Below are 72089 nucleotides of genomic sequence, written 5' to 3' on the forward strand. Positions count from 1 at the left end.
TTACATGGCTTTGGATGAAGCTTTGAAACATTTAAAAGACGTTATAGAACGGTAATAAAATAAAGACTGCTCAAATTATTTTGTTTGTTTTTGTTGTCTATACCGTTTTATCAATTTTAATGGAATGCGAGCTCTTATGATATTCCGAGTGCATTGTTTTAATCGTTATGTTGGCGTTGATATACGTCGAGTATATTCAACCGAGACCGATGACAGGGGATTGTCAATTTTTGGCCTAAATTGCCAGAATGCAAGGATAAAGATATAAATAAAAAATTTGTTAAGCGTTAAATAAAATTAATAGCAATCTAATTAATATTTTAGTTATTTCTGTCTAATTTCACTTCGTCGATGAATGCTGGTGACATGCATAAAAATAGGACAACTATTTCAACTAAGCACAATAAATGCACAATTCATTAATACATACATCTATAATATAAAAATGAGTCGCTGAATGTGTTGCTAAGCGCAAAACTCGAGAACGGTTGGACCGATTTCGCTAATTCTTTTTTTAAAATATTCCTTGAAGTACGAGGATGGTTCTTACGGAGAGAAAAATTCTAAAAAAAAAAATTTAAAATTTCCTGAAAAAGTCTAAAAACAACACTTTTCTATACTCCCATACAAAAGATTTGTGATAATACTTAAAATTCAATTTGAACTTTAATACCATATGATAAAGTTTGTGTTAGGCGATACGAAGTTCGCCGGGTCAGCTAGTTTTTAATAAATGTAAATAATTTCTATATCTATCATTTTTTATTAACAAATCTTGATCAGTAAAGGTAATGTTAATAAATTGTCCTAAAAAACTTCGCTACGATGCCTACATATATTATATACTAGGTACTATATATTTTTTTTTAAATTATAATCCCATAAAATTTAGAAAAATATTTTATTTTTTATTTTCATGTTACTGAAATAAATTACAATGTACTAGATTTTTAATCATTACTAGTAAATATTTTGTTCGTTTTAATTACCTACATTTAAATAGATAAAAAATGACCTTCGTTTTATAGGCAAGTATATTGTACTGTAGTATAGCTTATAAATATGTACGATACATTTATTAGAGAGATTAATTTCTCAGTAATATAACGAGAGATAAGTTGTCAGAGCAATATAAAGATGTAAAGCTTTTCTTAGAAACGTTGAAAGCCTTCGTTTTAGCATTTTCACTTAAAAGGAAATTAAATAAAATACTTAAAGCCCACTTCATTTTTTAGATGTTTACAAACAAAACTGTGTAAATGACCTGCATGGTTTTTAATGCTATTTATATTAAATATGTAGAATATTGTTTATTTGATAAATAAATAAATAAATAAAAAATAACTTACCGTTAGTCTTGTAAAAGTTTAAAATTTTTTTTAAATTTCTTAAATTTTTTTTCAGTGTGTGTAGTATCGAGGAATACACATTACATAATTTTTTTTTGTGTTCGTTATTGTCTCGACAACAAGGCAAGAAGACAAGGAACAAAAGAAGATAAAAAAAAACGGCCAAGTGCGAATCGGACTCACGCACCGAGGGTTCCGTACAAAAATTATCAAAAATATTTTTATTGTATGATTTTTTATTTTATTTTTAAATTTTAACATTTTTTTTATTTTTAAATTTTTGATGCAACTAAAATTTTATGTTTTTCGCAATTTTTCTTTTATCTGTGCTATATGACGTTGGTTTGTACCGACAGTACATCAAATTTTTATAAGACCATCGAAGTGGTTTATAAAGTTAAATTAATCGGCTCGGACACTTTAGGTAATCATGGTGCATTCTAAATAAAATGTTATAAAATGTATAAAAATAAAATGTTATAATAATAATTATTTGTGACATTTCTTATTATCTTACATACTAAAAACATTTATAGGCCAAGATAGAATCTATTAAGGTAAATCGATTAATAATAGTCGATTGTGTTTTGATCGATAGGTGCTCGAATGGTTAATCAAAAACAATCGGCGATTTTTGGTTCTATTGTTTAAGAGCTAACGAGTTGCCTCTATACGATTCTCAATATATTTCGACGATATTTCAGGCATTGGTTTGATTACAAATTTGATATTTGTGATAGGCCTCAGTCGATTCGTTTCGATTTTAGCTTATATCGGTTGATTATTTACTTGTTTAAAACAATGTGATCGTAGACTCGTACTCTGGTTAAAAGATAATCATGCAGACAAAAATAATTGTTATCGTGTGTGCTCGCAAACTACAAAAAAACAACAACTTCAATTTATATCGACTACTAGTAATAAATAGGTACTCACGTGTTATGAATATTATTAAAAATTCCATTTTTGGCGCGAACTTGTGGAGGCCTATGTCCAGCAGTGGACTGTATTAGGCTGAAGTGAGTGAGTGAGTGAGTAATAAGTATAAGGAAGGTAGTTGAAAAAAAAAGTTGAATTGAGAACCTCTCCTTTTTGAGCTTGGTTAATGACAACATGCACCGGACACGACACAATACAGATAAGTAGCTCTAATAAATAGTGCAAAGTATAATGAATGAACGTCATTTCTCTATTGGGTGCGATCACCAAATTTTCCATCATTTTCCATTATTCATGTGATATAAGGATGATATATTATGTGCGATGAAGTCGCTTACCTGATCCAAATTCGCCCTCATAAACCTTATCATTCGTCATTTTTCGCCTCATTCATCTCGTCGGCTAATCTTAAGTAAAATTGATGGTTGCACAATCGAATTTTTGTTATATTCTCATTAACTGTTTTTTTTTATTTAGTTTGTTTTATTTAACGAGAGCAGTGAGAGAGAGAGAGAGAGAGAGAGAGAGAGAGAGAGGGAACACTACTTGCTCGTGTGCCCTTCTTAAACATTATGTATAATATCTACGATTTATTTTTGTGTTATCCACACATTAGGAATTCTAAACTTTTATGAATATCATATCAAAAATTGACCGCTCCAGCGGGGATCGAACCCGCGTCTCCGACTGACCGTGTCGGCGCTCTAGCCAATTAAGCTATGGAACGATGTACCCGCTAGATCGAAATTTTTGATATGATGATTTTTATATTCGGTTTAAGCGTCCCCCTTAGACCCTAACTTAGACCCCCCTCTTCGATGTTTACTTGAATAACCATATCAGACATTGCATGATGAAATAAAAAAATCTACTTTTTAGTTTAATACTTTTTAAGAATATTTTGATATTTTTTAGAAGAAAAATAATTTTACTGTAATTTGTTATCATCCGCCAACCAATTGGAGCAGCGTGATGGATTAAGTTCTGATTCTTCTCCTAAATGGGTAAAGAGGCCTATGCCCAGTAGTGGGATATTACAGGCTTCTGAGTCCTACCTCAATATATCTGTTTATACAATTTCTGAACTATCCCAATTGTTTTGTTAACCATAAACAGCCATAAGAATACTACAATCATTTAACAACAACACTCTATGAGTTTGACTAGTTTAAAATGAAAATCCAAATATAGATTTTTCTTCTCACTCATTATACCGACGAGATACACGAACTACAGGTGAAGGCTGACCGTGATGGGTTCTGCACGACTCGGTGCTAAAGACAAGACATGGGTTTCTCCGTATTGTAGGTGGTGTGTAGTCAGAATGAGAAGTCTACGTAACGTATGCACAGCTGTTTCATTATGAAGTGCTGTTTTTTCTCTAAGTATGTGATAAATTTGTTTGTTTGTTTGTTTTGTGATAGATTCTTAGATAGGCAGAGTACTAAACTTTTCTACAACCTTTCGTTTCTTTCTCCGTTAAAATCGTGCAGTTCATATTCGAGTTTGCTTCTTTTCATCTGTTGTAAAGTTGATTTTGGCCATTTGAATTCTTTATTTTTATTGTTGTTTTTTTTTAAAATAAAAAGTATCCTATGTTACTTCTAATACCTCCAAGAATATGTCTACAAAGTTTCATGATGATCAGTTAAGTAGTTGTTGCTTGACATTCAAAGCTTTTCTTAAAAAAAATTATTGAATACATTTTGATTTATACTTATTATGTGTCCGTTTTAATGACGATGATAATAGGTAGTAGATATTCGAGATAAATCTCAATCCGAGACCGCATTCATTCAGAAATATAAACCTCTTGCCCCAGACATGTCTGACAAACAAAGGGAAAACGTCTGCAAGTGCGTGCTAGGTTTTAGACACGCCACATTAATTCCTAGACCGCTGCCTACTGTCTCGAGTGCCTCTTTTTGTTAAAACGTCTTATGTACCAAATTTTTATTTTATAAAAATAAGCTATTTCACCTTAGTAATAAAGTCGAATGCTTATTTTCGTTTTAAATACAGAAGTTGGCGACTTTATCAGAACTGAGAAGTGTTTTTTGCTTGAAATAGGGGACGCTTCGGATCGTAAAGGGGAGAAACATATGTTGCGGTAATGAAGAGAAAAATTGGTTGGTACTTTTATATTAGACTTTATTCATTTGTACGAGTTTTAAAAGACACATCGATAAGTAGAGGGCGCTTCTATTAAATGTAAAGTTTACAAAACAAATTTAAATTAATTCAAAAATATAAAAACTATATAAAAAATCTGATGACTCAATATGTACTTCTCAACTCTATGTATAAATGACTATCTTCAGATACAAATAATGTTTTTATTAGAATTTTTTTTATGAAGTCCATGATGAAAAAAAATTAAACTGATATTATGCATTATATATAGGTATATATGTAAGCAGGTATCGCAGGCACTATTAAATTTTTTATCGGTCTTAGTTATATTTCGCTACCCAATAATAATAAATATCCAATGCACTAATGTTGATTTTGTAAGAATATAAAAAAATATACGGAAACAAATACCACATGATAGAAATCCAAATCAATTAAGTCAATAAAGAATTAATTGATTTTATTTAAGTACAGTTTTGACTTACTTAGTGATATGAAAAATGGTTTTAAAATAATTATATTTTATGTTGCAGTGCCGATTATAACAAAAATGAAAATGATGTTCAATTTCGGTTAGAATATTAGATTTAAAATTAGGTGAATTTTAAATAGAGACGTATTGTTATAAAATATACCTATCGCTCATAGACATAGGATTTCTTCTAATTAAATTGAATGAATAATGCCATATTTCATATTTATATTGACGTTTATAAATTACACTACTTATTGTACTCTTTATTGTACACAACAACAATCAACACAATAACACATTACAAATAAAAAACAGTGTACAAAGGCGGTCTTATCGCTAGAGTAGCGATCTCTTCCAGACAATCATTATATATATATATACATAAATTGTTATTGTAAGCAGAAGAAAATTTTTCAATTATTAGGCTGTTTTTCTTCCCTCTGTGACTAAACCGATTTTTAATATAAAACAAAAATCAGTGAATCGATCATTCATTAATTTTTTACGGATTTTCAATGTAAGTACGGATCCAAAATTAATCTGTGTTCAATTTTCAACCAAAATTAAGGTAAAATGGAAAACCCTATCGCCTTACAGCCTAGATGGCCCTACAGTAGTTTAACAACAGTTGTTACTTGACAATTTAGTTTCGCATTACAGTCCAGGATCGAAGTGGCGAGACGCATACGTCACATTTCCATTTGGAATTAATGTCCCCCGGAAAGGTCTGTTTGTTGTTGACATTTAAACACGTCTTTTTAGATTAACTTACCAACTAAAATAATTAAACGATAATTTAAAATATATGTCTCTATTTTTGATAAGGGTGTAATATAAAGGAGGATCTTATTTATTTATTATTTATTTACACTTTCGCACACTAATACAAGGTTTTAACAGCATAACAAATGAAATATAAAAATAAAATTTGCATCAGCTGCAACAGGCGGCCTTATCGCTTTTTATTGGTCTTTTGTATTTTATAATTTGAGTGGTATTCTTATTTTAGAATCTATACATACATAGTACACGATTCATCTTCGACAGACTTGCCTATTAGATTTTATAGGATTCAAAGGTTTATGAAAAAGATGTCAATCGCGAATGAGATCACGGTCAGAGGAAGGGAATCATACCGTCGTAGGCAATGACATACTATTTGTTGTATTTGAGTGAATATATTTTCGTGTAAAGATTATGTATAAAACTGATCTGATAAGTGAAGAACAACTTGTAATACTTATTCCAATCTGTTATTTTCATACCCTTAGGTCTCAGGTACTGTTTTATGCTTTTCTATTTGTAAGTATTTTAATATTACGGATTAATATTACTTTATATACTTATAGAAATAGAAATAATTTAATTTTACGGATAAGATCGTAGCAACTATATCATCACTCCATGTTTTGAATGCCTTCCTTTCTGTCTTTTTTTGTGAATAGGGTACCAATTTGTGACAGTTCTGGACAATTTTGTTCCTTGGTGATCTTTGTACAGGCCCAGCCCATTTCCATTTTTGGGTCGTAATGGTTTTTGTAATGTCTTTTACCTTGATAATTTTTCTGACGTCTTCATTTCTCACTTTTTCGCTTAGCTTAAGGCCCATGAGACTCCATCCCATGCTATTTTGGCACACTTTGAACTTATGACTCTGTTTTGTATATTTTTATGGTGTGCAATAAAGAATATTATTATTATTATTATTATTAATGAAATAATATTAACATGAAACTAAGGTAATTGAATTTTTATTTTGTTTCATACTTTAAGAGACAAAGTAAACATTAATACTTCAGTATTTTATATTAAGTGAAAATGGAAACGCGTAACGTTATGTCCATTCATGTCCATAAAGGGTAGCCACAATGGTAATTGCCGTTTAAATTCTATGAAATATGCGCGGTCACTCTATTATTAACTTTTATCGTACGTATTTGTCGATTGCAGACACGTTTATATCGCAGATTGTATCCTGGAAGCAATAAATAAAGACTATATATTATATACATATTAAACATTGTTATTGGAATAGTTTTCGATAAAATACTCAAAGTTCTTATTCAATATATTTTTCTAAATTTATAGGAGTATACACATATATGATGTGTGGTTGCGGCAGTAAGGAATATAACCACCCCCTCTCTTCCCGTGGGTGTCGTAAGAGGCGACTAAGGGATAACATAGTTCCACTACCACCTAGGAACTTAAAAAGCCGACTGATGGCGGGATTACCACCCAACTGCTGGCTTTGAAATACACAGGCCAACAACGGGCAGCAGCGTCTTCGGTGCGACAAAGCCAGCCCTACGATTGTCACCAACCCGCCTGCCCAGCGTGGTGACTATGGTCAACACACAGGAGTTCACGCCACTTTTGGCGCGAACTTGTGGAGGCCTATGTCCAGCAGTGGACTGCGATAGCCTGAAGTGATGATGTGATACACACATTCCTCACACTCTCTCTTTTAAATAAATAAATATCTTAAAAAAGTGTTTAAAGGCAGGAAATTGAAAATATAATAAGTGACGAGAATAACCTCGAGATTCTAAAACGGCAGAATTTTCCTTCTTTACGATAAATTTTCAATTCTTTAAAACAAACTTTAGCATCGTCATAGTATCAACTGAATTTGGAATGATTTCGAGAGTAATTGGGTAAATAAATAGTAGGTTATTTGCATAAAATTTTACGACACCGAAGGTTAGACCTGTATTTGGACATGTATTCATCTGTTCGAGAAAGCGACTCTATGTAAAACCACTGAAGATTGAAACTTTAACATCCCTCAATCCTAGGTTAATGTCCTGTGTATGTAAGCCATCCCTGAAATTCAGATGTAATCAATTATATCGTATCGCACGACATACGTATTCAATCGTAGAGCATTTTTAACCCAAATTTGGGACTTCCATTTAATGTTTCCATTGCATGTAAGTTATTAAATAGTCAAACACTGAAACAAGATCGGCTGTCTAATATAAATAATGAAGTATAAGTTTTATTATTTTATAATCGTTATATGGTTTGCAAATTTGTTCATAAATTTATTAACAACAAGTTAAGATGGCTTATGAAGAAAACTAGTGTAAATCATTAACGTGCATTTATATTATTCTTTTATTTAGTCCGTTAAAAATACATATGTGCAAAGACATCAATTTGAATCTTAACTTATGAAAATCCGCTTTCTTAGCGGAACGTAGAGAGAATTTTTATGACTCCCTATACTGTTTGAAACTTCATATTCATACCACAGGGGACTCTCTTGAATATCGTAAGTACATTTTTGTGATTTTATATACAAAAAATGTATACCTATATTCAATTTGCAAAAGCCAGCATCGTAAAGAAAATATCAAATTCAATTTGTTACATAATTTCCAAGATTTATAGTGTCTATTTCAAAAATATTCAGTTTCTAGGTATTCATATATTGTTCAATATAAATTATGTTTATGCGACGATGCGTTGGCGCAGCAGTCACAGTATTGACTGTTTCGCTGGCGGTCGCGGGTTCGATTCCCGCTCACGACAGACATTTGTATTGGCCATATAGATGTTTGTCGTGGTCTGGGCGTTTGTGCTTGTGTATTGTGTTTTCGGACCCCCGACACAGGAGAAAATCCTACTGGGGGCCGTTGTGTGTGAAGCGTTAATTTATTTATTTATTTTCTAACAAGCATAACCCTCATTAGCTAATGGAACTATGTGATTGTGTTAGAACTTCTCTTAGAACAAAATAGGCCAAATGAATAGATTAAAGATATTTCGGAAATATAAGTTTCAGTATATTAAAATATTTTCTTTATATTAAAAAAGTGTGTGTGTTTGTGTGTGCGTGTCTATGTATCAACTGCGACACGCGACAGGACTACTTCTTAATTACGATTGCCGTGGCATTTGAAATTTAAAGTGTTCTCTTATATTACAGCTAATTATAACAACTAGTTGTCGCCCAGTGGTCGAAATTCGACCATTATCAATTTGAAATATAAGTTTGAACATGATTAAGGTTCTGTTGTCAAAGACTACTAAAATAATTAACAAAAGAGTATATATGCATGTTTGTGTCAAATACATGGCAGTGTGTGTATGTCCATTTTATTGATTTAATGAATTTTTATGCATAATTTAAAAAAAATATTAGCATTCTGCACTCCTCTATAATTTTATCTTGCTATTGGTCTGCAAAGTGTCACTATCAACGTCACTGCTGTTTTATTGTTTTACACGATTTTACATCCCATAGTTTTTAATAGGCGCTTCTTATAGCGTCGTAAGGAGTAAATTCCAATAACTTTGATGATAAGAGAAGAGTTTTCAACGTGAGAGCAACTACACACAATGTTTTCAATTATGTTCACAAATGAGAATTCAAAATTTTTTAGAACTTATATATTCTAAGCAATTATTCAATTACTAATATTTGCATTATATTTCGATTTAAATATTACCCACGCTTTTTGTGCCTAATTGAGTCAGTCAAGTTTCCTACTAAAACACAACTAAACATTATTAATTGATACTGAATTAGTTCGTCTACTCACTGGATACAATTGACGCTGTGTAGTTTAAAACATTGGTATTGTAATATTGTGGAGGAAAATAATTTGGCATTGAACTAAATTTGTAGTCTATATATAAAAAAGATTTTTTATGTTAACGAATACTTCCATCATACGTTTACAGTATGTTTTATTGGGAACATTTTTTACATCTTCGCTATAACAGGATATAAACAAAGTGAAATATTCGATTCTTCATTCAAATCGAATGCCTATGGAACTGAAAGCTTTGGAATACTTCAATAGAATTCATTATGGCAGACTGAAGGAATCAAACTGATTCCAGTAATTGATTTAGATGTATCCTTTCAATCATTTTCTTTCAATTTCACATTTGGTATACGTTATGAATAAAAAGTACTTACCTCTTACCTACTGTAATACGTCAATCTGTATTTTCCCATTCTACCTTATCTCTATAATTCTGGTTATATATTATATATAAAATTCTCGTGTCACAATATTAGTTAAAATACTCCTCCGAAACGGGTGGACCGATTTATATGAAATTTTATGTGCATATCGGGTAGGTCTGAGAATCGGCCTACATCTATTTTTTATAGCCCTAATTTATAGGTGTCCTTGTGGGTCTCCCCAACGTGCCTCGGAGAGCACGTTAAGCCGTCGGTCCCGGTTGTTATCACGTACACCTGATAGCGATCGTTACTCATAGTAGGGAATATATCCGCCAACTCGCAGTGGAGCAGCGTGGTGGATTAAGCTCTGATCCTTCTCCTATATGGGGAAAGAGGCCTATGTGCAGTAGTGGGATATTACAGGCTGAAGCGAATTTATAGGGGGGGGGGAGATTAAGGGGCTTAATAATTAATATTCAACAAAAATACATTACAGTTACTTGTTGCGATCTGAATCTGCAAGTTCGATATTATATGTAAGTGTTTTATCACTTTTATCTCTATATATTTAGCCATTATGTAATCGTTCATAACCTTCCTTTTTATAACCTTTGTTTTTATCATGTTTTATTTATTGTTGTAGTTTGAACTTACCAGATAACTGATTAATACACAGAGCGATAGCCTCTTTAATCTGTGCTAGGAACAAACAAATAATCTTTTTATTATTATTTTGTCGAGAAGATGTAGTCGAGGAAGTTTTGATATAATCGAGCAAAACAAGCTTTTATCGAAATCGTTATGTCAAATACGCGAAGTTATCAGTAATTATTGTTTTAGACTGTTTCTACGTTAAGCAACTTAATGCTTGTGTTATAGGTAGTGTGTAGCAGCCAGATGACGTAGCCACGTATTTTTTTCGATAAATACATATAAATGATACTTAAATATAATATAATAGAAAATGTATGGTATTTCGCATTACCAATTATTTTATTTTTTACCAGATTATCTTAAATTTTCACTTTTTATCGGTTCATACTTAATGTATTGCTTGCTACACTTGGATTCGTTACAAATGAATATAAAAAAAAATCAATTGAACCGAACTTGAATCTTATTATTTTTTTAAGATATGAATTTATAAAATCCAATTATCAAAACAAAACACAAGGCTTAGAACACTTCATCACGGAGACTTGTAATCAAATTTGTTAGGTAAGCGAGAGGAATCACAAATTCTAAACACGATCTCCCTCTTGTTACTTCATCATTTGTTTACTCTAAAATTTTCGAATACACAAATATTTTACACTGTAAAATATTTTTTTATGTTCCTATTAATTGAAAATATTATTATAAATGATTATTCCTATTCATTGTTTGCTGTAAATTTTGTTGCAACATTGTTGCTGAGAAATAAAAACATGTTAAAGGCAATAATCTATACTAATATTATAAATATGAAGAGTTTGTTTGTTTCTTTGTTTGTTTGTTTGAATGCGCTAATCTCAGGAACTACTGGTCCTATTGGAAAAATTATTTTAGAGTTAGATAGCCCATTTATTGAGGAAGGCTATAGGCTATATATCATCAGGTTAAGGCCAATAGAAGCGGACCACTAATGAAGAACGTTTCAAAATCGGTTTTTTTTCCTTTTGTAGTTAAATATAGGAAACATTATGTACACATACTTTAGACATACGTTAGATCGAAATAATAAAATATTATAATTCTATGACTATACCGATTTTATCTTCAGTTATCTTATTAAATACTTTTCGTTTTCAACAATACCAAGCTCATTAAATAATAACTAAATTATAAATAAATTATTATATTATCTATTATCGGTCACCAACCCGCCTGCCCAGCGTGGTGACTATGGGTAACACACATGAGTTCACACCATTTTCGGCGTGAACTTGTGGAAGCCTATGTCCAAAAGTGGACTGTGATAGGCTAAAATGATGATGATGAAATAAATTATGCAAAAAATAATTAATACATTATGTAAAACAAGGTCTTTATGTTCAAATTAAATAAACTGCTCATTCAAAAGGTAAAAAAGTGTGAAATCAATAGCAGTACTCTAGGAAGAGAGATAAAACCTTATTGACGTTACCTTGCTGATTGCTTTGAGGTGTCGCTCGCTAAACTAGATGTTTTAAATCGAGTCGCAACTTTAAATGTAGCTTTAAAATGTGATGCTGTCTACAGAAAGGTTTTCAACTTCAGAGGATTACGCATTTTATAAGTATATTTGTATTAAATTACAATGATGGGGTAACAGTAAATATATTGAGACATGTTGATTATAAATTTCTTGTCTTTTCTTTTTGTAAATTTTACCTAGGACCTTTTTGTCAATTATCACAAATATCGACATTTACAATAATAAATTATATTTTATAATCAACTTTTGCAGAGTGTGAAATCCGCTTTATTAATTCCAGTATCTTCATTTAATGAAATAGAAGTCGAATTTGGGGGCTATTATGAGACAATGCGACTCAACCACGAGTATCAACTGACAATTATACAATTTAGAGCGTTAAACTGACGCTGGAATCCCAGGAATTAGCTGTTTACTGAGATGTTTGTAAGGCCCTATTTACGATTATTTTGTGGTGGATTATTTGGTAAAATTTACCACGTTCGAAATATCTAGTACTAATTAAAGTCAACCCCTCTGTTTGTTGTTTCAAAGTAGCAACTGTTTTATTTTATATTTAAGGATATTTACTTAACACTCATCAACTTATTATGAAAATAAATATATTAACATTTTATTCTGTATGTTTGTTCCGACTAATATTCATCACTAACTGATCCATTTAAATTGACTACTAACACTATATTAATTACATTAAAAGCGGTAAGTTGGCTTTAGTTTAATTTACCTTCAGTTAACATTTCTTTCATAAAGACAGATTTTAACCACAAAAAGTTACTACTAAATGAAAAACTTTGTAGTGTCACAACAGTAGCTTGATTCCCACGGATTTATAGTGAGTTGCTCAACGTACATGAATACGAGTGTGTCGTATTGTTGTCACGTTATATTATAGCCTGTAAACCTTTAGTCTAAGCGACTTCTTACATCAATGTACTATTACTCAAACAACTTTGTCTATTTTGTATTATTAGTATAATTATAATCGCATACCCAATAATTGTGTTTGCTCGCAAATGAAAAAAAAACCGACTTCAATTACATTAACTAGTAATACAACGTAAGTAGATGAAAAAAATTAACAAACGCACTAGTCGTCACTACGATTTTAGAGGGTTTCCCTCGATTTCTCTGGGATTCCATCATCAGAGCCCGATTTCCTTATTATAGTACCACACTTGGGATATGTCCTTTCCAACAAAAAAGAATTATAAAAATTGGTTTATAAACAACGACGATACGGTCGAATTGAGTAACCTCCTCCTTTTTTGAAGTCGGTGAATAAAATAAACATGTTCATAGCGATTTTAGGCGATGCATAAAGTAACAAAAAGTAAATATTTTTATTTATTTATTTATACTAATCGTTTCATTTTACGGTACATTGTACAATATAAAGCAAACGTAAATAAAGTACGAACCAGTGGCGTAGTGTGCTTTTTTGCCACCCGGGGCTCTCCGAATATTTACCGCCCCTACCAATTCATTTCATTTCTTTATTACCAAATTAATTTGACACATACGTTGTAAGCTCATTTTTCATTATGTTCATTGACCGACTTCACTATAATTGTGTTTGCTAGCAAACGAAAAAACCGACTTCAAATACATCGACAAGTAATACAACATAAGTAGCTAAATAAAAAAGTATAAAAAATTAAAAAACGCACTAGTCGCCACTACGATTTTCGAAGGTTTCCGACGATTTCTATGGGATGCCATCATCAAATCCTGGTTCCTTATCATCGTTCTGCCCTTGGAATATCTCCATTCCAACAAAAAAGAATCAGCAAATCGGTTCATAAACGACAAAGTTATCCTCGAACACATAAAAATAAATAAAAATATATACGTTCGAATTGAGAAAACTTCTCCTTTCTTGGAGTCAGTTTAAAAAGAGGAGATTCTTAATTCGGTATTTTATGTCTGTTAGATTGAAGACCCGATTTGGATGTTTTTTGTCAATTGAAAAAAACGTGTAAATATTGACGCCCGCCTTCGTATGCCGCCCGTGGCCATGGCCGCGGCACCTCCCACGCTACACCACTGGTAATATTGATTAATGCTTATTTGGTTCTAAGGCATATCAGTTTTTTCGCGCAGCGTATAGTCTGAAAACTCTAAAATCGAAACATAAAATGACGCTTCCTATTCGAATAGGTATAGTAAATGCTGGCATACTAATATACTAATGTATATTTGTTTTTTTCTTGTCTGCTGTTGTTTGTAATGATGTTGAGTGACGCTTGATTTTTATGCAATGAGCATTACGGACAAACTTTTGAGGTTTTTTTTTTTTTTTTTTTTGTATATCACTAGGTCGGCAAACAAGCGTACGGCTCACCTGATGGTAAGAGATTAGCGTAGCTTATAGACGCCTGCAACACCAGAAGCATCGCAAGCGCGTTGCCGACTCAATCGCCAATCAGCCCAGGACCTCTGGTCACCTTACTCACCAACAGGAATACAATACTGCTTGAGAACAGTATTATTTAGCTGTGGTCTTCTGTAAGGTCGAGGCACTACCCCAGTCGGGCTGCACCATATTTTGAGCAGGAAATTCCTGCTGTGCCCTACCTCAAAAAAATTGTAATTTTGTAATTCGTGTCTGTAAATTGTTTACGTATAACAATAACAAAGAAATGAATAAAAATCTCATAAGCAGCTAAAAGCACCGTAAAACGTTACTCTCAGCGTCTTTCCCCATATTTTTTCCATATCACGAGCTTTATTTCTTAAGAAGTAATCAAATTTAAAAGGTAAAAGATAATTACTCAAACTTTTACTTTTAGTAACACAAATGCATTTTTTTTCGTAATCAAAAAAGAAATATTTACTTAACTACACAAAAAAATTTCAATTTCAAACAAAAATTATTGTTTAAAAAACAATACGTCGAAGTATTGTTCTGTATTCTAAAAATAATAAGAAATTTTATATTCATCGAATTTACATAGTATCGAACAACCGATCTACTCTTTATTAACTTATTTGCATGAATATTGCGTAAAAATGAATAGCAAAGCTCTAAAACGAAATTTGTATTAATAAGCTTTTTGTATTGAATTTTTCCAATACATGGTTTATTAATTTATTTTACAAAGAGATTTTACCGAATTAAGACTAATAAATATGGAAAAATGTTTTATAGATGAAATTATATTATTATTTCTAATGAATTATATTTTAGTTTTTGTTCGAAGAAAATTTCTCATTTTTTTTTTTGGCATGCAAAGATAATAAATTAATTCCTAATTCATTTCTATTTGTTTTGAATAAAAACATTTTTATTATTTATTAATTAATAGACACAATGAGTTAATACTAATTTTACTTAAGATTTGCTTTTGACTTTCAGTTAGCTTTTCCGAATAAATGTATTGCTTCTAAATAAACGCAAATTTTATTTTAAAGAATGTACATACTTAACCTATAATCTTTTGCCTGAGGTAGGGCACAGCAGGAAATTTCCTGCTCAAGATATGAAACAATCCGACTGGAGTAGTACCTCGACCTTACAGAAGACCACAGCTAAATAATACTGTTTCAAGCAGTATTGTGTTCCTATTGGTGCGTAAGGTGATCAGAGCTCCTGGGGGGATTGGGGGTAGGGTTGCGGGCGTCTACGAGTATACGCTACGGTAATCGCTTACAATTAGGTGAGCTGTACGCTTCTTAACCGACCTAGTTGTATAAAAAAAGAAACACTTAAATCGATAATTCTACTTTAATATTCGCTTTAAGTTTGTTTATTTTTGTTCTAGTTCTTTTATAATCATTATTATTTATTAGTGATTGAAGATAAAACTATCATACTTAGTAGTTTAGTCGTATGACCTTTAGTAATGCGAATTGACAATAAAATATCTGGCAGTCGCCTTCGCTTATCATTCAGTATTATGAATATTTTTTAACCTTAGTGAAGAAAGTATTATTATTTTTTGTGCTTTATATTTCTACTAACTCATATTCTGTGTCTCTTATTAAACTTTTCTATAAAATCAGGATATTTTAAAGACATCTCAAGCCAAGATTATTTATAATGTAAAGGCAACACATAGCGTTACTTGAGGTTTCTTTATTTATTTATAGTTTTTCTTGATACCTATCAATTTTTCTTTAGAAAAAAGCAACTATTTACTGTTTTTTGTGTGATATTTATAAACTAATCTATTGCACCAATCAATCCTTCATATGTTCTCCGTTGTACGTAACATCAGCTAAATTATCTGTGCTCCTTTGGCACTATTGAAAGCCATTAATCCTAAAGATGTTTAATACTAAGTTCAGTGACCTCTGTTATGCTGGTATATTGTAAAGTTTGAAGTCCATGAAATAGAAATAATGAAAGTTTTATTTTATTATATGAAAGCTAAAAAATACTCATAAAACTTATTTTATAAATGAATTAATGATCAAATAAATTAGATTTATTTACTTTTCATACTTTGTCAGATTCATTTTTGCGTGCACACATGTACATATGTATGTAAAAAGAGGAAGGGAATTGATTTAGTCTTAATAAAAAATTTAAATACTTTAAATACACGAGCTCATTTCTCGACATTTTTATAAGTAAATTATCTTGGGGACAACGTGCTTAATAAAATAGTTTATTACTTGTATTATTATTTATTGTGGCAAACTTGACATATAAGTAATCAATGTAATAGTTTAACTACGGCCACTCAGTTGTCAGTGCTTGCTTCTGCGACGTCTGCGCTGGTTCTGTAACAAGTCAACATTTTGTTTTAAATTTTTTAAAAATATTTTTATAAAAATGGAACTTCCTTTAGCGGCCAATGGTAAGTATTTTGTTTTATATTTTAACTTATTTTCTTTATATTTTATTTTTATGTGCTTAGGTAATAGCTTTTGTATTGACTTCGTTTATGTAAGTAATTAGGCTTTTTAAGGCTAAATTTGGATATAATCTGCGGCATCGAAATTAATTGTAGATTAAAAGTTTAAAATAATTTTTCCCTTTTTCCATAATAACCGTTATTTTAAGATTAAGTAGCATTAATTATTTTACATCTACCCACTTTATCCTTTATAGAAGACTACCTATAGAAGACTTTGAAAATAACATTATTTTTGTCAATATTCGTATTAAATTTATTTACAGTAAAAATATATTTATATACAGTTTTTTATATGTAGTAAAAATTGATCCAAGTGTCAATGATCAAGGTCAAGTCTAGTGACTAATTCAAAATGATTATAATGTAATATTCCTAATCACTTATCTTATAAACTTTACCTAATTTACATACGTCTCGCGAACAAGACTTTCGTAGATAATGTCGACATATCGAGATCCGCAAAATAAAAATAAAAGAACATGGTAAATACCCCGTTTTAAATAATTTTTCATCATTTTATGTAATTTGTTTTCGAAATAGTTCATACTTTAAATAATTTTGTTTGCAAACGAATAAAAAACCGACTTAAATTACATCGTTCGGCCAGTAATACAACGTACTGTTATACCCGGATTATGCAAGAGGAATTTCTGAGTCCTGTGACGCTACCGCGTCAGCAATATTGTCATATAATCATTGTTAGAACCTTTAGTAGTCAGTCTAATCCCATATCCCGAAGGCATCGGCTGCCTAAAGATTCAATAATATTCCATTTCTAAATCCTATTCTAGTTCTAGTGAATAAATATAGTTAATGTGAATAAGTATAATAAACTTTTAATAAATATCAATAAATAGTTTTTTTTTTAACTAAAATACTATATCCGTTTTAACAGTACGTTCACGAAAAAATAGTCAAGTAAAATCGCATTATTAGAGATCAAAAAGTATTCAACAGATCTTGATCAAATTTAAAAGAGACCACATGGCAAGCACCGTCTTTTTATTCCATAAAATTTTAAAGTAAATTTGAAGGTCAGCGTTTAGTAATTGTAGCGAAAACCATAACTAATGTGACTGAAAAACATAACAACAGAAGTGCTGAAGCTGGATAAATGAATTAGATTTAAATGATGTCATACCGGTCTTCGCTACACTGACTTTGAGCAAAATAGACAATAATGAAAAAACCATAGGTAGTAACTTATACAATTTAGAAACAACGCACAGGCTAATTATGTAAATATAACTAGCGATCTCTTCCAGGTTAACTTATAATAATACTGAAGTAATAATAATTGTGTTTGCTAGCAAACACATAATCTTTCGTTAGATTTTTTAACCGACTTCCAAAAAAGGAGGAGGTTCTCAATTCGACTGTATTTTTTTTTTTTTTTTTTTTTTTATGTATGTTACATCAGAACTTTTGACCAGGTAGACCGATTTCGACAAATTTTGTTTTAATTGAAAGGTGGTGTGTGCCGATTGGTCCCATTTAAATTTATTTGAGATCTAACAACTACTTTTCGAATTATATCTAATAATGCGTTTTTACTTGACGCTTTTTTCGTCGACCTACGTTGTATTATACCACATAACTTTCTACTGGGTGTACCGATTTTGATAATTCTTTTTTTGTTGGAAAGGGGATATCCCTAGTTTGGTACCATGATAAGGAAACCAGGATCTGATGATGGGATCCCAGAGAAATCGAGAGAAACTCTTGAAAATCCGCAATAACTTTTTACTGGGTGTATCGATTTTGATAATTTTTACTTTAATCGAAAGCTGATGTTTATCATGTGGTCACATATAAATTTTATCGAGATCTGATAACTACTTTTTGATTAATCTTTGATAACGCGTATTCACTTGACATTATTTTCGTCACCTTACGTTGTATTATACCTCATAACTTTTTACTGGGTGCACCGATTTTGACGTTTCTTATATAAATTAAAAGCTACTATTCGTCACGTGGTCCCATTCAAATTTAATTGAGATTTGATTCGTAATTTGTGAGTTATATCTAATATTGCGTATTTACTTGACGGTTTTTTCGTCACCCTACGTTGTATTATACGTTATATCTTTTTACTGGGTGCACTGATTTTGATCTTTTTTGTATAAATCAAAAGCTAATACTTGTCATGTCGTCCGTTTTAAATATGATTGAGATATAATGAGCAATTTTTGAGTAATCTTTGATGACACGTATTTACATGACGATGTTAAGACGACTGTGGTCATGTTCAATACTTTGCCACAACGCCATCTATCAAAATGTTATGAAATTACTTCGTTCACTATCGATCAAATTACAATATTCCACTAGAGTAGAGAGTAGCAGTTTATTCGTTATAAATATATTTGAGCTTTTAATTTTTGAGTTATCGCTAATACTGGGTATTTACTTGGCTATTTTACGTCGACCAACGTTATATTAACCTCATTACTATTTTACTGGGTGGACCGATATCGATGATTCTTTTTTTAATCGATAGGTGGTGCTTGTCATGTGGTCCCATTTAAATATAATTGAGATTTGACTCGAACTTTTTGAGCTATATCTGATATGGCGTATTTACTTGACTGTTTTTGGAGTTTTCTCCTTAAGAATCGATTTTCATTTAAGGCCCCGGAATGAAAAAATTGAACAGTAAAATCTACTGAACGAATGACCTTGTTAGAGATGGCGTTCAGACGCTTTCTAATAACGCAATTAGGTTCCGATAGATGGCGTTATTGCATTCATTTATTTACAATTTGATATAGTAATAATATATTTCTTAGACTAGTAAGCCTTTTTGTGCCTATTTAGACAGTTGATCTGAAGGGGTAAACTCCAGTCGTACATCGGAGCTGTGTGAAAACATGAACATTACATATTTTTAATAAAAAAGACATAAACCGTAATTCAATATAAATCCGCTTCAACTAAAAAACCCGCCGTAATAAGCGATGTCAGCGCTTCGCGCGAATCGACGACGGGCCTTTTATGAAATTTCTGCCTACAATCGCTAACAAAATGTTAGAAATAACAGTAGAACATTATATAATTCTACAATTTTATAATGTCGCGTTATATGGAATACGATCAAAGTATTACTATTTTTTTGTCGATCTACGTTGTATTACTCTTCGATGTAATTGAAGTCGGTTTTTTTTTCGTTTGCGAGCAAACACAATTATTATATTTGTTCATTAATACCTTGCCGTAGTAATGAACCATTTGCTTAGTCACTTGAAAATGGAAAATAAAAAATGCCATTACAAATTTAATAAATATTAACTATATTTTATTAAACATTATACATATTTACAATTCACAACTTAAGAACTAAATATTTACAGATAGTTTTGGTATAAATCATGTCCGCGTGGAATTGATCCACGAATGCCGGCAGCATTTCCTCGTTAAATCGCTATGCCGATTCTCTTGGCAAAAAATGCACCAGCCCTCTTGTCACCAGTGGAGGCAATAAGGCGAGGAGTTATCTCATTTAAAAATTTTTTAGCACTCCTTCTCGTCTTAATATTACAATGCTATCAAATAAAATTTTCAACAAGTAAGTAAAACCAACAAGAAATATTTGCTTACAATATTTATATCACATAACAACAGATATATAATATAAAATGGTTCAATCAAAGACGTTTAATCATTATACCATTATCAGTTACATAATTAGAACCAGTAATTCCTTTAGCTTTATCGCTTGCAAGAAACAATATCAAATCAGCTATCTCATCAGGTTCACTTACTCTTCCAAGCACTATGTACTTAGCAAAGTTATCTCTAGGGACTTTATAGTTAGAATTTGCTATTAATTCAGTTCTAACCGGACCTGGACATATCCCATTTACCCTGACACCACGAGCTCCTAGTTCAACAGCAGCGCAGACATGAAATGGTTTACAGCAGCTTTTGACACGCAATAGCTGATTGGTTGCGGTGGAAAAGGTGGCAAGTATCCACCTACACTTGATATGTTTATTATATTTCCTTTAGACTTAATTAAATGCGGTGCAGCTAAGTTAGTCAAATACACAACAGCGCGAAGATTCACACTCATAATTGTGTCGTAGGATTTCATCAAATTGCCTCCAAGAATACCGCCGAGTGAATCCGATTGACCAGCATTGTTGACCAGGACATCCAATTTCCCGAAAGTTTTTATCGTCTCATCTACAATACGTTTGGTGTTATCGTCAATAGCAATATCGGCCCGTATTAACAGGGGCTTGGTGCATTTTGAAGCGACTTCCTTTAATTTTGTTTCGTTACGACCAATCATAACCACGTGGGCACCGGCCTTGCTAAATGCGATAGTGGACTGCGCACCTATTCCCGAACTAGCTCCAGTTATAATAACAACTTTGTTCATGAAATCCATGCTGTCAATTTTATGTTTTTTCGTCACAGCGATCACGCTAACGTTCAAATTGTAACTGAGGAATTAAAATGTCCCACGTTGTGCCTTGTAATATATTACTCGGTAATTATATTTTATCAGTATTATAATGTACCTACTTATATGAGATAACAATTTATTATTTTGAAATATTATTCAATTTTAAAAACACGCGTAAAAGATTACTTTTCTTACTACTTTTTTGAGTAAGTAATAAGTACAATTTCAGTTCGAGGTGTATTTCGAGAGCCTTGTCACGCTGTATATTAAAAGGTACACTGTTTTTTTTATTTTTTAACATAAAATGTCGGCACAAACTATTTTTTAATACTTATTTAAAAGAAAAACTGCAAAATAACTGAAGAAGCCGAGACTTTTGTTTGTATACATATAAGAACGGCAACAACGCATAGGCAAGTTATCCCCGCGGCGCGTGGCCACAACACTTAAGCCATACGCATCGTAGTATTATTTCACGCGTCGGTCTGTCTCTTTCGCACTAACTTCGTGTGAAATATACGTAATGTAATGGAGTATTGTTTAGGCATAGTAGAATAGAAAAAATGTAATGTAAGGATAGTATGTGATATAAAGAAATATAGACTAAGAGTGCATTGCACCAGTGCTTTTTACGACCAGCCGCCTCTGTTACAGTAGTCACCCAGTATTGGCATTAAAGTGTTTTTAATGAGTTACTCAGAAATTTCACTTTTAAGCATATAGTAAACTTTGTAAAGAAAGTAACTTGCTGACTTTATTTTTCCATCATGATATTAGGTAAACTATAATCCGACAAATTTGAAAGTGGGAGGAAATGACTAAAAAAACTTATTGTTACATCTCTCAAGGTACCAGCTTTCAAACTTTCCACTGAGATACAGCCAGTTGACATTAATTTTCATTCATAGTAGCATATAAACTATCATCAGGTAAATTTTTAGTTGGGATGAAATCATTGAAAATATATATTTTTTTTTTCATGTCAAAGCAGCCAACTGTCTGATACAATAATCCATCATGTTATGGTCAGCTGTTTTTTTTTTTTTCAAGATATTAAGTAAACTATAATCCGACAAATTTGAAAGAGGGAGGAAATGACTAAATAATCTTTTTTTTTCTCCTTGCGTGGGTGGCGGCCGTTGCCCGCCCCAACCGCGGAGTCGCAGTTGACGGTCGCGAATATTTTTAATATAAATACCTAATACATTTGACGAAGTTTTGGTTGTGAGGAAATAATTGACCAAATTTGTACCTGGCTCCCTGACCATGAGCACAGTTCGTGAGGTAGCTGATTTTTGATTATATAAACATCTTTATCAGTTTATCTTTCACTTAAAGTTCACGATAGATTATTATTGTTGTTGAATTTTTTTTTCGAATGAGTCATACGTTTTTAAAAGATAATTTAAATAGTAGAGTACCAAACGTAGCTGGGCCATTTTACTTTGTGATGCCTAAATAACAGTATCAAATAACAGTAAATATAACAAACTTAGTGTAAAATAAAAAAATAAAAAATAAAATTTGAAATTTTGATGATGTGAGTGATTGTAGATGTAAAAAATATATTACCATAACGTGTGCTAGTGTTAGTAACGAATTTTTACCGTACACTTTCGATTTATTTGATTTTATAAGCGAAAAGGCCGGGGAAAAAACCACTGCATTACTGAATTCTAACCATTTTTTTTTGTCAAAGCAAAAATTAAAATGAGACCCATTCACGTAAATATTGTCTAACTTAATTTAAGTCAATTCTTAAAAAATATCACAACGATCGATATTTTTTTAGGTAAAACAACAGCCTGCGTTACCGAAACTAAGCTCAGGAACAACATTATCTATTCTTACTATATCTTACTAAAGCTTGGTGTTCATAGAAATAATAGATTTCTTTTATTTTTACAGATATTAAGTAAAACAACTTTTTACAGATTAAATAGCCCATTTATTATTATTAAAAACATTAACCGGTATTTGGGGACAATAAAGTAATCCAGTTGTAACATCAGTGACACGGTAGTCTTTATATCACATGTTATTTCCTTATTTGAAGTGACAATTCCTAACTGCTAACATAAATCTAAATTATCAATTAAAGGAATAAACATTTATATTAACATCTTAAACAAACAGAAAAATCATCCTCGTGTGTGAAGCGTTTATTGTTATATTTTATTTACCTAAATTATCAAATAAATATCAGGACAGTAACCTGTAAGAAAACCTAGCTCAAAGTTGGACAACAAACATTGACATTATTTATCAATATTTATCAATATAAATATAATTCATACTAGTTGTGGCCCCGACTTGTCCACGTGGTATTAAAGAAAATAGTTATTATTCAGTTCGCAGTTATAAAAAAAATCTAAAATAAAAGTATCCTAAGTTACTCCTTATTACATCAGCTATCTGCCAGTGAAAGTCCCGTCAAAATCGGTCCAGTCGTTTCAGAGTTAAGCCGGAGCAAACAGACAGACAGACAAAAATTATAAAAAAAGTATTTTGGTATATGTACCGTGTATAATGTGTTTACATATGAATTAAGTAAAAAGCGGTTATTTTAATATTACAAAAGACACTCCAATTTTATTTATTTGTATAGATAAATATAATAATGACACGTAACAGTTACAGATATTTCTTAAAAATTGATAGTCTGTAATGTTGGTTTACGGACAATAGTTTAACGTCAACCCATAACAAAATATCTCATCGGACGTATTCGAGTGATACTATATGGAACATACTATCACTGAGCGTAACGGGACAATGAGCTTTACGCAATGAGTCATCCTTTTTCGTGCATTCCACCGGCATTCCTTGATTTATTACACGTAGAATACCCTTTTGCCTTTGGTAACTACGCGATGGTTAGTAAACCATTTCCAACATATTTTTGTATGAAACGAATTCGAACGTAACACTAGTCTCTTTATTTCTTAACTAGCGACCCGCCCCGGCTTCGCACGGATGCAATGCTGATACTAAATATACTACAGAATGTCTTTATTTACAGTACGAAGCTAGCTTATAGCATGGTTATTAACATAATAACAACATTCAAATATGCGTCGTTAGATTACACGTTATTAGAGAATGCGTTGAAGAAATAAAGATTCACTGCTCGTTCCCCGTAGGTGATAGCGTGATAATATGCCGACTCATATGCCGACTTCTTAATAATATTACAAATTTGAAGTAAATCCATGCAGTAGTTTTTGAGTTTATCCCGGACATACATACAGTCAAACAGACAAACAGACAAAAATTCTAAAAACTATATTTTTGGCTTCACCCCAAGTATTCTTTAAAAAAAAAAATTCAATGTACAGTTTTGACTTTCCAACCATTTTATGTATAGATTTGTTTATCGTCGAGTCAACGCTTCTATAAAACATAATATTTACATATCCCTCCTTTCTATCTTATTCCGAAGCAAATTTAATAATAACATAGACACCGTAACTAACATTTGATGGATATTTTCTTTATTAGTAATTTTTGTTCTTGAACGTTACACGCATTATGTAGGTGAGACTTTTCTGCGTTGTGAGGTGAAGTTTTTATTTTTATTCTGTGCGGTTTTTTTTTCAAAATAGTCTCACTATTACTGGAATAGTGAGAACAAATATATTCGTAGTAATTTTACACCTTCCGATTTATTATATTAGATATTACGTATCACCTCATTTTCGCCCATGTTATGTGTAACGTTTTATTGAGCACAGAGAACAGTTCGGTATACTTTTGGATTGAGACAACAACAACAAAAATAACTAAATTCTATGTTCTAAAGTTTATGAGGAGCATCCGAGAAGGTATGGTGCACTTGCATAGTTCCTTGGAGGAGAATAATCCTTACCGGGATGGTTTGCCGTCCTCTTTCAATATCTTCGTCAGCATTAAAATAGATCTTTGCATAGGTAATATCAGTTTCAGAAGCAACTTTTTAGCGGATGTACTGTTTTTGATGATTGTTTTTTTTTTAATCGAAAGTGGTACTTGTCATGTCTGTTCAGGTCATATATGACTAGATCTATTTCAGTTATGATGTTGTGTATTTAATTGAATATTTTTTCAAGACATAACGTTATTATTCGAAATAGTTATTTATATAGTTACTATGATTTTCTTATTGTTATCGGAGCCGTCTTACTCATTGAGTTCATTTATATAACTATGTCAATGCCTTTCATAAACGGACATATTGTGTTCAACAAAGCAGCGTTATAAACTATAATAGGCCAATTGACACGTTCAAGACTATTCTCCTAATTTATTTTTAAGCATATTGTGTATAGATTAGTGGAACGTCCCATTGTGTAATATCTATAAATTAGTACAAATAGTTATTACGTAAAATGTACTTCGGTTAAAATAGCATTAGTTACGGTTGCTTTAGTTTCGGTTCATTTGCAAACGTTAAAACGTTATCATAATGAGACATAAAAAAATCTAATCTCGAATTTATCATGTTTATTTTTTTTAATAAAAGAATTTATGAAGTGAAATATTCATCTGGATATTACGAGTATATTACGCACATATATGTATAATTATTATTTTTTTTTCATTTTATCTTCTAATTATTTAATGTTAAGTCCAAAGTATGATTCCTAAATGACGTTTAGCTAAACGTCGTAAATTTGATTTGCATAATAATAAAAAAATACGTTTAAAGAAATCGATTTCAAAAATTAAAAGGCAAGAAAAAACTTAATAAAGATTTAATTTAAAACACGCCTGCTTATGCAAACCTACTTATTAAAACACTATTATTTATATGTGCAAACACTACTGATAGGCTTGAAGTCGGTGACAACACAAGTTAACATTATTTATGCCAGAAGTAGGTATAGAATATACAGGTTATGTATATATATCTTATATATAAAATTCTCATGTATATATATTACACACACACACACATATATATATATATATACATATATACATATACACACACACACACACATATATATATATACATATATATATAGATAGATATATGTGTGTGTGTGTCTGTGTGTAAAAATGTATCGCTGAAATGTATGTACGCACAAAACTTAAAAAAAAATATACCAAATTGGATGATTCTTTTTTTGGTGCATTTTTTTTGTTAAGACAAGGTTTGTGTAAACGAAAATTATAAAAAAATCGATTTATTGGCGAAAAAAAAATTACTACTTTTTTCAATATTTTGAATAGTTGCCAAATAAATTTATTTCTATAAACATTTAAGTAAAATTAATTTGTATATTTCAGGTAGATACAGGATAGAGTTAATTACACAAGCTACATTTCCCGGTGCTTTGAGGGTGAGTATTAAGTATTGTTAGTATTTATCTGAGTATTTTTCATTACATTTTTAAAAAGTACTAGGTATATCATTGTAACGTGTAAAGCAATTATCTTAGTAATAAATTTCTTACTACTTGTAATTTCGTGTAGTACCTATTATATGGCGAATCAAGGCCTTAAAGATCACTTTGAGATACTTAAACCGTTTTTTTTTCAATAAGGTGATAAAAGAAGCTTTCTGTCAAGATGAAGCGGCAGCAGTAGGGTCAGAAGTTAATAAAAATCCTGTGGCAGCTGAAGAACTAATGGAGCTGTGCGCCGACGCAGCCTTGGACGGAGCGTCATTAGTTGCTGTGGACGTGAAAACAAAAGAAGTCGCGGCTGCCGTTTTTAACAAAATACAGGTAGTTTGAAAACACAATTTGGTAAAGCTTCAAATTAAAATCCATCGAATTTCGGGATTTTGGGGGGAAGGGGGAGAGGGAGGGTAGGGGACGCGCGCGATACAACTGATGTTTAACGACTAAGAGATAGATGCTTTAATTTATTTTTATAATTCTTGTTTTTCGTAGAATTTGTACAGTTTAAGTTTAAATTTGTAAACTTTGATATCTTATAATTAAAATCACAAAATAAATTGTTTCATTTGTATCACGAATTATGTGTTGTTTTGTTTTAATTAAACATGCGTGTAAATTAAAAATGCTAATTAAGTCAAATGAATGAGATTTATCAAAATATATTGACGTATAATTATGATGCAAATTAAAATTATTTTTAATAGGTCAAAACGTCGGATGCGTCAGAAAAAACATTCTTCGAAATATTCGCCGAAAAGCGATGTACTCAGGCATCATCGCGCTCACTTATACAATTTATGGTCGACGTGGATGAAAGGTGTAATTTATTTGAAAAGTGAGTGTTTATCTACCTTTTAATTGCTATAAATTTAAAATTGTCATTCACATCGTAAATATAAATCAAATTGTGTTTGTATAACGTAACATTCTTATAAAAAATTCCCAAAAACTACTAAGCAATCAGTAGAACACAAGAGATACGTATGATTTGCAGTCTTATCATGTTTGAGAAAAGAATAATCCATTTTATACCTTTTTTATTTGCCTTTCTTTCAGATTTCTTATCTCTTTCTTTCTTCTTTCTTACATACCTAATTTTTGTTCACAATTTTAAATAACTACAAGTTAATTGTTTTCTAATTTATTTTCAGATACAAAGTCGACTGTAGTCTTGAAATAATGTTCATTGCGACACTCCGTGAGCACAGAAGACAAAAATTAGCTACGGAATTAATTAAAAATTCAATAGAAATAGCGAGAAGAATAAAAGATGGTTCGATTGCTCCAATGAAAGTTGAAGACCTTGGTCCTAAATATTCCCACTTAAACAATCCTAAACCTCTTAACACATATCCTAAAATCTGTCAAGCGATTTGGACGGGTAAAGGTACCCAAGCGATTGGAAAACTTTTAAATTTTAAGGTACATTTGACGGTACCTTTTTCAGAATTCGTGTTTAATGGAAAAACTTATTCTGAACGAATTGGAGATGAAGCTGCATTTTGCGAAGTTGTGGCACTATCTTTGTAATAACTTGTAAATTAGAAATTTTTAGTTAATCAAAAATTTATTTTGGGGTTTCTTATCCGCAATTATTGAGAGTTTCGCATTGAGTTTGACTATATATGTAACTAGCTGTGCCTGCGACTTCGTCTGCCTGGAATTTAACAAAAAAGTTATTGTTCAGTTCGCAGAGTTAAAAAAGTAGCCTTTGCTACATCAGCTATCTACCAGTGAAAGTCCCGTCAAAATCGGTGCAATGTTTTAGAGATTAGATTAGGAACAAACAGACAATCAGACAGACAGACAGTCAGACAGACAGACAGACATACAAAAATTATAAAAAATGTTATTTTGGTATATGTACCGTGTATACATCCATATGCATTTAGTAAAAAGCGGTTATTTTAATATTACCAACAGACATTCCAATGTTATTTATTTGTATAGATGAGATGATTAACTAAAATTTTCTAAAATTGAAATGTATGAATTACGATATTAATGATTTTACTATATACCTGTTATTTATGATGTTATTTATTACTTACAATTATAATATATTACTTTTAAATTTATTAATATAAAACACGATAATTTGAATACATGGAAATAATATTTGGATTTTGATTTCAATTCCCAAGTCCTAGTAGCGGTACAAGAGACGGCCAGATATTGAAGGATTTAATTGCATTTGGGAAACTTGGGGTAAATTGGTTTTGTTAGTTGATTTGGTCTCTGCATTGGCTTTCCCAGGCCGTCTCAGGACAGTTATTCCATTAATCTTCGATTTTTGTCACACTGTTCACTGACTTGTACAGAAGTGATTAATTAAATTCTCACAAATTTTAAAGAAAAGTCTTCTTAAAGGTAAATATTTTTTTAAATTTATTTATGAATTTTCAATTGAAATTTGTATGAAAGGAAAAAGAAAATAAAAGGAAGAGAGAGTAAAAATATTTAAAATAATTATAATCAGATAGTGTTGCATGTATGGTCTAAAAATTACAAATTTTTATATGAACTATATATTAAGTAAGTTGAAATAGTGCTTATGCAATATAACATTATAGAGATTTAGAAGATTTCAATTTTAGCCTACCCTCATTCTTATTGATAGAATGTAAATATAGTCTACATGTCAATTTGTGTATTAAATCCAGTGTGAATAAATACTGTAATGTTATTTGAATTTTGTGATCAAATACGTTATTTCATACTTCATTGGTCCATATAATAAGAAAAAAGACGCAACAATATTGGTTACTGTCTGTAAAATTAATATTATATACCCGAATCTATAGGAAATTGTGAATACTATTGGAACCAGTTTCTCTCTCAGTGATTTTGTAAATCGTAAGATAATAGAGTAAAATTTATTTATTTCGTTTTTTTTAACCCGATGAGTGAAAATAGGTATAATTATAGTGAATTTTGGGTTATAAATTGATGAAACGATGTGGATCAAGTTTCTTTACGCTTGAATATAATAAATGAATAATAAACAAACGCTTCACAGTCAACGGCCTCTACTAGGATTTTCTCCTATGTCGGGGGTCCGGAAACACACACAATATACAAGCACAAATGCCCAGACCACGACAAAAATCTATATGGCCAATACAAATATCTGTCGTGAGCGGGGATCGAACCCGCGAACGCCAGCACAACAGTCAGTACACAGTAGTCATGACCGATGCGTCAACGCGTCGTGATATATCAAGCAAGCAAGAAGACGCTGAGAAAACAAATGTCCTTAGAATATAACTGTTTCCCGATTCTCTTACAATTGATGAAGGGAGGTAAAATGTTTCTATTGTATTAGAATTAAGTGGTGTAAAATCTATAGTAATACTAGCTGGCCCCCCGCAAACGTTTCTTTGCCATATATGTTATTAACCCGCTTTATCCCCCTCCCCCCCTTATAACTTAGGGGTATGAAAAATATATGTTGGCCGATTCTCAGACCTACCCGATATGCCAACAAAATTTTATTAAAATCGGTCGAGCCGTTTCGGAGGAGTTCAATGTTTAACACCATGACACGAGAATTTTATATATTAGACTAGCTGACCCCGCAAACGTTTCTTTGCCGTATATGTTATTAACCCGCTTAATCCCCCCCCCCCTTATAACTTAGGGGTATGAAAAATAGATGTTGGCCGATTCTCAGACCTACCCGATATCCCCACAAAATTTTATTAAAATCGGTATATTAGATAATAAAGCTGAAAATTTTGTTTGTGTGTTGCGGGCGCTATTCTTAGGAACTACAGGTACGAATTGGAAAATTATTTTAGTCTTGGGTAGCCCGTTTATCGAGGAATGGTACAGGCTATTTTTTTCCTCAGAATAATGCATATTTAAATAAAATAATGTTTAATACTATAGAAACGAACACTTAAAGCTTGTGTTTTAATAGTTGACTAACTCATAGAGATTGATTTGAGATTTCAGGATTTTATATTCTGTAACGGTATGAAATAATAATAATACTAATACTTGTACTATGAATGTGTACATTAGGTAGTAAATATACACATTGCATCTATATATGTATAAATTTTGTATATTTATTTTTCTTTTATTTATTTGGGAAACTATATTGTTAGACATCAGATACAGTTAAATTTCTTAAAAAACACATTTATCAATAAAGTTTCCACTAACAATTATAAACAGATATATCATTTGAAAGATCCTAAGTTCACGGGAATCACCCTTGTAGGTTTTGATTCCCTTGCGAGTATCGAAAATTTGAATCATAAACGCTTGTATCTTTTTTTTATGTCACTAGGTCGGCAAACAAGCGTAACGGCTCACCTGATGGTAAGCGATTACCGTAGCTTATAGACACCTGCAACATCAGAAGCATCGCAAGCGCGTTGCCGACCCTGCCCCAATCCCTCCAGGAGCTCTTGTCACCTTACTCACCAACAGGAACACAATACTGCTTGAAAACAGTATTATTTTGCTGTGATCTTCTGTAAGGTCGAGGTACTACCCCAGTCGGGCTGCTCCAAATTTTGAGCCGGAAATTCCTGCTGTGCCCTACCTCAGTTTTGTTTGCGTTGGCTTCAAAGTTTGATTTTTTCACAGCTCTAAAATACACTAGACTTGTGTAATTAATATGAATTTCAGCTTGATACCTCCACGCGTTTCCTCCGCTTCCTCACGCGAGAAAAAAGGTCTCGACAAACAGACGGACAACAAAGTGATACTATAGGGCTTTCACATTTTTTGCCTCCCTAACAAATACACGAAATGAGCCGTGAATTAACCTGACAAATGCTATGTACTTCACAAATTCGATGTTTACGAAGGAATATCTGAAATACTGCAGACAACTAAATTAAATATTCGTAGCTCGTACTAGAGAAATATTGAAGATAGGTACCCATTAAGGTAGCAACAAGACCAGTTATTTAATATTCAGAAAAGTAAAAATTGCAAACGAAACTGTTTGGAAAATTCCTGCTCATATTATAAACTCAAAGGACACTAAAGAAAAATTAAGTTACCTCTTTAAAAATTCCTATAACAACGCCATCTATCAGCGAATAGCAAAACTATTTACAAACTAAAGTAAATCCTGCGCAAGCAAACAAATTAACAAATAGTACTTTATCGCGACACCATCTATAGGAATCTGGTAAAAATACTTCGGTGGCTATAGACTAAATGATGTTACTATAACGAGCTGTAATATCCACTAGAAGGCAGTAGAAGTTTATTCTGTGATCCCATTTAAATTTGAACGATATATTAACTTTTTTTGAGTAATCTTTGATAATGCATATTTACTTAACTATTTTTTCGTCTATCTACGTTGTATTACTTGTCGATATAATTAAGTCGTCTTTTTTTTCGAGCAAATACTATTTCGCAGCAGCGTGTTCGGTGTTATAAAGCTAGCCTTGTGGTTACCAACCCACCTGGCCAACGTTGTGACTACGGGCAAAACCCTTATGAGTTCACTGCAGAAATTTCGACCCTCCGTTCCCGGTAGCCCCACTATGGCCGGCTACAGCAGCGGTCATGGTAACGATGAGGCGGAGGGTGCTAGGAATCAGAGGGTAATGGGAGACTGCCACCCAACACACCTGGAAACGCTTAATGGACGTACTCTACGGCTGGACTCCGAGCACTTGTTTAACTTTCGTGATGAGCTTTCCCAAAGAGGCGTCGGTTTTCTGGTCCACAAGACTCACTAGCAACATTGTGGAAGTCAGCAGTGTGTTGCCCTGGTACTTAAACTCACTGACAGATACTTCATGAAAGTGATACAGATATATGGGAACTCGGTATACTCTAACGACGTAGTCGAAGCCTTGTATGAGGATATATCAAAAGCCATACATAGCTACTTCGTCCTTCTACAACCTCGTTATAGGAGACTTCAACGCTAAAATGGGCAACGCCAATGAAGTATAACTTCTTACGTACGCACATAAGTACACACACACTTTTTGTGTATGTCCAACTGCGCTTGTATTGTTTCACTGACTGTAAAAGGCTGTTATGTGACGTAGGGCGGAGAGGAAAGAGACGGAGGAGAGGCGAGGTGTGGTGAATAGTGAGTAAGGAATGGAGTAGCAGGCCATTCCTTGCGGCGAGAGCGGTGTGATCGGACAAGAATCAATATTAATCAAGAAATAAATCAAGTAATTGCCAGAACGTTTTTATTTGTAACTTCTTGACTATCGGCGTTAGATAACATTTAAAAAAATAATGATTTGGTTTGTCACGATAGATGGTAAGTTGTTTCTAATGCCCTACATTTATTGTTTTTATTACTAAAAAATTAAAAGCGAGCAATAAAGTTAAACAATTGGATGAAGGCTGGAACTATGTAAAAATGTAGGTATAGGTATCTTGTAAAGAGAAGAAGAAAATAAAATTTAAATTTAAATAAGCCTTAAATAAAAATTAACGGAAAGAGACTATATTGTTAATTTATTTAAAATATCATAATACAATTTTTTATTTTTGTACGCTGTTGTCGGCCATTCTCCGATTAGCAAATTTTTCGTGTCCGGGCTTGTTTAAACCGTAATATCATAATATTCAACCATGCACTTTTTTATATATTTTAGATAGCATCCGTACCTAGCTGTAAAAAAAATATTGGCTTCTGTTTTAAGTAATTAAGACTAAATTAATTTAACTTATGTTCAAAAAACCTCTGTTCTCTAATTACCGTGGCGTGTCCGCACACCAACTTAATCTTAAAACTTGCTTGTAATTTTTATAGCGTATAGATTTACTTTGATCCATTCAACGTTTTAAACGATATTAAGCAGCGTCTATCGCATAACAAAATATCAACTCAATAGAACCAGTCTACAAATAATTATTATGAAGTAATCGTATGTCCAATGGAAACTTCTAATTACCGTAACATCTGCTGTTCTCGAGTGCACATCCCTAAATAAAAGTATTTGGCACATCACTACCGTACGCATCGCGTCTACTCAGTGTGTACCGAGGTCCATCAGCAGTTGTATGACTCTCATGTTAGTGTACCGCCAATGAAGCACGTGAGTATATAATTACCGTAGCCTTGGTTAAAAACTTTTCTAATTACCGTTGTTCTTATTTTAATACTAGATTTTTAAGATAGACCCAAGTTGATCATGTAAATGGAGACAGTACTTTGGCCTCCGTACGTTGTAATAAGCTAGAATTTGTATACTGTGTCGGTTTGAAACATTTTTATGAAAATGTATCGTTTTCTAATTACCGTATACTAGTTACCATATGTTTATAATTACCGTTGTATGAAAAAGTAATACTTGTTTACCGCGGTTTTCGTTGATTATTATTATTATTGTCCGTAAATATGTCTATATTATATGCTGACCATTCATCAAATTATTTAATTTATAAGATAGGAAAACCTAAAAAGACCAAAGAGGAAGTTAAAGAAAATAGAAGGCTTGTCGCGCGACAATGCCGAGAACGAATTAAAAATGCCTCTTTTTGTATTAGCAATCAAAAAAAAAAAAAGAGAGAAGGGTACAATAAAAAAAAAATAAAAAAATACTGCCTATCTGCGAAATGTCACCAAAAGCCGGAAGAAAACTCAAAAAAGAGGTAGAGAAAATTTCAGAGCTTACTATAAAAGACAAAAGGAAAAGGGAAAATTGAAAACAATCGAGGAAGAAGTGACCTTAGATATAGAGGTGCTTGATAACAATATAACAGATCCTCTTGAAACTTTGTCACACCACATCTCAATGATTTATCATACTCGTTGCGCTAAAAAGTACACTAAAAGAGTACAAAATTGTCCCGAAAATCCCAAATCAAAAAAAGAAGATAATCAGCAAGACGATTTTTTTCTGCAGTCGACTTCTTTTGAAAAAGAATTAGTTCCCTTGAAGAAGACACCAAATTTTAAACCTTCTTTAACCACATCAACGCCGCGTCCATCTAGTGCTCTGTCATCATCTTCTACTGAAAGTATGTTATTTTATTATTAATCAATAATAAGCATTTGACCGAAAATAAAGATACAAGTGTGAATATTACGGAACGAGCATCTTCCTTGTATTCAACACCAACTTCACCATCTTCAAAGATAACTGTCGAGAAACCGATACGTAAAAAAATCTCACTCTTATTGTTATTTAGAAGGCATGTATAGAAAACAAATAAAGAAATGTCATATTTGAGACAAAACAATAGAGCTAAGAAGGGCAAAAGAAAAGTACAGGAAGCAAGCATTAAGACTGAAATATAAAACACGCTACATCTAAAACCAAAACAAAGTCATGATAAAGAAATAGAACCAAAGTATTTACATAATAATAATATAGGGACTACTGTAGAGAAAACCAAACCAGACGTCCAAATTTTTGTAGAGCAAGATGAGATAAGTCACATTTGTCCTGGCAAGAGAGAATATATTTAAAGAAAAACGTGGCGTGAACTCATGTGTCTTGTCTGGTCTTGCCCATAGTCACCACGCTGGGCAGGCGGGTTGGAGACCGCAGGGCTGGCTTTGTTGCACCTAAGACGCTGCTGCCCGTCTTCGGCCTGTGTATTTCAAAACCAGTAGTTGGATGATTATCCCGCCATCGGTCGGCACTTTCAAGTTCCAGGGTGGTAGTGGAACTGTGTAATCCCTTAGTCACCTCTTACGATACTCACGGGAAGAGAGGGAGTGGCTATATTCTTACTGCCGTAACCACACAGCATATTTTCTAATTACCGTTACATTAAATATAAAAATTTTCTAATTACCATACCCATAAATTTTTTAAGTCTCATTATCTAGAAAACCACAATTAACTGTTACATGCCAAAATAACTATTGAATTCGTATTTTTGATTTGTTTCATATTTTAATGTGTTTAAGTCAAATCAGTGAAAAATAAAAAACGTCACGGTAATTAGGCAAAGAACGTCGAACTGGAGAATGACCGTTGTATATTTTCACTAAATAAATCAATATCCGCATCTTTACAAATATTATTTTACGTTTTTAAGACTTTATTCAAAGGAGCGATTATCCTTGTGTTAGAAAATCGATACTCGATAATTGTATTTGCTCGCAAACGAAATAAACCGACTTCAATTACATCGACAAGTAATACAATGTAGGTCGACAAAAAAATAGTCAAGTAAATACGCATTATCAAAGATTAAAAGTTGTAATCAGATCTCGATGAAATTTAAATGTGACTACATGATAAACATCGGCTTTCGATTAAATTAAAAATCATCAAAATCGGTACACTCAGTAAAAAGTTATGCGGATTTTCGAGAGTTTCACTCGATTTCTCTGGAATTCCATCATCCGATCCTGGTTTCCTTATCATGGTACCAAACTAGGGATATCTCCTTTCCAACAAATAAAGAATTATCAAAATCCGTTCCTAAACGACGAAGTTATCCCAAAACATACATTTAAAAAAAAGTTATATACGGCCGAATTGAGTAACGTCCTCCTTTTTTGAAGTCGGTTAAAAAACCAAATCAGTAGTTAAAAAAATCGTTTCTGGTTATTTATCGAGTCTAAACTATGATCAAACAGAAAATTGTTGTCTTGGAATCAGTTGAGTACTGAATAAAACATAATAAATAAATAAATAGAAAACATATATATAATATGTAAACATAAACATATATACACATATATAATATGTATTTGCATGTATGTGTATGTATGTATTTACATATATCACAGTCAGTCAGTCCCAGTCTAACAATACAGAACCTCAATAAATTATAGTCAATTACTTTCTCAATAAAATTGTACACTTTAAGGGTAACTGACAATTTTTGAATGGAAGATTAACTTTATTACAAATAAAAAAAGAGGATGCATCCGCATTTTTATGCCAATATAGTATATCACTAGATACTTATAGTGACTTATCCAAGGAGGTCAATAAGTGTGAAATCACACGTTCGTCTAGTATACACATCATTTTTGATGTTTGTATACTTAATTTTTTTTTCTTTTTTTTGGGAAAACAAACAGTATTACAATGGGTATCAACAACATCAGTATATATACAAAAAGTACTTATCGTAATACCAACACCGTTTACCACGGATTACAATTATATTAAGAAATATATTACTTGTATTGTCATACATACATACATATATTTATTGCAGGTGAATATAAAATAGAATCACTGACACCCGCCACATTTCCCGGCGCACTGAGGGTGAGTATCATTAAGTGGTTAAGAGTATTAACGCAGAAGGCGTATTACGCCAGCTGCACTACACTATCTTTCTCTTCAAGGAGATGCAGAAAGAATTTGGTCTACATTTATTTTCTCACTTACAAAATATATACTGTATTTCTGCAGTATTTGAAAGTAATTCTATTATTATAACAGCCATTTTTTACAATATATACGTTAGTGAAACAACTGGGCGTTGCACTAGTGGTTGCGGATTCGATTCCCGAAACCATAAACATTTTGTCGTGGTTTTGTCGTTTGTTTTTCGGACTTCGAGAATACAATTCTTATCCTATTACAGGTCATCGATTAAAATTCCTTTTTTATTGTAATGTAATTAAATAAAGTATTGACGGCTATTCCATTAACAGGTGATGAAGGAGGCATTGTGGAAGGACGAAGCTGTGTCAATAGCTACTAAAGTGAATGAGAATCCTCAAGCAGCTGAAGAGTTGCTCGAATTGTGTGCAGACGCGGCTTTGGATGGTGTTTCACTTGTCGCCGTAGCAGTTAAAACAGGAGAAGTTTGTTCAGCTATGTTTAACAAAATAAAGGTATAATATTACATTCAACCTCAATTTAAAATTTAAATAGAGAATAGTAGCGTTCGTAACTCAAACTGTTAACGGAATTCTATTATGAACTCACTAAGGCTGCTTTTTTAGTAATAGGTTTTTCACAAGTTCACGTACTTTTTTATTAAGAATTTAACGCCAATTGTGTAGTTATTTTATATATTAAAACAGGTAAACCATATTTAAATAGGTTAAATGGCCTTCTGAAAAACTATTCTTTGAAATATTCCGAGAAGAGCGTTGTACACAGACTTCATCGCGTGCGCTTGTAGATTTCATGGCCGACGTTGACAGAAGGTGCAATTTATTTGAATTGTAAGTTTACTCTTAATCATTAAATTTATTTAGATTATTTAACATAATTTAAATATCAAGAACAAATAGTACTGAATGTGAAAATTCGTGTTGTAATATTAAGTACCTATGAAAATATTTTTAATTATTACTTATTAATTTATTTTTTGTGTTTCGACCGAGGTTGTTATAAGGTATGTATGGCTTATACACACAGTTGACGGTTACCAAGTAGGGCAAATTAATCCCTAAGTTTTAGGTAACATCGGATTGTCGGACGTAATACATACATATAAAATATATTGCATGACTAGCGGGAATTGAACTTGAACACTGTAAAATGGAACGGAAAGTAGGTTCACCCAGAAGTATTGTTATAATGTTTTAACTGAGGTAGGGCATAGCAGGAATTTCCTGCTCAAAATATGGAGCAGCCCGACTGGGGTAGTCACTCCTCGACCTTACAGAAGATCACAGCAAAATAATACTGTTTTCAAGCAGTATTGTGTTCCTGTTGGTGAGTAAGGTGACCAGAGCTCCTGGGGGGATTGGGGATTGTGTCGGCAACGCGCTTGCGATGCTTCTGGTGTTGCAGGCGTCTATAAGCTACGGTAATTGCTTACCATCAGGTGAGCCGTACGCTTGTTTGCCGACCTAGTGACATAAAAAAAAATTTGAACTATAACTAGTAAGGGTGTAAAGGTAACCAAACTTAAACACAGGTAGCTTGCAAGCTAGTATATTTAAACGTCATCACTCGTATTGTGCATCTACGAGATTGTGAGGGCTTACCACAGGGTATCGCTGGTAGGCTTTCAATCTTCCGTTTTTGCTGCTGTCTGTAGCACATATTATTAAAAGTCAATTTCAAAATATGGTTTATTGCCATCTGCAGGCCCGTTTTTATGTATTTTCAACGATTTAAAACCTTCATAATTTTTCAGGATTATTTAATCATCATTCATTTTGGAGCTATTAAATAAAATCTTATCAAATGTCTTTTTATTTTTCGAAAAACTTTTTTTTTGTTCTCTTTGTCTCATTCTCATGTCCTTTGGCCAAAAATTTCCTGGGAGAGATAGCTCTCTAGTCAAACGACCGCTTTTTGTACATTTTATTTTAATATGGTTTATTTTTTGATACACGATAAAGACATATTTTCATTGTATGATAGTTGAAGAGAGTATTATAACAGTGTTTGTGACTTTCAGATATAACGTCGATTGCAGTTTAGACTTAATGTTCTTAGCAACACTTCAAGAATACAGAAAACAGAAATTGGGCACGCTTCTTCTTCAATATTCAATAGAAGTAGCGAGAAAAGTAAGAGACGGGGCAGTTGTTAGTATAAGTGTTGCAGATCTTGGACCGAAATACTCTCATCTGAAAAAGCCCAAACCCATTGACACATTTCCGAAAATTTGTCAAGCTTTGGTTACAGTAAAGGAAACCCAAAAAATGTTCGAAAAAATGAAATTTAATGTGCATTTGACGGTATCTTTCTCCGCACACGTATTTGATGGAAAAAAATATACTGAACGCTTAGAGGATGAAAATGCAGTTTATCAAGTTACAGCATTACCCTTATATGAATTAGAATATGCATAGTTATGACCATTAAAATAAATTAATATTCATATAGTCAAACATATCTATGTGTAAAATAGTAAAAAGTATTGTCATTTTTTACAACATTTGACGATTTTATCTTACGACGCCTTTTGCTTATTTTTCAATTTATTAATGACATCAGTTATTTGTACCGTGCCCTTTTCTTTCATTTATTGACGAAATTTCTTACTAATTCGCATTTAATAGTTAATTATCATAAAGTTGCAGACACGATATCTCGATCACAAATACTAAGGTTTTCTATGAACTTAAAAAGAAGTCTCAACTTACAGTTTAAAAAAAGAAATGTATGAAAAGCTTATCGCGGGATTTACCTTTGTACTTAAACAAGGCAATCAAATAACTTGATTTAATAGACAATAGATCAAACCAGATTAAATACCATCACTTAAATCTCGCGATTAGCGTTTATATCATATAAATTGTGTATTAACCTTGTATGTTGATAGTAAAAGTTATAAAGGAAATATTTATTTTATTATTTTAAGGCATTTAAAATAAAAGGTCTTTAAAAAAAGGTATTTAGTTTTATTTTCATTTTAGTTTTATAATATCTAGCTCGTCTTCAGAATAATTCAAGCGCCAAGTAAACAATTTTTTATTTTATTGTTTTTCCTTGACAGTATTCATCTTACATAGTAACAATAGTGTTTGCTTAGATACGAAAAAAAAATGAATTCAATTACATCGACAAGTATATTACTTACGTTATAGTATAACGTAGGTAGACGAAAAAACAGTCAAGTGAATAAGCATTATTGAGACATCTCAATGTGCTGTGTGGCTACGGCACTAAAGAATTTAGCCACCCCCTCTCTTCCCGTGGGTGTCGTAAGAGGCGACTAAGGGATAACAAGGTTCCACAACCACCGTGGAACTTAAGAAGCCGACCGATGGCGGGATAACCATCCAACTGCTGGCTTTGAAATACACAGGCCGATGACGGGCAGCAGCGTCTTCGGTGCGACAAAGCCAGTACTGCGGTCACCAACCCGCCTGCCCAGCGTGGTGACTATGGGCAAAACACATGAATTCACGTTATTTTTGGCGTAAACTTGTGGAGGCCTATGTCCAGCAGTGGACTGTATAGGCTGTAATGATGATGATGATGATGAGACATCTCAAAAAGTACTCGTTTGTTATCGATCAAATTTAAATAGACCACATGACAAGCACCAAATTTTAATTAAAAAAAAAGATTCATCAAAATCGTTACACCCAGTAAAAAGTTATGAGCCTCCTTCTTTTTTGAACTCGGTTAAAAACTTCTAACAACACATCTCAGGTGTTTTGTTTTATTAAGAACGAGATGTACCCTGCGCGCGTTGCTACGCTTTATTATTATTATCTATTTTTATTTTTTTATTCTTACCAACTCAGAAACCTTTGTGGGCTCATGCACAACACTTTGCTGAAGATCATGACATCATCAATTGCATAGTTTATGATTCTATAAAGGACATACAGACAAACATTCATTTTTATATACATAGATAATTTTCAAATTTGTGAAGAATCTTTTAGTTATTTACAACTTATGTAATTCATTTTATTGTATTAATATTGTTTCGAATTTATTGTTTGTACTTAGTTGTAAAACTTAACCATACCGTTTGGTTATCTCATACCAAAACTTGTTAACTCTATTTGCACACAAACTGCTGTGTAATAAATGTTATATACACCTCTAAAGACAAATTATACTGATTTATCAATTTATCGCATAAGTGTGTAATTTATTATACACATAATGTTCTTACTATGTGTCGATTTGTGTAATAAAAAAAATGCAAAGCACATAATTTCTTATTAACGATATAGTCATATTAACTCATATTAAACGTCACTTTCGTGTTACTAGGTACATGTGTAGGTATTTGTGTTAATCGCAATATTATAATATACTAGATACCTCTCTTATTTTTCCTGTTACTCTGAATGCTCCATCTCTTAGCATCAAAGTTTGAACCCTTTCGTAATGGTACGGATAAAGTTGTAACCTTAAAACTACTGGTATGAAGATAGTCGCAAAGTCTTTAATTTAAATTAATTTTATAATTTTGAATAGTTCTGTGGGCTAGATAACGTTATGCAATAGCATTTTTTTATTGAATAAATGATATTAATTAGTTAAGGTGTCTAAATTGGGACATAGACGCATTACATGAAAAATTAATTTTCTGACCGTGATAAGTTCTTTCGCTCGTACAAAGTAATTTTGCTTGTCCAGCACTAATTGTTGTACCTTTTTAAAAACTACACAAATTAAGCATTTTTTAAATAATGGGAAATTCTAGTGCAGTACATTTTTTTTTCACAATCAATGGTTAAATCTTGACAAAAAGTAACGAATAAAAATAAAAATAACTTCTCACGCTAATTATCATAAGTTTAGAATAAATGATGTCTGAAATAGTAATTTCATTAAAAAGTACAAGTATTCCCAAGTAAAATAATAAAAAAAGTACACTTAAATACCTTTATGTGTAAAAATTATAACCAAATTACGAATCGCGGTAGATTTTTTTTGAAAAAACACAAAAATATTCACAATTTTCACAGTATTGGCAACCCTGACATAAAAACTACATTTTCTTGAAGCTCGACATCAGGGCTACCCCCAGGTAGCCCCGAATTATCAACTATTTACGACACATCTGTATAAACATTCCTCTGGAATTACTCTATTTACTCAAGAAAGCTGTATCAAAATCGTTTACGTAGTTTTAAGATACAGAGCATACAGACAGCGGGAAGCGACTTTGTTTTATATTTACTATGTAACGATAAACTATTGTGTAAGATTAACTAGGGAAAAGCATTTGTCTAAGACTTGGCTGCCAAATAGTCGTGCGCTTGAAGTGATATAAAACTTGGAGATTGATTTTCCTTTTGGCTTTCGGTTTTGGCTTTTTTAAACGGTTTTATTTAGCTCACCCCGTTTGTTTTATTTATTATTCTTGGGTCAAATTTAGTAATTCAAATTTCACCCTCTTCCTGTCAACCGATTAATCTGAAATTTTGTATACACTTTGGATTTTGGTGACAATACAATTATGTTTATTCATCTATCTTTAATATATATAAAAGCGAAAGGTCACTCATTCATCACGAAATCTCCGAAACTATAACACCTACAAACTTGAAATTTGGCACGTAGGCTCCTTATAAGACGTAGGCATCCGCTAAGAACGGATTTTACGAAACTCGACCCCTAAGGGGCTGAAACGGGGGTTGGAAGTTTGTATGAAAGTCCTATGTTTTTGAAGTAAGAGACTTAAAATTTAAAATGTAAGCTCTATAGATGGTGAAAAGGTGACCAAATAATGAATATTTAGAAATCAACCCCTGTTTGGGGTTAAAACGGGGGATCTTAGGTTGACTCACTGATCACGAAATCTCCGAAACTATAACACCTACAAACTTGAAATTTAGCAAGGAGGTTCCTTATACAGCGTAAACTACCGCTAAGAATGAATTTTACGAAACTCGATCCCTCAGGGGGTAAAACGGGGGTTGGAAGTTTGTATGAAAGTCCTATGTTTTTGAAGTAAGAGACCTGAAATTTAAAATGTATGCTCTATAGATGGCGAGAAAGTGTCCAAATAATGTATCTTTAGAAATCAACCCCTTTTTGGGGTTGAAACGGGGGATGGTACGTTGATTCACTGATCACGAAATCTCCGAAACTATAACACCTACAAACTTGAAATTTGGCAGGAAAGTTCCTTATAGGGCGTATACATCCGCTAAGAACGAATTTTACGAAAATCGACCCCTAAGGGGGTAAAACGGGGGTTGGAAGTTTGTATGAAAGTCCTATGTTTTTGAAGTAAGAGATTTGAAATTTAAAATGTATGCTCTATAGATGGTGAGAAAGTGTCCAAATAATGTATCTTTAGAAATCAACCCCTTTTTTTGGTTAAAACGGGGGATGGTACGTTGACTCACTGATCACGAAATCTCCGAAACTATAACATCTACAAACTTGAAATTTGGCAGGAAGGCTCCTTATAGGGCGTAGAGATCCGCTAAGAACGGATTTTACGAAACTCGACCCCTAAGAGGGTAAAACGGGGGGTTGGAAGTTTATATGAAAGTCCTATGTTTTAGGAGTAAAAGAAATTTAAAATGTATGCTCTATAGATAGCGAGAAGGTGTCCAAATAATGCATCGTAATCTATATATATAAAAGAGAAAGGTCACTGACTCACTCATCACGAGAACTTAATAACCGCTGGATGGTCCATCCATCCAGGATGGACAAAGATGAGGCAGGGAGGTAGATGGTAATTAATTACAATCCTGGAAACTAATTTATGGGGTTGGGGGGAAAGAGGGGGGTTGGGGGAGGAGGAGGGTGGGTTTTCACCCCCCCCGGCATACTATTTTCGTGTAAACCCCGTTGTTACAGAGATATCGTGGTTAATGTTTTAAGGTTAAATTATGAGGTTAAGGGAGAAAAGGGGGGTTGGGAGGGGTAGGAAGGGTGAGTTTCTATCCCCCCTGACAACTATTATCGTGTAAACCCCATGGTTACTTTATGGAGATATCCATGGTTAAAGTTTTGAGGTTAGAAGAAGAATTTCGAAAGTTAGAGGAACGCTTGGCTCCGGCGCTGCGGGAAGTGCAGCCCTTCCGCCCTTGCGTGCGAAAGCACGCTCACTCATGCTCCGTTCCGCAGCGGAGGCTGGTCGCCTTCGGCGACCAGCCTCAGCCGCTCCTCTACGCATTCGTTCGCGCGCTTTCGCACGGCGGGCGAGGGCTGCCCTCCCTCCGCGCCTCCGCGGCACAAAAAAAACACTCTAGGGGTAGGACAGACCAAGACCACGTGGACAGTGGGGTGCTCCGATTCGGTTTTGGGTATTTTTCGAATTTCTAAACCTATATTCTAGCACGCAATGTTAAACTATCTCAAAGTATTTTTAATCTATTTCTATCTCTGACTTATTTATGGATATAAATTTAAAAGTACTTTAAGAAAAGAAAATTACAATTATTTGAGATATTAATAATAAATAAAAATTGCTTAGATTATTAAATCTTAAAAATGATTTTTATATAATTTATATTATGCATTTAATAATCTGTCCCAGAACTCAGTTTATGTTGTCTATGTCGTTAAACGTCAGTTCGTATCGTATTTTTAATAATTGTTATTGTGTTTTAAATTATCATTTTATTTCATCATTAGTTCGAAAAATAACGTGTGAAAGTCCCAAAACGGAGCATGAGTGCACGTCCCGCAGCACAACTACGCGTTATTTTGTTTAAAAGTGGCGTTATTTTGTTTAAAAGTGTCTATTCGTCAGTCGTTAAAGGTCAGTTCGTATCGTATTTTCATCTTACAGTAAAAATCGTTTTTACGTAAATCTCTTGGAAAATAACGCGTGATAGTCGCAGAACGGAGCATGAGTAAACTTACCGCAGCACCAGAATTAAGGTGGAGTCAAAAATAACAAAAATTTAACCTTAACCTTATCTCTGTAACAACGGGGTTTACACGAAAATAGTATGCCGGAGGGGTGAAAATCCACCCTCCCCCCCCCAACCCCCTCTTTCCCCCCAACCCCATAAATTAGTTTCCAGGATTGTACATATTAGTCAAAAAAATAATTTGCGTTAAACATCTTAATAGTAATGCATATCTACATAACCACGCGGACGTAGTCGCAGGCGACAGTTAGTGTATTATAAAACAAAGTCCCCAAAAGTATATGTGAAAGATTCCTTCAAAATCTGCTGAACGGATTTTCATGCGATTTCACCAATGGAGAGAGGGCTTGGAGAGAAGGGTTTACGGAACGGCTAAGCCGATTTCGATAATAGTTTCACTGGAAGTTTGCCGGGAAAACTTTGTGACACACTGATTTTTTACGCGGGCGAAGCCGCGGGCACAGCTAGTTATCATTATAAATTCAAGATGGCCGCCGCTACAAAATGGCGGATAATTTATGTTTTATTAATCCCATCAATATGGGTATCAAATGAAAGGGCTCAACAAGCAGAATACAATATACTATAAAAAATTGAAATCCAAGATGGCGGCCGCTACAAAATGGCGGATAACGTAGGTTTTATCAATCCCATCAATATGGGTATCAAATGAAAGGGCTCAACAAGCAGAATACAATATACTATAAAAAATTGAAATACAAGATGGCGGCCGCTACAAAATGGCGGATAACGTAGGTTTTATCGATCCCATCAATATGGGTATCAAATGAAAGTGCTCAACCAGTATATTCAATGTACTATATAAAATTAAAATCCAAGATGGCGGCCTCTACAAAATGGCGGATAACTTAGGTTTTATCAATCCCATCAACATGGGTATCAAATGAAAGGTCTCAACAAGTAGAATACAATTTACTATGCAAAATTGAAATCTAAGCTGGCCGCCGCTACCAAATGTCTGATAACAATTTTTTATCAATCCCACCAATATGGGTATCAAATAAAAGGGCTTGACAAGAAGAATACAGTGCACTATACAACCTCAATATTTAAGATGGGCCTTGCAATAATGAAGCACTAAATGAATTAAACAGAATGCGAAATAAAAACTAAAAACTAGAAAATAAAAATAGGTAAAAAAACTGTTTAAGTTAAACGGTTTTATGTTAAACATACATTGCAATGTTTAAGATAAATGTACTAAAAACCAAAAAATAATAAAATAGATACAGTCGTGGGAATTATAAACATATGCATAGACTAGACTAAAATAAAACCGTGGGGCACGTCAATTGTCTACAAATTATCGACTTAATGTGCGATAGAAGAATCGTTTAATTCGTCGTTAAAATAGGCAGTTGGCCCGCAGACGGTGAGGAAATTACTTACTATTTTCTTGCTCATGGAAATTCCAATAGTTATACACTCCATGTAAATAAAAGAGATGTTTCAACTAGTTTATCGTTGGACATTCACACTGCTGGCTGGCGAGGAATCGTTTCACTGCTCGTAGTTTGTCTTTAATCGACAAAACATATGATAAAAGTACTACTCGCTCACCACTATGAAACCCTAAAACTCGCTTATAATCGTACTTGCTAGCTTGTTTCCACATTCTAGCCCTACTTATCACACGTCCATCGTTGTCGGTTGAACAACTGCCTAATTATAGTGTAACATTACAAAACAAACATTTTAATCAACGATTGTAGACAATTGACGTGCCCCACGGTTTTATTTTAGTCTAGTCTATGCATATGTTTATAATTCCCACGACTGTATCTATTTTATTATTTTTTGGTTTTTAGTACATTTATCTTAAACATTGCAATGTATGTTTAACATAAAACCGTTTAACTTAAAAAGTTTTTTTACCTATTTTTATTTGCAAATGAATGTTGCACGACGGTCCCGTCCATTGATACCACAGCTTCGGCTGTTACAAATATTACACCTATTGGACTTCGGTCTTCCGACTATATAACAATCTTTATAAAACCAGTGCAATTAATCAATATAAGGAAGGTTCATCGACAATGTTCAATGACAAGTTCGGAATCTACTGTGAAATGGCGGGTATGAGCCACTTTCCCCCTCCCGCTCTCCACTTTTCTGCTTATATAATTATTATTTAAATACAATAGCGAGAGCGGTTTCAATCCACAACTCTCACAAGTTGTCAATGAGAATGAGATCGAAATCTCATTACTTAATTATTTCTAATACGAAGATTTTTTAATAGATAAAAAAAAAAAACTATTTTTAAAATCTTTTTAGATTTTTCAGTTAATCTTTTTATGTATAGACCCTATAACACGAATTAACCCTACTTATGTTGGGACTTCCGAGTAATCGAAGTTACAATAAGATTCTTGAGAATTGAAGGTTTAGAGGTCACATTGAATGCTTAATAAAGGTATGTAGGCCACAATGACCTTTTTAAGGACCTTTTTTATTACTTACATACATACTAGTAATCTTATATATAAAATTCTCGTGTCACAATATTATAGTTACAATAGTCCTCCGAAACGGCTGGACCGATTTTCATGAAATTTTGTGTGCATATCGGGTAGGTCTAAGAATCGGCCAACATCTATTCTGAATACCCCAATATTATACGGGTGGAATTAAGGGGGTTAATAACATATATGTCAAAACAACGAGTGCGGGGTAAGTTAGTGATGTTTAATGGTGTTTGAAAAGATTAAATTCAAAATAATTTAGTGCGTAAATAACGATAACGTTAACTTTTATTACAAGGCAACTGTTTAGAAAATCGCTACTACTCAACTCCTGGGGGGAATTGGGGATAGGGTTGGCAACGCGTTTGCGATGCTTCGGGTGTTGCAGACGTCTATAAGCTACGGTAATCGCTTACCATCAGGTTAGCCGTACGCTTGTTTGCCGACCTCGTTACATAAAAAAAAGTTAAATACCTATTAAAATAAATATACTCGTAAATTATACGCGACATTAAATCAAGTACTTACCTTTGTATTTATTAATTAAGCATCTTTACGGTTAAGTTAAATTTAAGTTATCTTTGTAAGAATCCCATATAAGTCTGGCACCAAAGATACTTAGAAAAGATATACGAGATATCTACTTGTCTAGATACATAAAATATTACATAAAATATTTAAAAAAAGTACTTAAGTCAGCCTGAACAAAATCAAAATCAAAAACAGCTTTATTCAAATAGTAATTAAAAGTTTAAAAATAAATTATTATTTTTGTAAAAGTAAAGCTATCACCGATACGGAATGTAGATTCTGCAGAGAAGAATTGGCAAGAAACTCCGCAGTTACTCTTTTGAAAATTATTTATAAACTGTGTTTTAGTACAAAATTAGTAACATGTTGCATAAAATACAGCATCACTAAGTCCTGACATCTTTATCAACTATGTAATCCTGCACCGAATAATCGCTTTATCTATTATTATTTTTTAAATAAAAACTTTAAATTTATGTTGAGACAATTCTAAAATTGTTTGTGGGATTTTATTATACATGCGAATACTATAACCCAGAAAGGAGACGTTTCCTTTGCGCAGTCGGAAACTTGGAGTTACAATTTTGTTATTTCTTCTCGTGTATATACTGTTCTGTAATTGTTTTTAATTTTACAATTATCTGCTATTCGATTTGTTCTAAGCAGAAGTGGCCCTGAAGTTGATTAATATAAATAATTGTATATAATAAATTATATGTTCAAAAGATTTACAAGAGAGGATAATTTTTACACAAATATAAATATGAAAATGTATATAAAATATTTTAAATACAGAATTGATTGTTCAATTTTTTTTGTAATTAGATTTATTTAATTGTTTTAGGAATAGCTTCAAAGATTAGTATTTTTATAATAACAATGGGATTATTGATTTTTTTTAAATTTCTATGTAAAGCTAAGATCTCTCAGATTCCAAACCGATTACAAGACGGAATATTGAAGTAATGATCAATTAAAGAGTTTCGTTCTGTAAGAAGGTTTTCAAGAACCCTCTACATTTATTTGGCCTTTCTTCCATTTTTATACAACATTAAAAAAAATAAAGAAGTTATGGAGCGACTTGAAGAAATAGATTCTCTCTTTTATATTTTTTTTTTAGGAATTAATAATAATCTATTTCATAAATCTCATTGTTCGTAAAGATTGTTTGGCTTTTTAAAAAATAAAACGGCCTAAAATATTTATAACGAAGGAGACAAAAACTAGGATGAGAATTAAAAGTAATTTAAATGTTAAGTGAATTAGAGTTATAAAAATGCTAATTAAAACGCACTTGAAATAAAATTGGGATGGTGTTTTGTAAGTTATAATTATTTTTACATTTCAAATATATATTTTTTTATAATAATTTGCATCAATTTACATATCACATAATTTTACAGTAAGAATCAAACTCTAGCTTTTTTAAATTGCATTACTTGTAACTTTTACTTTTACTAAACTTTTAATTATGAACTGAAGTTATAATTTATTTTGATTTTTTTGCTAGATCGGCAAACAAACGTACGGCTCACCTGATAGTAAGCGATGGTAAGCGAACCTGATCACTTGATGGTAAGCGAAAACATCGCAAGCGCGTTGCCGATCCCATCCCCAATTCTCCGCTGACAACGTAAAGATGTCGCAAAGAGGAGAGGTCTTTTTTCGAAATGTGTGTTACCATTGGCTCGATGGCCTTTACAGCGTCACCGGCGTGAGGGGCCGGGGACTAAAGACTCCGGGCGCGAAAGAAAAGTGGAGGCCCTTTAAGAGGACTCAGGGAGGACGCTCGTTCTAAGATTGTCTTCTGGCGAGATCGTACCCCAGCTTAGAACGTCGTTGGAGTGGAGGAGGCACTATATGGAGCACCAAGCTTTGACGTGTTCGAGCTGTCATAACGCGGACACTTCGTCTTCGCCGGCGAAGACAATGCGTTTGTGTTGTGTACAAAGGGGGCATTCAATATTTTTCCTGTCGTCAGGGTCTGCAAGGACGCGCATGGGACATCTAAGTCTTGTCTGTAGATTTCCTCTACCTGTTTAAGTGCAGGCCTACAAGAGGGTTTGGGTGTCGACGTGCTTTCCCGAAATACTTTGTAGGAAGTGTTTTGAGATGCTTGGTAATTGAATCTATCAATCTACACTGAGTGCGGCCGTATTTTTACACTTAATTCCACGTACGAGTACTTGCGAACCTTAAGTATTTCAATAAATCAAACGTGAATAACAATTTAATGTTTTAAATAAAAGTAATAACTCAGCTTATGATCTAATTATAAAACAATGAAATTATTAAAATTAATTAGTTTAATTGACGAACTATTGTTATTGCGCCGACATTAACATTATACAATAATATACCAAATTATATATACCTACTAGTGGACGCCTAGTGGTCGAAATCAGACTATAATTAATTTAAATTATAAGTGTGGACATTATTAAAGTTTTAATGAATTTATTGTGGTTATCTTTGACATTCAGTATAGACAAACAATATAAATCTATAATCCTTTGTCATTTTGAAGTCAGACTTTAACAATAAACCAAATATTATATGTGCACGTGTGTGTCAAATACATGGTAGTGTGTGTAACGTTTTTTAACCGACTTCCAAAAAAGGAGGAGGTTCTCAATTCGACTGTATTTTTTTTATATGTATGTTACATCAGAACTTTTGACCGGGTGGACCGATTTAGACAAAAATTTTTTTAATCGAAAGGTGTGTGTCAATTGGTCCCATTTTAATTTATTTGAGATCTAACAGCTACTTTTTGAGTTATATCTAATAATGCGTTTTTATTTGACGCTTTTTTCGTCGACCTACGTTGTATTATACCGCATAACTTTCTACTGGATTTACCTATTTTGATAATTCTTTTTTGTTGGAAAGAAGATATCCTTAGTTTGGTACCGTAATAAGAAAACCAGGATCTGATGATGAAATCCCAGAGAAATCGAGGGAAACTCTCGAAAATCCGCAATTACTTTTTACTGGGTGTACCGATTTTGATAATTTTTAATTTAATCGAAAGCTGATGTTTATCATGTGGTCACATATAAATTTTATCGAGATCTGATTACTACTTTTTGAGTAATCTTCGCTAACGCGTAGTTACTTGACTATTTTTTCGTCGATCTACGTTGTATTACTTGTCGATGTAACTGAAGTCGGTTTTTTTTCGTTTGTCTGCAAACACAATTTTTTTTTAATTTATTGATGTATATTTTATGTATAATTAGTAAAAATATCAACATTCTGCAATCCATCTCTATATAAACTATAAGTGTGCAAAATTTCATACTCCTTCGTCCACGCAATTCCCGTAAAAAGGGGTTTAAAGTTTTTGCTTCACGTATAAATATATAGATATTTTTTTCTACTCATCGTATTCAATAATGTAGACAATAGAAAATAAAGCATTCGTCAAGCAAACTGTTTTATATTTAAGCATATAAGTTTTCGAAACTATCAAGTGTTAATAAATCGCCTGTGGTATATATAGTGTACGATGTTCAACAAATGGCATGGGCATTTTAGAACCCGTGGATGTTAATAATCACTTTAAAGTTTTAATTTCTAAAATGACGACTTGAAAGTGCTCATGTGGCCTCATATTTGGATAAAGTTGTTTTTGATTTTGATTTTTTATTTTGTTAATTTTAAATAAAAAAAATGTAACAAGCGTAAATTGAATAAGATAACTTAGATATAAATTATCTGTGATCTAATAACAACCGTTACAAAACTCGTTAAGAACACCGAAAAGTCAAAGCACGTCCTCTACGGTCGCCTCGTAAAGTAAATATCACTGATCCCGTAAGATGTTCACAGCGAAACGGCGTGGTTATTAAACGACTTTATAGCTTATTTACGTTTTATGCGGCTCTTAATCTGACTGGTTTCATATTTCATCATTACAAATGTTTACGTGAAAATTTACTTCAAATAACTTTTTTTATGTAATGTTTAAGATTGAATAATTTTTGTGTTATACGTTATTCTAATTATATAGAACCTACCTATATTTTTGTCCTATTTATGTCTATACCTATTGTTAAAATGTATCTTATTATTGAATATTTCTTTATTTTATTTTTTTGTATTTCACTGTGTATGAGTTTTTGATTTAGTAGAGGCATTTTTTAGGTTTGATTCAATTGTACGAATTTCGGTCTCCAAATACCTTGAACTTTGGCCTATAAAATGTAAATACGAGTAGCTTTTCCTCTTAACATGTAAAGGTTAAGGCACTTTCTTTGAAAGTAAAAGGCATTGTCGAAGGGTTATTGGCGATATCAAAAAATAGGTGAAGCGGTCTATGCCACTAAGTTTTTCCTTTGAAAATGATAAGAAACGAAAATATATATGGGCCTTTTTGTGTAATTTACTTTTTTCTATTTCAGCTATATATTTTGTATCGATAAATGATAGCTTAAGTTGAATAAACGATTATCAGTGCAGTTTTCAACTTATCGCATCATTATAGAATATATTTTATCAAAGACGAAGTTGTTTTTGTGCAAAAAGATAAAAAACGTGTTAAAAAGTACAATAACATAATCTCAAATCGAAGCACTTATATTAATCAGTAAGTACAAACAGACCTCTGAGCTAAAGGAACGTTTTATTTGAAAGTTCCATAAAATAAATTCTGAATTAAAAACTAGGGAGACAAAGCGAAACAAAAAATACTTAACAAGACGTTGTGTCCTATTTACCTACCCTCTCATGAATTTCAAATGATGTCCAACCAAAACAAAGGTGGGGTACGACGTCCGAACCCACTGGGAAAGCTTACGACTTGGAAAAGCGAACATAGCTATACATAACTATAAAATAGACCGGGTAATGTAATGTGTTACATACTTTATTACACAGGATCTGCTTAGTAACTTGCCAACGGAATGAGTAATAGCTCTGTTTATTCTCATACGTTTTAACGATATTATAACCCCGTTAAATTACTACTCTTGTCAAATTGATAGAGATTTATGGTTAGTGCGCCTAACCTTAACAGCTGTAGCGACATGTTTCTTAGTCAATTTATTCTACGACAACTTTTATTGTCTTTCATTTTTTCCTTTTAAATATTCTAAATTCAAATAAATGTTCATTTAAATTCGATCGGACTCTGACTTTAAATAGTTTTTTTTTTAATATACACTTCCACAATCATTGGAATTCGGGGATTCGATACCAGGTTGACGACGACCTGGTATTGGCGGATATTGTTGTGGGTCTACCCACCGTGCCCTAGAAAGTACATTACTATTTTAATTGGCTGTGTGGTTACGGCAGCAAAAAATATAGCTCTTCCCGTGGGTGTCGTAAAAGGCGACTAAAGAATAAAACAGTTCAACTACCATCTTGGAACTTAAAAAGCCGACTGATGGCGAGATAACTATCCAACTGCTGGCTTTGAAATACACAGGCCAAAGACGGGTAGCAGCGTCTTCGGAGCGACAAAGCTAGCCCTGCGGTCACTAACCCGCCTGCCCAGTGTGGTGACTATGGGCAAAACACACGAGTTCACGCCATTTTTGGCGCAAACTTGTGGAGGCCTATGTCCAGCAGTGGACTGCGGTACGCTGATGTGTATATAAATTTCGTGTCACGATGTATGTGAGTGATAAATTCCGAAACTACTGAAGCAGTTTTCATCAAATTTTGTTAGCATTTGTATGCAAGCAATTAAATTTTGTAGCTGTTTTCCGGGCAAGACAACGTCTGCAGGGTCCGCTAGTAAATAGATATATAAAGCCTCATAAATAACTACGTGACAATAAAAATAGTCTGTAGATTTTCAACATAATGAAGTAATATGCGATAAGTCAAACTTTTCCGATAAAATAACCGAGAATGATGCTTATGACGTTCTACAGGAAGCGATATCACTGCCCCTTGTCTTCAAAACTATGAGCTAGCTTAACAAAACATTTTGGCTTACAAATAAAAAAAAAAATTTTGAAATCATTAGTAAGTAAATCTAGTTCATACATTTTAATGATTACAATGTTATTAATAAAGTAATGAACTCAACTGTAACATGACTTCATCTGCAACATCCCTTTGATGGGCATAAAACTCTACTTCTGTGATGGGGAAGACTCCCAATTTTTGCTTATCTACAATCCACAAACTATTCTATATCAAACCTTGGGATCATTAATAAAATAAAATAATTTATATAATTATATTCATATTCAAAGAAAGAATATTTACCTTCACCTCGTTTTCATCAATTTATTAGTATTAAAAAGTTTTATATGGCGTACGTATTACATGCGTGTTTTTGAAAACAAGTATTAACTATATTATGAATCTCTTGTCAATTTGTCTAGTTTGCCAACAACATAATTTACATAAATAGATTTATTTAATTCTTGAACGTACTTTATTACTCACCCTTCTCGTTGAATTATTATGAGTTACAGTGCAATGTGTCGTCGTCTAGGTGATAGATATTTTGATATCAAATATATACGTGAGGATTTTGAGAGTTTTGATACAATATTTCATTACAATGTATGCCTATAACAAAACTGTAATCAGCAAATTGTTGAATAGTTCAAATATATAAGAAAAAATCATTATAGATTTATTATAGATGTATTTATGAGAACAGTAGAGGTTAATACGATTACAGTTGGAACTCTTATTTCTCTGATATCTTTGCTCATTCATTACGCAAAATTTTTTAACCTCGGCATTTATTTAGATCAAACATTGTCTTGGACTCAATAATTAGCGAATTGAGAAGGAAAATGTTTACCGCAGCAGGCTCATTGAGGCGTTTGCGTAACTTTCCTTTCCTATTCCAACGATTTTGGACTACGCTGACGTGTGCTGTCTTAACCTCACCGAAAATCAGTTAAATAAACTTAAGTAACTTCAAAATGATAAATTCGGTTTATATTTGGTTTGTGTAAATATTTCAGAATTTTCATATATTATCTCTTATATACTGTTTATTATTTTATCCATGATGCTTACCTAAACGAGAAGTTTGAATTTCTTGGTAAATGCAGTAAAGTTTTAAGATCATCAGAAAACCTTGAACTGTGAATACCCCTCCACAGAACAAACTTTTAGAAAGACTCTTTTGCTGTACAAACTGTCTTGCTATGTAACGATTTACCTGTTGCCATAGACGTGACCAAAAGTCACGTTTATTTAAAAAGTATTTGAAAGCATTTTACCTTAGTCTATATTATTTTAAGCTTACTACATTCAATTAACAAATGATCATTAAACGACCATGAATTTGTATATACAATTATTGTATGTACTATATATATTTATGTGTAAATAAATTTTTAATATAAATATTCTTTAATTCAGTCTCCATTTCATAAAGCTAGGTAAAATACTTTTGAAGATATTGAAGAATTTCTAACCGGCCCTTTTTTCTTTACGGTCCAGTTTATAATATCAGTCTATCTGTTCTTGTGTGCTTAATATGCGGAAGCCGCTTTAGGGAGTTCAATAACAGTTAATAAATTTGTAGATATAGGCTATTAGAATATTGCAGATATACTTTGATAGCCATACTTTATCTTGTTATCAAGTGACTATAAGTTCTTAAGATAATCTACCGTGACCCAATGGTTGCTTGTTAATCTTGTTATTATAGCAAAATAATAAGCCCTGACTGACTAATAGGTTCCTTATTATTATCGCTACGTCTAAAACAAAATTCTTTAATGTTATGCTTCATCGTTCTAATTTAGAAAACTCTTTGAAGAAATGGCTGGGCCATCAGATACTTGTAAATTAATAAGTGACTTATAATAATAATTCATTAATATAATTGTTTTAATAAGTACTATATCTTTAACAGTAATAATAAATTTATTTTCTTCTTGAAGTTGTGATATTTGTACATTGTAGGAGCAAAATAAAAAAATATATTAATATTGTTGTATAAGTTTATATCACTTTGTGTTATGTATCAATAAATTAAAATGGTAATTTTTATAATAAAAGTTTACTCGTTTCACAAAATATAATAAGCAAATAATTTTTTTTTCGTGAAACAACAAGACATTTTCTGTTAAACATTTTCACAGGACGAAAGTTTCATCGTGAGGGGCTTTCAATCCACCGCTCTTTAAGGGGTAATTACTCTAGTCCCCCGTTTCGTCCGCCCTGCGTCCATATGTCGCCGTTGTTCACTAATAATTTATCCTGAAATTAATCAGCATAAGAAATATTGATGATTCTCGTACTATTAAAATGTAACTGTAAGTTTATTTATTTTGGCTAATCTTAGGAATAACTCGGCTAGATCAAGCAATTTACTTTTCTGTCGATAACTTTTGGATACCAAATCGAAAATTCGTTTATTCATTTGTACGATTTAATTTTTGTGTTACTCACACATTAGGGAATTCCAAACATTTTTTAATATCGTATCAAAAATCGCTTAGAACCGAATATAAAATCATCATATCAAAAATTTCGGTCTAACGGGTACGTCGTTCCATAGCATAATTGGCTAGAGCGCTGACACGGTCAGTCGGAGATACAGGTTCGAACCCCGCTGGAACGGTCGATTTTTGATATTATATTAAAAAAGTTCGTTTATTCAAGTAATTTTCAAAATAACTCTAAAGTTGTCATAATAATTAGCATTTAAAGCGAGTGTAAAGTGAAATAGTAAGATATATCTATTGTCCAATTAATATGAAACCTACTTAATATGACTGAAAATTATTTTGGTAGTTTAAAAGGTTCGTTTGTTAGAAGATGTTAAAATTATATTAAAAATCTATATAAACGTTGTCACATAAACGTTCCTTCACTAACATATTATGCAGGGTCTTAGCTGAATAAATTTAAAAGTACAAGTCAAGTTCACGTAGTCACGGCAGATATATCACAATTTAATCGACTGAAGACCTTTACATTTACGTTCTCAGAAGAACTTTACCTTTAGTTTTATCTTTAGAGGTAACTTTATAGTTATATTAACTTTATATTGTTGACGATCTTGAACCTATTGTGCTTACATTGTAAGGTAAGAAGTTTTAGGGAGAGTTGGTTTTGGGAGAATTCATTACTTTATACATTTATTAGTTTTACGTTTACCTACGATCGCCCAGTGGTCAAAATTCGATCATAATTTATTTAAATTATAAGTTTGAACATTATTAAGGTTCTGAGACACAACTTTCTTTTTATATTAAGATATATATTTGTATATTGAGCGAGCGGTATTTCACTAATAACTAATAATCAGATAAACAATATTAATCTATAAGCCATTCTCAATTTTACCACAAACTTTAATAATAAACAAAAATATACACGTTGTGTCAAATACATGGTAATGTGTTTGACACTGATTACAAAATGATTAAATTTATTTTTATGCATAATTTAAAAAAAATAATAGTGTGCGAAATTTCATACTCCTCCATCCGTGCAATTTTTGTAAAAAGGGTTAAAAAGTTCAAAGGTAAACACAACTACAACACGGATACATGGAGGTGTATTTCTTTGCCCAACTGTTAGACGTTTCGTTCATTGTTTTTTATTATTATTTATATTGTTAAATCGCCTCAACTAAATACCTATCAATTTCTTTTTTTTAATGAAATAAATTAATGATATATCTTTCTTTGTAAAACGCTTTCAAACGCGATATTAATTTAAAACAGGATTACTAAATACTACGATAAGTGTGTTTACACAAACAAGCTATCGAAAGCGCTATAAATTTGCGGTAGAAAGTTTTTAATTTATAAATTGTTCTGGGAATCCATATTTTATTCTATCTTATTTTTAAGGTTGTTCGAACAAAAAAAAGAATTCTTAAACAATTTTAGTACACGCTTTGATTAATAAAGAGGATTTTTCAAAGGGATGATCAACCCTTTCGTTCAAGTAAGTGAATTGAATAATTTATGCATCAATTTTAAGCAGAATCATAAATATTAAACGTTATAGTGTTTACGTTTGAAGACGACCCTAAAGTTAGTATTTGTATTTGTTTTATTAATAATTAATTTGTACAGAAACAATATAGAATAACGTTAAATTAATTAAACCTTTTTAACCCTTAATTACTCGCATGGGGTCAAAGCATTTTCGGATTAAAAAATGAAGCACTTGGCTCGGCCCGATTTCTCCTGCGCCCTCGCTAGCTTCATAACGTGCGTCTAAGTTTGTATTTTACTAGCGACCAAGTCACAGGAGTGGAAGGATGCGTCGCTGCACTCTTCAGCGCTGACCCCATGCGAGTAATTACGTTACTTTTTTGAAAGAGGTAAGTTTTTTATTTTATGTATTTTTTTGTGTATTATGAATTATATTTGTGTTATTGTATGTTCAGTGAATAAATGTTTGTTATAAATATGTTTTTTACATCTTTATACAATGAAATTATCAAAAAAATCCGTTTTACTACGAGTTTCGTCTTTTTGTCAGAATTAGTCATGGATAGGAGAGAACAGCGATTTGCGCAATGGTTGGTAGAGAATGAAGGAGGTTCTGATGAAGAAGAAGTTGGAGGATCAGGTTTCTTATTTTCAAAAACCAAATAAAGCTGTTGTGTTGTTATCTTCCATGCATCATGTAGCTCATATCGACCCAGCCTCAACTGACAAGCAGAAACCTGAAATAATAACATTTTACAACAGCACTAATGGAGGAGTGGACACCAATAATCACTTGTGTGGTACATTCAACGTAGGGAGGTGAACCAAACGGTGGCCGTTAGCCATTTCCTTTCACCTGATAGATGTTTCAGGCATAAATGCACTCATTGTACATCGAGTAAATACCGAAAAATCACGTACTCACATGAGGCGTAATTTCTTGCGGCAATTGTCTGTTGAACTTGTTCATAATAACCAAAAACGACGAGTTGAAGTCAGAGCAACTCCTAAGAAGGTAAAAAAACGTCTGATGGAAGAGCATGAGTTGGAAAATCGCGTCCCGCCAACCATTGCAAAACGTGAACGTTGCAACAGCTGCCCAAGGAAATGCGATTGCAAAGTACCAACAAAATGCAAGAAATGTACAAGATTTGTGTGCTATGATCATTCTGACATATACTGTCAACAGTGTAACGAGAGTGATTTGGAGAGTTCCTAAAAAATACGAGTATTTACTATGATCTCAGTATACCTAAGTACAAATTGTTAATTATTGATATTAATTTTATTTCAACTTGTTTTTGTATAATTAATTAGTAATTCATGTTATTACTTATAGATATTATAAAATAAACATAGCACTTTAATAATAAAATCGTTTTATTTACTTATATATTTCAAAATATATTAAAAACTACTCATACTATTTGGGGTCACCCGTGACCCCATGCGAGCAGTAATGTAATATTCTTTGTGCGAGTAATTAAGGGTTAAAAATAAGGATATGGATTTGGAACCGTTTTCAAATTTATTTAAATATATTACTTAAGTTATTGTTTATTTTTAAGTAGTTTTGAACATTTTTACATAATTTCAATGGAATTTTTTTTAAATATATTTGTTTAAACTAAACATTCTAATTTTAGGAATACGGCAGTTCAAAAACAAATTCAAAAGAAAATTGTAGTAACATTTATAATAACTAAAATTACTTATAATGAATAAAAATAAAGAGTCATGTTACTGGTTATACGCAATGCCGTCAAATAACTTTGGTACACTTTCAGACAATGAAAGTTTAAGAATTGCTGTCGATCTCCGGTTGGGAGCTCCACTGCGCTTTGAACCCAGATGTTCGTGCGGAAAGGAGGTTGATTCTGTCGTACTATACGGCTTTTCCTGCAACAAAAGTATGGTAGGTTTTTCCGCCACGGTTCCCTAAATGAAACCATAAAAAGAGCTTTTGCTATCATTGACGTCCCTGATCATATCGAGCCTACTGAAATTAGTTGCAATGATGGTAAGAAACCTGTTGGCTCGACGTTGGTTCCCTGGGAAAGGGGATAGGAGTATTTATGGGACGCAGCTTGCGTTAACATACTTGCTCTTTTTTTTTTAAATTCATAATTATGTCATTATCATATTTCAGTAAATGATGCTTTTTTGAAATCATATACATAGGTACATGTTTCAATTTCTCGAATCGTTTAATGTTAAGACTGATATTTATATTTCACTCCAAAAGACGGTAAACAAAAAATCCGAGGGAAAAAAATTCGAGCAGTCATTTCATTGTCCCCGAATATATTTTCTGGAAAATCGTGAACGAATCCTCAATACGTAGCTTTCGTTTCATTATATTGACTTTCCTCTAAATAAAGGGTAGGAATTTTAATCTTGAATTTTCGAGAGCTCTTCAGCCATATACTTTATCAGGGAATTCGGGTTCTAATAATTTTATAAGAAATCTTAAGTATCTAATTCGCAAACGACTTTTAATGTGAAGGTTACATTCAGCTTAATTAGTACACGTAGAAAAAATTTGCTTTCTAAAATCAGAAAAAAAATGATTGAATTTATTTTTTAATATTTATTGTAGTGATACATTTCAAATAGTTGATTCAGCAGAAAAAAAAATGTATACTTTCAACTAAAAATTACTACGTTTATGTTTTGTAACTTTGTAGGATAACTAGAATAACAAGATTAAGTTGCCGTTACTTTATGTCTTTTTAGGAGCTAAAGCTGTGCTAAAGCTGTGCTAAAAGAATTTATACAATAATTAAACAAAATTAATTATTGTATAAATTCTGACATCGTGATGTAGCTCTGGTGTCGTGGTGCGAGTAAAGTGCAGTCGTTAACATACCCTCGATTACGGGTTCGATTACCGTTTGAGATGGAAATTTTTAAAACGCAGTGGAGCAACTTGGTGGTTTAAGCTCCAACCCTTATGTAGATAGAGGAACGGTCCTATGCCCAGCGGAGGAATGTTTCAGGCTGAATCGTGAACAAAATTACTTGAAAATTCCAATTTATATTTTTGGAGTTCCTTAAGAATCGATTTTCATATAAGACTGCCGGTATGAAAAAAATATTAGGAGGAAAATCTATTGAAATAATGACGTCGTAACATTTCTCGTAATGCCTCCTGATGATACGACTGATTCTGATGATGATGATAGATGACGAATTTTTCTAATAACGCCATCTAAACCCTATTGGATTCCGATAGATGGCGTTATTTCATTCGATCATTTACCATTTGATATGGTATAAATCTTTTTGTTAGACTAGTAAGTCTTTTTTGTGTTTATTTAGACATTCGATCTGAAGGAGTAAACTCCAGTCGTGCGCCAGAGCTGACACACACACTTTTTTTGTTCATAGTACCACTGTTCTCTATACGTGTTATATTTTTTTAACGTGATTAAGGAAGTCACTTTATGTAATCACTCTACTAGGACATGATGACAAAATAGTTATAATGCCTATAGTGTATAGCCGAAAATTTTGACTGTATTAGCCAGCGAACGTTTCATTGCAAGACCAAGGTTTCTTTTCCAATAGAATATGTTTTCATGACGACATTATGAGTGTAGACATTAAATGACAATAGGCATATGGAAAATTTACTATTTATTATTATAATGTTCTTAATTGATAAAAATAATAGGTTTTTGGATCGAAAAAAAATAACCTATACGGATGTCAAAAAGGAAATATTCAAAGCGCAAATTCGGCAACAAGTTTTGTGGCATGTAGAACCAGGCACCGCACTAAACCTTTGCCACTCTATGTACTTGAACACGATAAATTCTTACACAAAAGCAGTTAAGAAAGAAACCAAGAAAGTACGGACTTAAGCGTTCAGGATTTCTATATTTATAAGGAGTGTCCACAACCGCATTCCGCGTAAATACTCTACTATTACGTTTATATCCTCGAAGTTTCTGTGGAATTTATGTGTACATAGTAAGTAATAACACATTTGCAACAACTATATAAAATAAATCATAAAATTTCGTTGTAAAAATTAGTTTTAAAATTAATTATCACATGTACAAATCGAAGAAAACATTTCTTACTGTGACTATTTTAAAATAAAATAATAAATACTCCAAGATTTTTATTTGCTAAAACATAATTATATTTAATTTTTTATGTAAAACGACAGCCCTTGTTTTCCACAAGGAGACTCCCGCGTAAAGCTGCAAAACAATAGTAGCTTCATGCTTAAATATTAGGGTATGTTTTTAAATTTTCAACTATACTGAATATTTAACTATTTTCACTTCAGACTATCGAAGTCCACTGCTAGACGTAGGCCAGAAGTTCGCGCCAAAAACGGCGTGAACTCATGTGTGTTGCTCATGGTCACCACGCTGGGTAGGCGGGTTGGTGACCGCAGGGCTGGCTTTGTCGCACCGAAGACGGTGCTGCCCGTCTTCGGCCTGTGTGTTTCAAAGTCAGCAGTTTGATGGTTATCCCGCCATCGATTAGCTTTTTAAGATCCAAGTTGGTAGTGGAACTGTGCTATCCCCTAGTTCTCTCTTACAACAGCCACGAGAAGACAGGGGTGGCTATATTCTTTACTGCCGTAGCCACACAGCTTACAGATGGAAATAATTAGTACCTGGGTGATCGAACTTAGCTCGGTATTTTTTAGTATATCGTGTTTTTGAAAGTCATATTTAAATACGAATTAGGTACGTGTTGAAAAATTTATGAATAATATTTTTCGATTTTACCGAAATAATAATAAAAAATGAGAACTGTTTATTTAAATAAAAAATAAGAAAAAATAATCGAACAACTATATTGACAATTGCGAAATTTACCTTCGCTTTCTAAAGATATTGTAGCCATTTTTTCATTGCTTAAAAACAGGGATAAAACGACATTCCATTTCCGAAATCCCCTGCATACTAAATTTCATAAAAATCGTTGAAGCCGATTCCGAGATTCAGATTCTATACAAGAATTGCTCGTTTAACAGTATTAGATTCACAACAATCTGGTAGGTCATTCTATTTTCGTTTCTATTGTGATGTCAAATTGTCTCTTGTTCAGTTTACACTTACAATTCTTCGGATACAAGAAATAGATTTTGCGTATTTGAAGTACTAAATAAATAAATATGTTTCGAATTATTTTGTTAAACATTTGCAATATTCGAAAAAGTATCCATACTTTATTATATAGCCCATAATTTTATTCTTAAAATTTTCAAAAGTTTGTTGCAAATGACTCATCCGCCGTGATAGTGACGCCGCCTTAGGTTAGAGTAGGAATCCTCCTAATGATATTGTAGCGTGCTATAAATTAAGGTGCTAATTATGTTTCTCTGAGTTAGACATTTCCTAGCATAGACAATGCAGCCTGTATACCTCTTAACACATGATCTGGTTTTATCAATTTATCTAGAATCTGTGGTGGAAACGTATGCGGTAAGATCTCATTTTGAAATCAGTTTGTCACAAAGTTTTCCCGGCAAACTTCCAGTGTAACTCTCATCAAAATCGGCTTAGCCGTTCCGTAAGCCGTTCCTCTTGAAGCCCTCTCTCCATTGGTGAAACCGCATGAAAATCCGTTCAGTAGATTTTGAGAGAATCGATCACATACGCCTTTGGGGACTTTGTTTTATAATACACTAACTGTTTCTCGCGACTACGTCCGTGTGGTTATGAAGATACGCATTACTATTAAGATTCTTAACGCAAATTATTTTTTTATTTCAGTCACTTGAAATGCTTATCATTCTGAGTTTTCACACAATTTAGTATAATTTAATAGTTATTTTTATAAAACCTCTTTATACACCACATTTTTAGTTTTATTTTCAGGCTGCAGTATAAATAACCTTATCCTATATCAGGCGAACATATAGCTGCTGTATATTTTTCATACAAACTATCAACCCCAATTAAACTCCCTTAGCGGTAGAATATCGCAAAATCCGTTCTTAGCGGACGTCTACAAACTATAATCTACCTCCCTGCCAAATTTCATCTTTGTCCACCCTGGATGGATGGACCATCCAGCGGTTTTTGAGTTCTGGTGGTGAGTGAGTCAGTGACCTTTCTCTTTTATATATATAGATTACGATGCATTATTTGGACACCTCCTCACCATCTATAGAGCATACATTTAAATTTCAAGTCTCTTACTTCAAAAACATAGGACTTTCATACAAACTTCCAACCCCCGTTTTATCCCCTTAAGGGTCAAGTTTCGTAAAATTAGCTCTTAGCAGATGTTTACGCCCTATAAAGAACCTACCTGCCAAATTTCAAGTTTGTAGCTGTTATAGTTTCGGAGATTTTGTGATGAGGGAGTTATCCTACCATCCCCCGTTTTAACCCCAAAAAGGAGTTGATTTCTAAAGATACATTATTTGGACTCCGTCAAACCATCTAAAGAGCGTACATTTTAAATTTCAAGTCTCTTACTTCTAAAACATAGGACTTTCATACAAACTTCCAACCCCGTTTTATCCCCTTAGAGGTAGAGTTTCGTGAAATCCGTTCTTAGCGGGTGTCTACGCCCTATAAAAAACACACCTGCCAAATGACAAATTTGTAGCCTTGCATAGTTTCGAAGATTTCGTGATGAGTGAGTAAACCTACTATCCCCCGATTTAACCCCAAAAGAGAGTTGATTTCTAAAGATACATTATTTGGACACCTTCTCATCATCTATAAGGTATATATTTTAAATTTCAAGTCTCTTACTTCAAAAACATGGGACTTTCACACAAACTTCCAACCCCCGTTTTACCCTCTCGGGGGTCGAATTTCGTAAAATCCGTTCTTAACGGATGTTTACGCCCTATAAAGAGTCTTCTTGCCAAATTTCAAGTTTGTAGGTATTATAGTTTCGGAGATTTCGTGATGAGTGAGTCAACCTACCATCCCCCGTTTTAACCCCAAAAGTGAGTTGATTTCTAAAGATACATTATTTGGACACCTTCTCATCATCTATAGAGCATACATTTTAAATTTCAAGTCTCTTACTTCAAAAACATAGGACTTTCATACAAACTTGCAACCCCCGTTTTACCCCCTTAGGGGTCGAGTTTCGTAAAATCCGTTCTTAGCGGATGTTTACGTCCTATAAGGATCCTACCCGCCAAATTTCAAGTTTGTAGGTGTTATAGTTTCGGAGATTTCGTGATGAGTGAGTGACCTTTCGCTTTTATATATATAGAGATTATAGATTGTAATTTTTTTTTAATGACGTGTAAGGCGATGAAACCGTGAACAGTATTAACGTAAGTTACTAATGTTGGTAAAATTAATAGCTGGATACAGAATCACAACTAAGCTAATATTTTTTTTTTAATTTTCATGTTTTTAAGATTTTTAATTAAACTTTTTCGCTGAAACTGGTTTTAAAATTCATTAAATCTTGTGGTAGAGACAAAATTCAAATGTTCTGGACTTTGGTTATGAGTTAAAGAGTGATTTTTATGCTTAAAAGAAACGATTATAGACATAGTTTATTTTCTATTAAAATGAATCAAACGTAAAATAATAAAATAAAATAAAAAGAAATTAAAAATTGTAATTGGAAATGTATTATTACATCACAAAACCACAAATAACGAATACTTTTAAGCCAAATTTATGTGGGGTGGAAAGTTTTAAATTGTAAAAAGTGTAAACTAAATGTTTACCAATGAATAAATTAACATTATGATCAGGTAATCATACTTGTTTTTAACAAAAGTCTCAAAAAAAATTAAAATAATGTTTGTAAAATAGTGTTTGTTTGTTGAAATAAACATACTCATTGTGTATGATATGAAAAAGTAATTAACTTTTTTTAATCGAGGATAAGAGAGTGCTGTCATTATAAACTGCAATGCAATTTAACAAGTGTAATTAAGATATCATATAAATTAGAAATGTTATCAATTAAAGTAAAAACTAAAATTAATTTTTGTTGTGCTAATTTTATAGTTATAATTTTCTATTTAAGGCTATTTTTTATAAATTTGCAAACTGTGATGCCATTTCCTAATGGAACTATTTAATTACACACAAGATGACCCAGCAACAATTGCTCTACCATATGGATAGGGATACTCTTACTAACCTAAACTATTCTCAAACCTACCAAATATACGCAAGAAATTTCATAGAAGTCAAGCCGTTTTTGAGAAGTTCGGTAACAAACACTGTGACACGAGATTTTTATTTATTGAATAATAAATACATCTATATATGTATATAGATTTATTTATTATTATTATTCCTTGGTCCGTGGGGTCCTAGCGCTATAAGATTTTTAAGGAAACAGCAAAAAGGTTATTCGACGTCACAGGAGACCGAAGAGCTGGCAGCTACTTCAAGCGGGAAGTATGCCAATATCTTCGGAACCTTGCCTAAAGTGACTCCTTTTAATAATATTTTTAGTTATTATATTATGTATATATATATATATATATATATATATATATATATATATCTAATATATAAAATCTCGTGTATTCTCGTAATTCTCGTGTTAAACATTGAACTCCTCCGAAACGGCTCGACCGATTTTAATAAAATTTTGTGGGCATATCGGGTAGGTCTGAGAATCAGCCAACATCTATTTTTCATACCCTTAAGTTATAAGGGGGGGGGGGATTAAGCGAGTTAATAACATATAAAATAAAAGTTTATCTGTATGTCCTTTATAGAATCGTAAACTACACATTTAATCATGTCATGATCTTCAGAAAAGTGTTGTGCATGAGCCCACAAAGGTTTCTGAGTTGATATGACCCAAAAAATAAATCAATAAAAAAGCGTAGCAACACGCGTAGATTACAGCTAGGACACCACAATTTATAATTTATTTTCATTCAATTTTAATAAAAAAGAAATTAAAATTGTATTTCTTGTAAGAGTCATCTTTTGGGCATACGAATACTAATGTTTATTTTTCCATTTCGTATAAGTAATTTTTTAATATTACTTGTTCACGATATCTACTAAATAATATTTTTCTATGTATTGCTTTAATTTGAACACTAAAATAGAAATATATATAACTAGCTGTGCCCGCGGCTTCGCCCGCGTTGAAATCAGTGTGACACAAAGTTTTTCCGGCAAACTTCCAGTGAAACTCTCATCATAATCGACTTAGCCATTCCATAAGCCTTCCTCTTGAAGCCCTCTCTCCATTGATGAAACCGCATGAAAATCCGTTCCGTAGATTTTGAGGGAATCGATCACATACACTTTTGGGGACTTTGTTTTACACTAACTGTTGCCCGCGACTACGTGCGCGTGAAGCGCGCGTCGCGTTTACCAAATGGTTCGTTGAATTCGTCCGAATTGTGGTATGAAATAATGTAGTAATAATGTAGTATTGTAGTGTAAATATGCTTAACTATACTGCATGCAATTCAGTTTTTAATATGGTTCTACGTAACTATATGTCACAGAGTAGCGTAACGCACGCTCCTCCGTGACTCCGTGAAGACAGGGGTAAATAAAAAGTATTCTAGTAACGTAAAGGTTGGATATTGTAAAAAATATATTTTTTTGTACTACTTATAAGTGATCAATATAAATGTTTCTTGAACCCATAGGGTTGCAACGCGGTTATTTTGCTTTAAACCGACCCTGCTGTATAAGTTTCATACAAACTATCAACCCCAATTAAACCCCCTTAGCGGTGGAATTTCACAAATCCGTTCTTAGCGGACGTCTATTAATTATAATCTACCTCCCTGCCCAATTTCATTTTTGTCCATCCTGGATGAATGGACCATCCAGCAGTTTTTGAGTTCTCGTGATGAGTGAGTCAGTGATCTTACTCTTTTATATATATAGATTACAATGCATTATTTGAACACCTTCTCACCATGTATAGAGCATACATTTTAAATTTCAAGTCTCTTACTTCAAAAACATAGGACTTTTATATAAACTTCCAAGCCCCGTTTTACCCTTTTAAGGGTCGAGTTTCGTAAAATTAGTTCTTAGCAGATGTCTACGCCTTATAAGAAACCTACCTGACAAATTTTAAGTTTATAACTGTTATAGTTTCGGAGATTTCGTGATGAGTGAGTCAACCTACCATCCCCCGTTTTAACCCCAAAAAGGAGTTGATTTCTAAAGATACATTATTTGGATACCTTTTTACTATCTATACATATATTTTAAATTTCAAGTCTCTTACTTCAAAAACATGGGACTTTCATACAAACTTCCAACCCCCGTTTTACCCCCTTAGGGATCGAGTTTCGTCAAATTCATTCTTAGTAATAGATTACGCCCTATAAGGAGCCTACCTGCTAAATTTCAAGTTTGTAAGCACTATAGTTTCGGAGATTTCGTGATTAGTGAGTCAACGTAACATCCCCCGTTTTAACCCCAAAAGGGAGTTGATTTCTAAAGATACATTATTTGAACACCTTGTTACCATCTATAGAGCATACATTTAAATTTCAAGTCTCTTACGTCAAAGACATGGGACTCTCATACAAACTTCCAACCCCCATTTTACCCCCTTAGGGGTTGAGTTTCGTAAAATCCGTTCTTAGCGTTTGTCTACTTCCTATAAGGAGCCTATCTGCCAAATTTCAAGTTTATAGGTGTTATAGTTTCGGAGATTTCGTGATGAGTGACCTTTCGCGTTTATATATATTATAGATTGGACAATAACAATTTCAGTTAAACTGTATAAACAAGTATATCACATGGGTTTTATCGGTCATCCATTTTCCATTTGTCAGTAATACATAATTTCAACGGCTGCATTCAATGTAGAAAGCATACGAACGTTTTCATTATAAGTATAAGCAACCGTATCTAATGCAATTTAGGTCCGATCCTAATTTTGGACTCTTAGTAGTTCTACCATTCTTAATCTATTAAATAATTTAGCGCTGTAGAAACAGTACGAAGTAACATATCGTTATTGAAATAATCCAATGCAATATAATCTTTATTATTAATCACTCCTGCACTTCTGTGCCCCGCGAACAGCAATTCTCATCACCATGGCTAGACTGGTAGAGATCTCTTCTAAAGAAAAGTTCGCCCTTGCTAACTTTATTTGTAAATGTGATTTTTACTTGTTGTTTCTTTTTTTTAAAGTGCAATAAAGAATATATGACTCGGAAATGAAACTGCTACTTTCGCAAGCGCCACGTACGATATTAAACAATTGCAGACAGACGCCTATGCGATGGGTCTTTTTTTATCTCATCTCATCATGATCTTTGCTTATTTGTTAAACGTTTTGTAAAAAATCTTAGCGACATTCTATCGCTGATCACACTAAGTCTTACACTATGTTATTTAAGAATGCGTAACCGATGTAAATGTAACATCTATTCAACTAAACTGTTGTGTTCCGGAAGGCGCAGTGGGTCGAATATTAAATAGATATGGGACGCGGCCGATGTGAAAATTGAAATTAAGATAAGCTCGGGATAGAGGAGCTCAGTTAGGATTAATTCATGCATATTAATCGGTTACGCGTTTCTACGAAAACATTTTGCTATCACATACATAGCAGTAGTACCACAACAAAAAACATATAAAACATGACGTAATTAAAAATTTAAAAGCACTCTCTTTTTAATATAATCCAAGCGACTATAAACAAAAATTTCTTGTAAGTCGGTCCGAAGCTATGGTCCGAATGTTTTTGAAAATTGTTGTAAGTGCTGAATTGAACGCATATCATATTTTGCCAAAGATGTTTATTAATCTAAGGTTAAGTAGGACTTTTTTGTATTTTGACTACCCATTTTTTAAGGCTCTTGTATTCAAAACGAGGTCACAAGAAATAAGGAATATTGGTAATTTTGTGTCAAAGCATCTATATTCGCAGTGGTGCTATATGTAATTATTGTTAAAAGACAATTTTAATCGCTAGGCTAACCCGCTTGTACTATAATTTATTATGGAATCATTCTTTTGCTAATCAAAGCAGTTTTATATGCCAGATTACTTAAAACGATCACTTAATGTCAAGCAATTGACTTGTTTAGTAAAATTTATTACGAAATTTTATAATATTATACATATGTTACTGGGTGACTGAGCTTAGCTCGGTATTTTTAGTAAATCATGTTTTTTGGAAATCATTTTTAAATACGAATAACATATTTATGAAATATAAATAGTATTTTTCGATTTTACCGATAATAATAAAAAATATAAATAAATATAAAACACTAAAAATAAAAAATAATTAAAAGAACTGTGGCCATTTAAATAAAAAATAACGAGTGCAATTAGAAAAAAAGGGGAAATAAATAATCAAGACACTTGTGAAATTTACCTTCGTATCCTAACGATGTTGTAGTCATTTTTTCATTGTTTAAAAACTGGGATAAAACGATATTTTCTAAAAATGAATCCTAGCTAGATTTATTTATCTCCCCCGAAATTCCCTGCATACTAAAGTTCATGAAAATCGTAGGAGCCGTTTCCGAGATAATGTTTTATACTAAATAAATCTTTAATTCTTTACTATAATATCTAGAATGTTTTGTGTCCTTTAAAGTTATATTGTACTAGTTTTTACTGGCGGCTTCGCTCGCAATGTCTTTTTTTTTTAAATAAAATGTATCCTATGTTACTTTTAATACCTCTAAGAACATGTGTACAGTTTCATGATCATCGATTGAGTTGTTTTGGTGTGAAACCATAACAAACAAAATTACATTCACATTTATAATATTATTAGGGGTTGTTAACTTTTATGAGAATTGACATACGTTAAGTCTACAATATTATCGTTTCAAGCGTATACAAATTTTACTCTAATGGTTAAAGATAATTAACTCCCTTGTATTTAGATTTGATAACCATTACTCTGAATTATGATACGATTATACAAAATCAACACGCTTGAAACTGATAAAACGTATATGAATAATTGATTTGAATATTGGGTGGTGTAAGTAATTACTTATTTATCGGTGTGTGTTTACTACTAATGCGCACTATTAACACTGTGCTATTAAAAGTAGCTACACATCGGATGTAACGTTTAGCCTACCATTTACTATTCTGATCCATTAGATTACTGTTATGCTCTGTGGTTACGGCAGTAAAGAATATAGCAACCTCCTATCTTCCCGTGGGTGTCGTAAGAGACGACTAAGGGATAACACAGTTCCACTACCACCTTGGAACTTATAAAGCCGATCGATGGCGGGATAAGTATCCAACTGCTGGCTTTCCAATACATAGGCCGAAGACGGGCAGCAGCGTCTTCGATGCGATGAAGCCAGCCATGCGGTCACCAACCCTCCGCTGGAGGCCTATGTCCAGCAGTGGAATGCAATAGGCTGAAGTGATAAGATTACCATTGTATACGGATTTATTTGGTTTACATCGACGGAAATCACAATGCCAAAAATATATAACCTTTATATATATTACTAGTGGGCCGCCCGGCTTTGCACGGGTAGCATATTGTAATGATCTAAGCGACAGCTAAGGAAGCGGCGCGGGGAACCCTAGGAAATTTGTATAAAGTCGATAAAATCTCAATCATCAGCCAATTTTTGCATATTTATAATTCCATATTTTATCGATGCTAAATGCTTGCTTGTTGTTGCTTCAGTTTTTTGCAAGAAGTGGTGCTCTTATGCAATTTATTCATTACACAGTTTTTTTTTTTTGGTAATTTTGTACCCGACCTGTATGCTTTTACGCATCTTAAAGGAGATGGGGACTTTTGGGCCAAAATGTAATGAGTAATATATAAATATTGTTTAAAAAATTGGTCATATTTTTTTTATTTTAAAATATAAAATATCAGCTCAATTCTGAATCTAGAAGCGGCGAAAATTGAGAAAGATAGTTGTCATCAAATTATTTGGGTATCGATTCACATATAATCGATTACAGAATTCAAAAAGAAAATATTTGCACTAGTTATTTAACTCAAGATATTTAGATTCACAATTAAAGCTGTAAACAATAAAGAACATTTAAATAAAGTTACATTAATATCGAAAATATCAATTAATATCTGATAAACCAAAATGATTATCGATTTCGTATCGATTTAAAATAACTCATATTTTTAATGACAGCTTTGACAGCTGACTAACAGTAATACTGTGTCCGTCACTCGTTTCGTGTTTACTCTTTTCTGATGTATTCTGAGTCCATTTCTGATATTTATTTATGGTTTCAAGTGTATATCAATATTTGTAATGAGTTTTCAAACAGTCTTCAATAAATATAACAAACATTAGTGCTACAAGAACTTAGTGATCGGGTTTTTTTATAGACATTGTAACATAACCTCACTTTTACAAAAAGTCTAATAACTCCGATCTCAGATAGCCAAAATATAAATAATTTTTAGCGAAAGATCAATAAGCCTGAATGCATTAATTGATACCATTTTCA

At 32.6% G+C, this 72089-nt stretch overlaps 3 protein-coding genes and 1 pseudogene across 3 annotated transcripts in view; 3 read left to right on the top strand and 1 right to left on the bottom strand.

Annotated features, from left to right (window-relative positions):
- The window catches only part of LOC123659661 (sodium-coupled monocarboxylate transporter 2-like), a gene marked incomplete at its 5' end in the record, with an annotated part of 19115 nt that extends 19040 nt beyond the window's left edge, over positions 1–75 (top strand). The window contains one exon of the mRNA XM_045594858.1: positions 1–75. This exon is cut by the window's left edge and continues 240 nt beyond it. Coding sequence (XP_045450814.1) covers positions 1–55 — 55 coding nt within the window.
- A 20433-nt stretch (positions 76–20508) lies between these two features.
- LOC123659881 lies at positions 20509–21257 on the bottom strand (annotated as a pseudogene).
- Positions 21258–24064: 2807 nt separating this feature from the next.
- On the top strand, positions 24065–28356 carry LOC123659882. Its single transcript, XM_045595045.1, has 6 exons — positions 24065–24151; positions 25078–25204; positions 26547–26599; positions 26804–26986; positions 27367–27497; positions 27814–28356. The coding sequence occupies exons 1-6, from the start codon at positions 24065–24067 to the stop codon at positions 28190–28192; spliced, it is 960 nt and encodes a 319-aa protein (XP_045451001.1). The 3' UTR covers positions 28193–28356.
- A 3822-nt stretch (positions 28357–32178) lies between these two features.
- Positions 32179–39344, top strand: LOC123659884. Its single transcript, XM_045595046.1, has 5 exons — positions 32179–32284; positions 36794–36846; positions 37239–37421; positions 37633–37757; positions 38948–39344. The coding sequence occupies exons 1-5, from the start codon at positions 32179–32181 to the stop codon at positions 39342–39344; spliced, it is 864 nt and encodes a 287-aa protein (XP_045451002.1).
- The last annotated feature ends 32745 nt before the right edge of the window (positions 39345–72089 follow it).

Source organism: Melitaea cinxia, chromosome 14, assembly GCF_905220565.1.
Source record: "Melitaea cinxia chromosome 14, ilMelCinx1.1, whole genome shotgun sequence".
Classification (NCBI taxonomy): Eukaryota; Metazoa; Arthropoda; class Insecta; order Lepidoptera; family Nymphalidae; genus Melitaea; species Melitaea cinxia.

Excerpts from the sequence above, each read along its gene's own strand:
- LOC123659882 (XM_045595045.1), top strand. The coding sequence starts at position 24,065 with ATGAGTCATCCTTTTTCGTGCATTCCACCGGCATTCCTTGATTTATTA. Across the intron at positions 26,600-26,803 it reads CATTTCCCGGTGCTTTGAGG|GTGATAAAAGAAGCTTTCTG; the intron begins GTGAGTATTAAG and ends TTTTTCAATAAG. Across the intron at positions 26,987-27,366 it reads CCGTTTTTAACAAAATACAG|GTCAAAACGTCGGATGCGTC; the intron begins GTAGTTTGAAAA and ends TATTTTTAATAG.
- LOC123659884 (XM_045595046.1), top strand. The coding sequence starts at position 32,179 with ATGGCCGGCTACAGCAGCGGTCATGGTAACGATGAGGCGGAGGGTGCT. Across the intron at positions 32,285-36,793 it reads CCTGGAAACGCTTAATGGAC|GTGAATATAAAATAGAATCA; the intron begins GTACTCTACGGC and ends TATTTATTGCAG. Across the intron at positions 36,847-37,238 it reads CATTTCCCGGCGCACTGAGG|GTGATGAAGGAGGCATTGTG; the intron begins GTGAGTATCATT and ends TTCCATTAACAG.